The following is a 67,382-nucleotide window of genomic DNA, read 5'->3' on the forward strand; positions in this document are numbered from 1 at the left end:
ATCCAGTTTTCTTCTTTGGAGTAATAATGTTAACAATTTCTTGACTGAGAGTCAGAAGATTGCATTTTATTTTTGTTAACATTCCCAGCATCTCTGTTTTTGATAGGTTAATTTAATCCATTTATCTTTATTATAATTCCAGTTATAGACTATTAGACTTTTTTCACCCATCTTTATTTTTTCCCTTACCATATCCTACTTTCTATTGGCTAGACTACTTTTTAAAAATTGTTGCCTATTTGAAAGCAACACATTCTATTTCTATTATTCTGGTATTTGTTCCTTATTTTTTTAAGATTTTTTTTATTTTTAAGTAATCTCTATACCCACTGTGGGGCTCAAACTCACAACCCTGAGATCAAGAGCCACATGCTCCACTGACTGAGCCAGCCAAGTGCCCCTGTTCTTTAATTATTAAGACCCAGACTTATGTTTTTTTTTTTTCTGTCAGTCCTTAGCTTTTCAAAATTGATATTATCCCCATTAACAAGGTAAATTCCTTAGTCTTACCTCCTATAATTACCACCCTCGTGTTGATATCACCAATAATTTTCATTCTGGATTATTATGGTATTAGTCAAGGTTCTCTGGAGAAACAGAACCAATAGGATGTGTGTATATATATATATAGAAAGATTTATTATAAGGAAGTGGCTCACACAATTATGGAGGCTAGAGAGTTCAAAATCAGCAAGGTGGACACCTAGGAGAGCCAATGGAGCAGTTCCAGTCCAAAGGCAACATGATGGTGCTAATGAAGTCCTAAGGCAGTCTGCTGGACAATTTCTTCTTCTTTTTTTTTCTTATTAAAGATTTTATTTATTTATTTGACAGAGAGACACAGCGAAAGTGGGAACACAAGCAGGGGGAGTGGGAGAGGGAGAAGCAGGCTTCCTGCTGAGCAGGGAGCCCGATGCGGGGCTCGATCCCAGGATCCTGGGATCATGACCTGAGCCAAAGGCAGACGCTTAACAACTGAGCCACCCAGGTGCCCCTGGACAATTCCTTCTTGCTCAGGGAAGGTCAGTCTTTTTGTTCTCTTCAGGTCTTCAACTGATTGGATGAGGCCCACCCACATTACAGAGGGCAAACTGCTCTACCCAAAGTTCACTGATTTAAATGTTAATCTCATCCAAAGCACCCTCTAAGTTGACACATAAAATTAACCATCACAATTACATAATATAGTTTTTTGTTTTGGCCTTTGCTTTCTTTAGACAAAAGTGAATTTAATTATCTTCTGATTCTTTCCTCACTTGTGTCTGATCTATTCTTACTTCCAGTTACTGTATTTTTCAGTTTAAGAGTATCCAAGTGAGTATCTTTGACAGTTTCTAGGTCTCTGCTGGTCATCTGATTTCTTGGACATACTAATCACATTTATCTTAAAATCTGAGTTTGATAACTATTACCTAAATTCTCTCCAGGTATGTTTCCATTTGGTACTTTTTTCCTTTTTTTTTTTTTTTTTTTTAAGATTTTATTTATTTATTTGTCAGAGAGAGAGAGAGCACAAGCAGGGGGAGCGGCAGGCAGAGGGAGAAGCAGGCTCCCCACTGAGCAAGGAGCCTGATGCAGGGCTTGATCCCAGGACCTTGGGATCATGACCTGAGCTGAAGGCAGACGCTTAACCAACTGAGCCACCCGGGCACCCCCCCACACCTATTTTTTTTTAATTCCATATGTAAGTAATACCATATTGTATACATCTTTCTCTGTCTTGACTATTTCACTCAGCTTAATGCCCTCCCATTTCAAACATACTGTCACAAATGATAGGATTTCCTTCTTTTTTTATGGCTGAGCAATATTCCATTGTATATACCTACTATGGATGAAGAATTTCAGCTATTTTTTACAATCAGTCTGCCATAGGGGTCAGGGTCCCAAAGAAGCAAGTTCAACATTTGGTGGTGTTTGCATCACCACAGGATTTGCCAATTTGAAAGAAGCTGCTGAGAGAGAGGCTAAGCCCAGCTTTCAGAAGCCTCCTAGGACTGGGTGTGGTGGTGGTGGACAGAAATTAGACCTCAAAGCCCGCCAAGGAGAAGGCATCCTGAAAAACAGCCCAGGCATTAAGTTAGGACCCCCGAGGGACTGTACTCTAGAAATAAGGGTAAACATGAACTATATCACCCTTCAGAAAGACTATACTGTCCAATCAAATCTGCTCAAATCTTGGTTGGACTAAGGCAGTGGTTCTCAAAGTGCAATCTTTGGACCCCTGAGGACTTTTTTAGGGAGTCAGGGAGGACACGATTATCTTTATAATAATACTGAGATGTAATTTGCCTTTTTTTTTTTTCATATCTGCCCTGATGGTGTAAAGGCAATGAAAGACTAAGCTGCAGACCCCTTGGAGTGAATCAAGGCAGTGGCATTGAGCAATATTAGTAATCATGGTTTTCTTCACCACCACACACTCAAAGTTAGAAAAAGGCAGGTTCACTTGAGACTGTCCTTGATAAAGCAGGGGAAACCGGGGCGCCTGGGTGGCTCAGTCATTAAGCATCTGCCTTCAGCTCAGGTCATGATCCCAGGGTCCTGGACGTCTGCCTTCGGCTCAGGTCATGATGCCAGGGTTCTGGGATCGAGCCCCGCATCGGGCTCCCTGCTCCGTGGGAAGTCTGCTTCTCCCTCTCCCACTCTCCCTGCTTGTGTTCCCTCTCTCTCGGTGTCTCTTTCTGTCAAATAAATAAATAAAATCTTTACAAAAAAAAGGGGGGGGAAGGGGAAACCATTACTCTTATTCATTTCAACTCTTGAGTACACGTCTTTTGTAAGGTATTAAAGTACTTCTGGAAATACAGTGGTTGCCCCCAAGGAAACACATCTATGCAGTTGTTTGAGCTGCAAGCTGAATAAACCTCTTCTTTCATGGAACACCAGTTTTACTGGAAAGAACACCTGAGAAACAAGCTATGGTTATTGGGACTCCGGTATTTGGCAGACATTTTCTCCAAAATGTACACAGTGATCCCGTCACTTCAAGGAAAACAACTGACAGTATTTGTTGCTAAAAACAAAATTTGAGTTTGATGGCTTCCTACTCTTTTAACGCTTTTCCAATAAAACCAGTGGTGATATTACCAAATATCATTTTTGGGGGGTATTGTGTAATGAAATACATTAACATTGGGAAGATCTGCATAATTCAGTGAACCAACCATTTCCAAATGACCAACACATGATGTTAAAAAAAATCATGCATGCGGGGCACCTGGGTGGCTCAGTCGTTGAGCATCCAGCTCCTGATTTCGGCTCAGGTCATGATCTCAGGGTCATGAGATCAAGTCCCACATGGGGCTCTGTGCTGGGCGTGAAGCCTGCTTGGGATTCTCTTTTTCTCTCCCTCTGCCCCTCCCCCTCACTGCATGCGCACACACACTCTCTCTTTAAAAAAAAAATCATGCATGTGTAAAATATCCATTTTTAGTGCAAGATAGACCAATAGATTTTAACTTATTAGAATATGAAAACTTCATTGACTTAGTTTCAGATTACACATTGCAGCCAATCTTTAAGAAACTACCACTTGTCCAGCTTAGTGTAGTATCAAAAAAGAATATTCACAAATATCTGGAAAGCCTATAAAACTCCTCCTCCCTTTCCAACTATGTATCTGTGTGAGGCTCTATCTTCATATACTTCAACCAAAACAGCAGAGGCAGCAGCCTGAATGCAGAAGCAGATGTGAGAATAAGTGGTCTTTTAAAGCAGAAGTTAAAGTGATTTGCAAAAATGTAAAACAATCTCACTATTCTCATAAATTCTTTAAATATCATTATTTTTCATTAAAAATGTTATTTACATCAATAGCCTAGGTTTATTAGTATCGCTTTAAAATGTATTCATAAGTAAGTACTTTTTAAATCTCTCAGTTTGGGGGCGCCTGGGTGGCTCAGATGGTTAAGCATCTGCCTTCAGCTCAGGTCATGATCCCAGGGTCCTGGGATCGAGCCCCACATTGGGCTCCTGGCTCAGTGGGGAACCTGCTTCTCCCTCTGCCTCTCCCCCTGCTCGTGCTCTCTGTGTGTGTGTGTGTGTCTTGAATGAATAAATAAAATCTTTAAAAATAAATAAATCTCTCAGTTTTGATTATGTGAAAAATATCCATAGATATGGGCGCCTGCGTGGCTCAGTCGGTTAAGCCTCTGCTTTCAGCTCAGGTCATGATCCCGGGGTCCTGGGATGAGCCCCATGGAGCTCCTTACTCAGCAGGGAGCCTGCTTCTCCTTCTCCCTCTGCTTGCCGCTCCCCCTGCTATGCTCTCTTTCTCTCTGTCAAATAAATAAAATCTTGAAAAAATATATCCATAGATACAACACACATAACTCTCTAGAGTCCTCAATTTTTAAGACGGTAAAATGATCCTGAGAACACTGGATTAAGATGATCTTCCTCTACCCATCAGATGACATGATTTTATAGAGAAAACCCTGAAAACTCCACCAAAAAAACCTGTTAGAACTGTTAAAGGAATCCAGTAGCGTTGCAGGATACAAAATCAGGGACCCAAAAATCACTTGTGTTTTTATACACTAACGAGGGACTATCTCCAAAAGATTTTTTTTCCTGCAAAGAGCTATACTGTTTCCACTTGCTTTCCGGTTTGGTCGAAGTAAAGAAGCTGCCTCGGAGCTGCAGGGAGAGGCTCAGGCAGAAGCCCCGACAGCAGGGGGTGCAGAGGGACCCCTCAAAGGCCCGGGCGCCTGGGGGCTGCCCGTCCGCTGGAGGGAGAGCCCCTGGAAGCGAGGCTGCGCAGCCCAGCCCGCCGAGCTCAGGCAGGTGCGCCCCATCTTCCTGCTGAGCTTCACCTGCTCCTCTAGGACGCGGTTCTCCAGCAGGTCCCGGCGTCTGCGCGGGCACCGCCCGGGGCTTGCAGATCCAGAAGGGCCTGCTTCAGGTTCTTCTCCGGGCGGAGCGGCTTCCACGGAGTTCAGGGGTTTGCCCGGTCAGTCCTGGGAGGCTTCTGTTTGTTCTGGAGGAGGGCGCGGCCAGGGTCTCGGTTTTGCACCCCAGGATCCCAGTGCCTTGGCGCTGGTCCCCGGCCCACCCCCGGGGGGAAGTGCCCTCGCGGTCCAGAAACACAGCGTCGCAGTGGAATTAGAAGCCGGGAGAGAGGGAAGGTTGGAGGCCCGAAGGTGCAGGCTGGCCAGGCGGCTGGCCACGGCCTCCACGTGGGTGGAATCATTCTGGCAAATCTGGGAGCTCGTAGCTGGTGGGCAGTGGGGGCTAAGCTCGAAAGCTGGTGATGGCTGGTCCCCGAGGCAGGGGGTGGTTGCGAGGATGGTTCTGAAGATTTCAATTGGAGGTTGATCAGAGGTTGGAAGAAACTGAAGCCTAGAGAGAGGTAGAGTAGGCCCACAGATGAAGGTGTCAAAAAGTATGGACCCATAGATTACTAATTACAAAGAGATACACTTTACAGTATAGAAATCAGGTGGACACCATTTTAACTAAATGATCAAACTTACCACAAGCCTCCTGATGTGGTACATCATCATCCATACAGTGCATCTGCGAAAAACTGCTTAACATGGTCCTGATTGCAAACACAGCTGGACAGTTTTATATTGAGAGACATTCTGCAAAAAACTGACCTACACTTTTTTTTTTGTTAAGATTTTATTTATTTGACAGAGAGAGAGACAGCGAGAGAGGGAATACAAGCGGGGGGAGTGGGAGAGGGAGAAGCAGGCTTCTGGTGGACCAGGGAGCCCGATGCAGGGCTCGATCCCAGGACCCTGGGATCATGACCTGAGCCGAAGGCAGACGCTTAAGGACTGAGCCAGCCAGGTGCCTTGACCTACACTCTTTTTTAAATTAAAAAAAAAAAAATGTTTTTAGACTATTGAAAATTATTAAAGTCATAAAAGACTTTTTCCTTTTTCCTTTTTTTTTAATGGGAAACTGCTTTCTCCTTATTTAGGCTTTAGGAAGAAAGTTAACTTTGGTTACGTATTACGTTTAAAAAAATCAGTTTTTTTATTTTATTTTTTTTTAAGATTTTATTTATTTATTTGACAGAGAGAAAGCACAAGTAGACAGAGTTGTAGACAGAGGGAGAAGCAGAAGCAGGCTCTCTGTGGGGCTCGATCCCAGAACCCTGGGATCATGACCTGAGCCGAAGGCAGACGCTTAACGACTGAGCCACCCAGGCGCCCAAAAATCAGTTTTAAATAGATAGGACCAAGTGATCAGAGAAATAATTTCTTCTGTAAAATTTGGCCAAATTTTATCAAAAATATACAGTGTAATTCATATTATATAAAGATTGCTTGGGATCATAACATTCCAAATGTATGACAGTTGCAACTCCATTCTAACAGATGTCAAAGTATTTGCTTTCATGTTGCTTTGGTCCAAAGACCAGTAGTACCTAATCTTTTGTCAACATTAATTTAGATTGTTATTGACAGTAGAAATACCCATGATGAATAATACTATTACAAAGCATAATGACATGAACATGTTAATATCATGAACATATCACAGTATCAGATAAACTTTTTATAAGAGAAAAATATAAAGGAATAAAAAAAGATGAACACAGACAAAAACATGTCTCCCCCATAACTGTGTTTGAAAGGGTAAAAAGATGGGATTAGAAGTTTGATGGGGCTGGGGTGCTTGGTAGCTCAGTGGGTTAAGCCTCTGCCTTTGGCTCCAGACAGGCTCCCTGCTCGGTGGGGAGTCTGCTTCTTCCTCTGCCTTCCTCTGCCTCTGCCCCCCACCCCTGCTTGTGGCCTTGCACTCACTCTCTCTCTCTCTCAAATAAATAAAATCTTTAAAAAAAAAAAAAGTTTGATGGTGTTAATATGAAAAGAAATTGAGTATTGTATTTATTATTTTATACAACTCTTTGCAAAAATGGTTATAGTCATGCCCATAAAAGTGTAACCCATGGCATCTGAATGCAAACACTTTTTGTAATTATTTAAAAAACCCTATTTAAAAGACCCTTTTAAGGGGCGCCTGGGTGGCTCAGTTGTTAAGCATCTGCCTTCGGCTCAGGTTATGATCCCAGGGTCCTGGGATCAAGCCCCGCATCAGGCTCCCTGCTCAGTGGGAAGCCTGCTTCTCCCTCTCCCACTCCCCCTGCTTGTGTTCCCTCTCTCACTCTCTCTCTGTCAAATAAATAAATAAATAAAATATTTAAAATAAATAAATAAAAGACCCTTTTAAGTAATTATAGTGTAAAGATCTGTGCTCTATGAGCAGTCCTCCACTGTGTGTCATAACAATAAAGCTTACTTTTATTTATATTTATTTTTATTTTTATTCCAGTATCGTTAACATAGCGTTATATTAGTTTCAGGTGTACAATAGAGTGGTTCAACAAGTCCATACGTTACTCAGGGCTCATCACAGTAATTGCACTCTTGATCCATTTCACCTAGTTCACCCGTCCCCTCACCTGCCTCCCCTCTGGCAGCCATCAGTTTGATCTCTATAGGTAACAGTCTGTTTTTTGGTTTGTCTCTTTTTAATTTGTTCATTCATTTTGTTTCTTAAATTCCACACATGAGTGGAATCACAAGGTATTTGTCTTTCTCTGACTTATATCACTTAGCATTATACTCTCTAGATCCATCCAAGTTGTTGCAAATGGCAAGATTTCATTCTTTTTTATGGCTGAGCACTATTCCATTGTATATATACCACATCTTTATTTATTTATTTATTTATTTATTTAATATACCACATCTTCTTTATCCATTCAACTATTGATGGACACCTGGGCTGTTTCCATAATTTGCTTATTGTAAATAATGCTGCATAACCATAGAGGTGCACATATCTTTTTGAATTAGTGTTTTCACGTTCTTTGGGTAAGTACCCAATAGTGGAATTCTTGGATCATATGGTAATTCTATTTTTATTTAAAAAAATTTTTTAAAGATTTTATTTATTTATTTGACAGAGAGAGACATGGCGAGAGAGGGAACACAAGCAGCGGGAGTGGGAGAGGGAGAAGCAGGCTTCCCGCTGAGCAGGGAGCCCGATGTGAGGCTCGATCCCAGAACCCTGAGATCATGACCTGAGCCGAAGACAGACGCTTAACGACTGAGCCACCCAGTCGCCCCAGTAATTCTATTTTTAATTTTTTGAGGAACCTCCATACTGTTTTCCACAGTGGCTGCACCAGTTTGCATTCCCACCAACAGTGCACAAGGGTTCCTTTTTCTCCACATCCTCGCCAACACTTGTGTTTTATGTTTTTGATGTTAGCCATTCTGACAGGTGTGAAGTGATAACTCATTGTGGTTTTGATTTGCATTTCCTTGACGATGAGTGCTGTTGAGCATCTTTTCATGTGTCTGTTGGTCATCTGGATGTCTTCCACCCATTTTTTAAATTAAAAATTTTAAAGTTTATTTATTTTTAAGATTTTATTTATTTATTTTTGAGAGAGAGAGAGAGAGCACAAGCGGGAGAGAGGGGCGGAGGGAGAAGCAGACTCCCTGATGAGTAGGGAGCCTGACCCAGGGCTCGATCCCAGGATTCTGGGATCATGACCTGAGCCAAAGGCAGACGTTTAACTGACTGAGCCACTCAGGCGCCCCTCTTTATTTATTTTTGAGTAATCTCTATACCCAACATAGGGCTTGAACTCACAACCCCGAGATGAAGAGTCGCATGCTCTACTGACTGAGCCAGCCAGGTGCCCCTCTTCTGCCCATTTTCAAATTTGGTTATTTGTTTTTTGGTGTTGAGCTGTATAAGTTCTTTATATATTTTGGATGCTAATGCTTTATGGGATATGTCATTTGCAAATATCTTGTCCCATTCAGTAGGTTGTCTTTTAGTTTTGTTGAGGATCCTTCACTTCATCAGGGTGCTCAGTAGCTTGGAATTCTCTAGCAGATTCTATCTCTGTGAATCACTTTCTGAGTCATCTGGACTTTCAGGATCAAGTGAATCATCATCATCATCATCATCTCCAGCCACATCACCTTCTCCATATGATCTCCTACCTCACTGAAGCCAAGTCTACAATGTCCTCAATAGCTTCCTGATAATTTACTATCCATACTTCGCTGATACCGAGACTCCAATTCTTCATTAATTTCTTGTCTTCTCCTGAATCGGCTCCTCCCAATTGGCTAGACCCAAGATCCTCATCTGGGAGGCTGAATGCTTTACTCCTGTGCGGATGGGAATCCCTGACATCATTTATCATTTCAGGTACCCAGACAGAAATGAGGAAAAACGTTGATCACACTCACAGTTCTCATCAGAATCCAATCAAGTATTGTAGGTTAAGAGTAGTTATCATAATACTTTAGTGTTTTATAATCCTGTTTTAAAATCTTTCATGGGGCCTCCTGGAGTGACACTGCTTGGGCTTTTGGCAGATTGCAGGCTTCTCCTCCCTTCCCTGACCACCTTCCCAATTTAAAACATCTTTGCTGTCAACTTTGGAACACTTAAAATTCTTTCAGCAATTCTTCAGCAGTCTCTATGAAAGCAATTATCTAAATTTTCTTAATTCTTATCTAAATCTTCTACTGAGGGGTGCCTGGCCTATTCAGTTGGTGCAGCATGTGACTCTTGGTCTCTGGGTTGTGAGTTCAAGCCCCATGTTGGGTGTAGACATTATTTTAAAAATTACAATATTTAAAAAAAAATCTCCTACTGAGTCCTCACAACAAACCTATGAGATTTATAAGAAACTGGGGCTCATAGAGATTATTACCCAAGTGACATTGTTAAAATGTAGTGGGTCTGGGATTAGAATTTAAGGTTTATTTCTGGCCAGCTACTTTAAACACTCCGCCTATTATATCTTTTTTTTATTATTATTATGTTATGTTAATCACCATACATTACATCATTAGTTTTTGATGTAGTGTTCCATGATTCATTGTTTGTGTATAACACCCAGTGCTCCATGCAGAACGTGCCCTCCTTAATACCCATCACCAGGTTAGGTTACCCAACCCCCCACCCCCCTCCCCTCTAGAACCCTCAGTTTGTTTTATCTTAACCCGATTCACAACATTGTGATTTCAAGTTAAATGTTCATATTGTGCTTATGGGGACTGCCTTAATTTCTTTTTTTTGTTTTTTAAGATTTATTTATTTGACAGAGAGACACAGCGAGAGAGGGAACACAAGCAGGGGGAGTGGGAGAGGGAGAAGCAGGCTTCCTGCCGAGCAGGGAGCCCGATGCGGGGCTCGATCCCAGGACGCCGGGATCCTGACCTGAGCGGAAGGCAGCCGCTTTTAACGACTGAGCCACCCAGGCGCTCCGGGACTGCCTTAATTTCTTACAGAAAAGACTGTGCTCTCTACAAGAGCTTTCCCAGACTGTGAATAACGCGGGAACAGTGATTGGTAGTGGGAGGCACTCACTAAAAACGGATTTGTTGAACCCCACCAGTTAAGAAGGGAACATACGAATGCAGCCCCTAAGGGGCGCTCTCCTCGCCCAAGGCCCTGTACCACCCGCAGGGCTAGGACTAAGCGCCGAGGGGTGGACTTGGCTCTCAGCCAGCAATGCGCAGGCAGAGGCCCCGCCCCCAGCGCACGCGCATGCGCCAGGGGGCCCCGGCGCCCCGCTCTGTCCTACTCCGGCTCCCGCCGGCGTTCAGGTAGCCGGCTGAATGCGGGGGAGGGGCGCCGCCTGAAGGCGGGGTTGGAGGGGGAGTCTCGGGTGTTTGGGCTCCTTTGTTAGAGCCCCAACAAAGGTTGCCCTAACTTCCGATACAAACCAGAGCTGTTCCTGCAGCTGCCCCTTCCCGGGTGGGGGGCAGTTCCTGGGTCTGGGGGCCTCCGAGGTGCTGCCCGTGACCAGCACGGACCTGCTTCTTTTTGTCGCACCGGTTCGGTGTCTCCGCACCTCTCCAGCTCCCGCACCCGCGCCCGTGGGCTTCCAGCCCGAGTCGGGTGACCCCGGTAGCTTGAGGACACGGGGCTTGGCAGGTGCCGAGAGCCTGCGCCTGGCCCCATCGTGCCAGGCTGAGCCACTCGGAGCCCGAAGCGAGGAGCCTGCGGGAGACTCCGTGCGGCCGCCTGCTCCGCTCGCGCGTACGCCTTCTGCTCCAGTTGCTTTCCCAACTGAGCGGAAAAGCCGGGGGCGTGTTGCCGGGGCCCTGGGAAGAGGGCTGGCTCGACACTGCCGCCTGAAGTCCGCGGGGTGCACCTTCCCGCCCACGGGCCGTGCTGTCACCGACCCTGCAGCCCCCAGCCGGCTAGAGGGCACCCCATCCTGTCGTTACAGGGTAAAGGGACCAGAGACCGCTGAGTGGCCCCACCACGACCCCAGCCTTTAGGGGGGCTTTTAGCGCAACCCAGGGCCTGCAAAGGGGAAGTTTCTCCTGCTTACAGGTCTGCAACTATCCATAAACAGTTACACCCCAATGTGTGCTGAGCATTGGGAGTTACTTGAGTCAGTCCTAAGACTTGGGAGTCGGGTTGTTGGGGGTATGTGTCTAATTGAGTGTGTGTGTGGGAACTAACCCAGCACCTAGTGCCATGCTTGGCACCCAGTAAGCCCTCCCTAAACTTCGTGGCTGAATGAATGAGAAGGCAGGTGACTGAGGGAGCAGGGCTAGAGAGGGCATCTCTGCTTATCCCACCCCTGCCTCCCCTGGGCTCTGCAGACAAAAGTAATTAGGTTGAGCCTTTAATCACAGCTGGTTTCACAGGCGGGCAGACAAGGAAAAGCGGAGAAAAGCAGAAGTTCTGGGGACACAGCATGCTGGCTGGTGCTGGGTCACGGGCAGTGCCTCCCTCCGGGACCCCCTCCAGCCCCCACCGCTTCCCCCTCAGTAATCGGCTGTTTTCTTGTCTCCCTCAGGACACTGGGTTCCCTACAAGCCGCCCCAGGCTTAATGATTGTCCAGAAGGTGGCTATAAAGGGAGCCTGGGAGGCTGGGTGGAGGAGGGAGCAGAAAAAGCCTAACTCAGCAGATCGGGGCACTGAGAGAGCCACCGGCAGGAGCTGTGGCCGGAGGCTCCGTGTCCCCACCAGTGGGGCCTGCTCCCTTCCACCATGGCGGCCCAAGGCTACGGCTTCTACCGCGCTGTGATCTTCGCAGCCATGTTCGGAGGCTACAGCCTGTACTACTTCAACCGCAAGACCTTCTCCTTTGTCATGCCGTCGTTGGTGGAGGAGATCCCTCTGGACAAGGATGACTTGGGTGAGCCCTGGAAGGCGGGGGCGTGGGCCCTGGGACCCAGGACGAGTAGGACAAGTTGGGTGTCTGGCAGTGTGGAGGGTGTGTGCACAGCAGAGGACAGGGAGCGGCCTGCAGGTGCCGCCTGAAGGGACTGACCATGTACCTGTGGATGGGCGAAGAACTAGGCGTGCGCTCTGTGTGCCTGAGGAGCGCTGCTCATCTGATGTGTCTTTGTGGGCCTGTGACCCACGAGTGCCCCCAGAGGCATGGCTTATTCTGAGTGTGCTTAGGGGCACTCTGAGCACAGTTTCCACACTGCGTGGGGGCATGCTAAGACCGCGGGGTGCGTGACGGCCACTGACGTTGGGAGCCACGGGAACTGGGGAGTTGGCAAAATAACTTCATGTGGCCCACCAGGTGACATTTTAGGAGGAAGAAGGCCCTTGACTCCACTTCTAAGCTCTTCACCCCATGTTCAGAGGTGGGGCAACAGAACTTCCAGAAGCCCTGGGTTGGCATCCAGCGTGAGGGGGAAATGTCATCAGGCCTTTGTAAATCCCAGGGAGGGGGGCTGCCCTGTTCTCCCTTCTTGCCTCCTGACAGCTGCAGATGGACCTCTCCAGGAGGCTGAAAAGTCATGGGTCAGCCTGGGGCTAGCGCTGGTGGTGAGGAGGAGCGGGGCCCCGTGATTCCAGCACAGGCTCTTCCTAGCTGTCTGGGAGGGAACCTATCTCACCCTGCCGGGCACCCCTACACACATGACCCCATGCCTTCCTCCATGCCTCCTGTGCCTTTGCCCCGGCCCCTAACTCCCCAGGTGTCCTGCTTCCTGCTCTCTCTCCCCACCCCTGCAGGGCTCATCACCAGCAGCCAGTCGGCAGCCTATGCCATCAGCAAGTTTGTGAGCGGGGTGCTGTCCGACCAGATGAGTGCTCGCTGGCTCTTCTCTTTGGGGCTGTTCCTGGTTGGCGTGGTCAATATAGCGTTTTCCTGGAGCTCAATGGTACCCGTCTTTGCTGCTCTGTGGTTCCTCAATGGCCTGGCACAGGGGCTGGGCTGGCCTCCGTGTGGGAAGATCCTGCGGAAGGTGAGTGTCTGCTTCCGGGGAGCTGCTTTAGACTAGCACAGAGGATGCCTAAGGAGCATGTGGGAGTACCAGCACCCCCATCCCAGAGCAGCTTCCTTGGGAGCTCCAGTCCGGCTCCTATTGCTTGTCAAGATATTTTAGGAGCTAAACATGGTGGGATCAGGTGGCAGATGAGGGCATAGGCCCTGCCAAGTAGAAGCGCCCTCTTCCTCACCCCTGTAACGTGAGCTCCTAGGGCTGCCCCACCTGACCCTCACCTTCAGCGTGTTTAACGTGGGGACCTACTCTGTCCCCCTCTGCCCCACAGTGGTTCGAGCCATCTCAGTTTGGCACTTGGTGGGCCGTTCTGTCCACAAGCATGAACCTGGCCGGAGCGCTGGGCCCCATCCTGGCGACCACCCTGGCCCAGAGCTACCACTGGCGCGGCACGCTGGCCCTGTCCGGGGCCCTTGGTGTGCTTGTCTCCTTCCTCTGCCTCCTGCTCATCCACAACGAGCCTGCCGACGTCGGACTCCGAAACTTGGACCCCACCCCCGCCAAGGGCAAGAAGGGTGAGCCCCCACCCAAGCTGATCATGGGGCCTGATTCATTCATCGTTCATCGGGCAGACTCACTGAGGACTGGCTGGATGCCTGGCCCTGGGCTAGCCAATGGCTGTAGGGGGAGGGGCGGTGATGGCGAGTTGGCGGGGAGTAAATAAAACTCCCTTCCAAGAGACACATAAGTACCAGACAAGTGGCAGAGGCAACAAATGCTGTGACTCACGTTATATCCTGGTCCTTCCTCACGGCAGAGCCAGACTTCCCGCTCCTGGACAGCATCCTAAGCTTAAGTGGCTTGGCTGCTTAGTTTTTCTCTCACTTGCTGAGACTTGCGGTGGAGCGGACAGGGCAGAGCGGTGGCTGAAGGGGTACCTTCCTGCTGGTCCCTGGCTATGTGGATGGACTCTGGCCCTGTGGCTGGTTAATGAGTGGTGGGGGCTCAGTCGGGGCAGAACAGCAAGAGCAGAGCCTGAGGCCTGGCCTCCTCCTGCCCCCAGGCTCCTTGAAGGAGGAGAGTACCTTGCGGGAGCTGCTGCTGTCCCCCTACCTGTGGGTGCTCTCCACGGGCTACCTCGTGGTATTTGGAGTAAAGACCTGCTGTACCGACTGGGGCCAGTTCTTCCTCATCCAGGAGAAAGGACAGTCAGTCCTCGTGGGTAAGATGAGTGTTGGAGCAGGGGGGGGCCTAGGGAGCAGAATCAATGAAAGGGATGGGAAATTGAGGCCCAGCTTCTCTTTATCCCTTTCTTCCTTCCCTGAGGCCAGGCACCACCCAGACAGCTGTGGCCGGTCACCCTGGGGGCCCTGTACCTCTCTGGGTTACAGCCGGTCTGGGACAACCCTAGTGTGTTTAACACCCTTCCACCCCTCCTTTCCCTCTTCCCACCACAACTCCCTACGCCAGGTAGCTCCTACATGAGTGCGCTGGAGGTTGGGGGCCTTGTAGGCAGCATTGCAGCTGGCTACCTGTCAGACCGGGCCATGGCAAAGGTGAGCGCGCAGAAGGGACAGGAAGGAGGAGGGTCCCTTTAAACCTCCCCAGCATGACTGGGACAGGCACCAGAGAGGCGGGAGCCCTGGGGCAATGGGCAGGTTGGCATATGGGTGGGGGGAGGTTGGAATGATTCCAGGCTACTCTCACTTGCTGAGGGTGTGGAGGCAAGGTAAGGCTCCTGGGGAGAGGGTTTGAACGGATGTCAAGGAGAGCTAGAATTTCTCTCAGCCTGGCAGTGGGCTTCTCTACAGCCCCAGGGCAACTGGGGTTGAGGAGAGGCTAGGTGCAGCTTGCCAGCATATGTCCCCACGGTGGAGGAGGGGACGTGGTGGAGTTTGGCCTCAGAATATAATGAGCAGGTCCCAGGGCCTCCCAGAGCTGCCCCGGGCCAAGAACTGTGGTGGGATTGCCAAAGACCTGTCAGCAGAAGCCCTGCCGTGTCAGAGTCCAGAGGCGGAGGTTCTCTGCTGCTTTTAGGGCCTGACATTGCTGGGCCTGTATCCACAGGCAAGGCTGTCCATCTACGGGAACCCTCGCCACGGCCTGTTGCTGTTCATGATGGCTGGCATGACCGTGTCCATGTACCTCTTCCGGGTAACTGTGAGCAGTGACTCCCCCAAGGTAAATGAGGCGGGCCTGGCCCGCCGCCGGCACAAGGATGAGAGAGCAAGGGCCACTGACTGTCAGGCTCCCTGTCCCTGGCTCCACCCTGGCCCAGGCCTTTCTCTGCCTCTCAGATTTCCCTTTCTAGTTCTGGTTTACCTCGTGTCCTCTGTACTTTGGTGCTCCTCCTGGACCTGGGGCCCGGTTTTCTTCTCTTCCCTGTGCTCCTCTAGGATGTTGCTTTCTGGACTTCAGCTCTTCACCCACTCGCTGAGCTCACAGGCTTTACGGAGCATGAGGTGCCTTATCTGTGGTTTTCCTCCTGGTTTGTCTCCCCCTTGTCCTACCCTGTCTGCCTTGCCCTAGCATCAATTCTGAGAGAGCGCATCTAACTGGGAGAGATGGCTTCTGTCGCTCCTTCACCTACCCACCCAGGCCCTCAGGTTGGCTGGCTCAGTGTGGCCCCACTCCTCTAGCTTGGCCTTGTCAGTTTTATCAGGAAGCGGGATGAGGGTGGTCACTTACTATCTCCTTACTACAATCATCTGTTCCCAGGGCCAAGCATTTTCCTCCCCTCTGGCAGTGGTAGGTAGGTAGGCTTTCTCAGACTCTAAATGCTACCCTGCACGTCCTTGCAGCTCTGGATCCTGGTGTTGGGAGCTGTGTTTGGTTTCTCTTCTTACGGTCCCATTGCCTTGTTCGGAGTTATAGCCAATGAGTGCGCCCCTCCCAACTTGTGCGGCACCTCCCACGCCATTGTGGGACTCATGGCCAACGGTAAGTGGTGCCCTCTAGAGTGTCTACCTCTCCCCCACTGTGCCTTGCACATAGGCTAGCTAGAGGCTGGGGCCAGCCCCACTGACTCTAGCCTCCCAAGTGACCCGGGCTCTCCCCTCCTCCTTGGCAGTGGGCGGCTTTCTGGCTGGGCTGCCCTTCAGCACCATTGCCAAGCACTATACCTGGAGCACAGCCTTCTGGGTGGCTGAAGTGATCTGTGCGGTCAGCACCGCTGCCTTCTTTCTCCTACGAAACATCCGCACCAAGATGGGCCGAGTGCCCAAGAAGGCTGAGTGAAGAGTACAGGCTCCAGTGCATCCTCTCCCACCTGTGGCCTTCCCCTGCACGGGGCTGGGGGGAGAGGGGGGCAGAGAGAAAGAAAGGGGGTCTGCTCCGGCTAGCATTGAACCTTTGATTTCCTCTTGTGCGCCTTTCCCCTCGCCCAGGTGGTGCTGGAAGTTACCAGTGGCTAATGAGGTCCCAGCTCCCCATCCTGTGTTCTATTTAAAAGGCAACTTTTGTTCTTGGACTCCATTAGCTCCTATTTCCTGCCTTCAAACAGGAAACCCCTGCAGTCAGGCCCTCCCACGCCATCCCCAGTAGAGTGAGGCTCCTCTTGCAGCTGCAGGGTACCAGTGACCCATGACTGCTGCCCCAGGGCCTCTTAGCACTGGCAGCGGCTATTGCCAATACCTTCGATTCCAAGGGGAGAGGAGGCCATCACGCTCACCAGTACCCTGTGGGGACGGCGGGGGGCGTGGGGTGTGGGTGGGAGGAAGGAGGACTTGACACAGATTAAAACTAGATTTGATACTAAATACTATCAGTGAGTCATTCTTTCCAAAGGGGTACTACAAGCCAGAGACTGCTTTCTTTGGAAAATATTCTCTTGAGACCTGCTTTTTCCACCCCAAAAGGGGCAAACTTCATCTCCTTGGGGTGGGAAACCTGACATGGACTCCTTCAAGTTTATGGCTCCTTTGCCTTCATTTTCATTAATTCAATGATCATTTTACAGATGAAGCACTGGGTTTCAGGCAGATGAAACCATTCGATGGAGGAAGGCAGTGTAACAGTGGCTCCCGGATAGTGTAGTCAGAGAGCCTGGCTTCAAACTCAGGTGCTTAGTAACTAGCTTTGAGACTCTGAGGCAGAGAGTCTGTACTTTGGTAAATCTATTGTCCGTAACAGAATGCATCCCAAGGTTAGGGTGAGGGTTAAGTTAAATAAAGCAGTAAAGCCTGGCTGTAAACACCTGATAAATACCCCACCGTCATCACCACTGCCACCACCACCTTAGAAGTCAGCAATTCTGGAACTAGACCCAAGGCTCCTGACTCAAAGCCCCATGCTCATTCCTCAGTGAACAATTACTTGTTTTCTACTAGAACGTATCTCATCTTCCCAGAATTCCCTTATCATTCCTGTCTCCCCACCAGAGCCTTTTCCCCCCAAACCATTAATGAGGATAGCGAACACAGATCAAAGGAATGTTTATTAAGCATTTATGGGCCTACTCCCTCCATAAATAAACCTGTACAGAGTTGGGAAGTAGGCTCACGGTAGATACAGGAGGGCAGAGAGCATGGCATTAAGGCTCGGGGATCGGTACATGTCATCAGGCTCAGCACCCTCCCATTTTCAAGTACACTAACGAGGCTGCGGGGATCTCCACTGGAGTGGATACAGCAGGATCCCTGCTGTAGGATCTCTCAAATTTGGGGGATCCATTGTGGGCTCAGCCTATGACCCAGGTCCAAAAGTTCCAGCCTTCTCTGCCACCTCCAGGGCTAACTTCAGGTTCTGGTCAAACAGCTCACACCTAGGCCAGACCCAAGAGGCACAAATGAGGACAAAGTGTGAGGTCTCAGACTCTCCTCCCCATCCTTGGGTGCCGAGGTAGAGCCAGGGGAAACTTGCTTGAAGGACATGAATGACAAGAAAAGTCTTTGGTTTCTCAAAATACCAAGAAAAGACTAGCTCACTTTTGTTTTATTTAAAAGTAACTCTTCGGGCACTTGGGTGGCTCAGTTGGTTAAGTGACTGCCTTCGGCTCAGGTCATGATCCTGGAGTCCTGGGATCGAGTCCCACATCGGGCTCCCTGCTCAGCAGGGAGTCTGCTTCTCCCTCTGACCCTCCTCCCTCTCATGCTCTCTGTCTCTCATTCTCTCTCTCACAAATAAATAAAATCTTAAAAAAATTTAAAAAAAAAGTAACTCTTCTTACCCTTTTGAAAAATGAACTCGGGGAAGAGCACAAAGGGAGGGGTAAGGACGCTTTGACCAGTATCTGGGGAGGGGGACCGCCTACCTGATGGGCATTTCCAGGGAATAGAATGGATTCTTGAGGGCAAAGTCTGAGTAGATCTCATAAATCTTTCGTAGAAGAGAATCTATTCCAGCTTGCCTAGGATCTGCCAGCACCACAAACTTGATCCCTGGAGAAGGACCAAGAATGGTTACAAGAGGGTACAGAATGCAGCCAATAACACCATCCTGTGTGCATATGGCATTTTCATAAGCCCATTTTTATTTTTATCCTTATTGCTCCATAAAGCAGGAAAGGCAAGATTGTGAATCTCTAAGACCAGACCAGGGAAGTGACTTTATCACATCACCCAACTGATTGAGACCACGCTTTGACATCTAGCTCTGTCACTTAATTCCTAGTCTGTGGTCCCTCAGCAGCAAGTGCCAGGCAGCGGGCAGACTCAGGCAGTTTTCAATTATCCCCATTAAGGGAGTGAGGCAATCACACGATCCAAAGGTCATTTCCATTTGGCATTCAGGTTTCATTCTGAAACACACCTTCCGAAACGTGTGCAACATGAGAGACCATTACGCTGAGTTTTATCTGCACACAGGATACCCAGGGCTGAGCATTCTGGGTGGTGTGGACAAAATTGGCATCAGATTAAATACTGGCTTTGGATTCACAAAACCAATAGACGTATGTGTCTGTGCAATTGTCCCAGGAAAAGTTCACCACCACCCCCTTGCTTACCAAAGTTGTCTTTGGTCAGTCCCTTCCCCCAACCTGCCCCGCTGCAGCCCTTTGGCCTGTCTGGAGACGCCTACCTGTCAGTGTCTGGAAGCAGTGCAGTTTGAACGTGTCGGTCTCCAGCATCTCAATGCCTGAGCTGCCCTGTTCTGGAGACAGCTGGGAACCGATTGCGAACAGCCTATTTGCAAAGGAGGTAAGGTTGGGAATGCACCCCGCTGTTTTGAGGGAGGAGTGCTTCTCTAACTTTTCCACTGAAGCGACCCTCTCTGCTGAGTTCACATTACACCCTGAGAGGTCAGAACAGGCCGCGTCACTTGCCCAGCAGCAACAGCACCGAAATTTCTTTAAAATTCATTTGAGCTCTGCATGGATTTTACACTCATACTTTGCCGTAAAACATTTTACATTGAAAACTTTGGGTAAAATTACCACTGGGAATGCGTGCCATGGTTACCTACCCCACAGCTGTGATTACCCAGCACACCTTCTACTATCGTTGAGAATGAGAAAAGGTCTTAAGGATCATTTAATTCAGTTACCTTACTTTATTTAGAAACAAACAGGAAAGAGAAGTTGACTTGTGCAAGGCCACACCACTGCCGGTATTACCTAAAACCTAGTCATCTGGGTTAGTTCTTTTTCTTTCACAACTACAAGAACTGACGATTTAAAAGGAGGCGAAGAAAGATAAGCACGGCCGCTCAGGAGACTTCCCGCAGAACCACACTAATCTAGCCGGCCCAAGGGCCAAGTGCAGGCCCACAGGCCCTAGGAAGGGCTGGGGGACTTACGAGTGGAACATGGAGGCCAGCATGAGCTTCTCATTGGAGGTGAGGCGGGGTCGGCCGAATCGAATGGACACCGGGTAATTGGCAGGGTTGCCCAAGTACTCCAGCACCTCTTTCCCATCGGCCGTGTACTTGCCGTTCACGTCCACGCCATTGATGGCCAGCACTGCGTGTCCCACTGCAGAGGTGAGGCTAAGGGTCAACGAAGCCCCAGCGTGGGGATTCCGCCGAAGGGACTAGCGACCCGGCCTCACCCACCTCTCCCTTCTCCCTCCGCGCCCTCCCCAGCCCCGCAGAGACACCAGCCCACGCCGCAGCACCGGGCCCGCCCCTCGGACGCAAGCCTAGCCCACCCCGGATGCCGTCGCGCTGGCCGAAGGCGACCAGCACACGCTCGTCGTGCAGCTTCAGCAGCAGATCAAGGGGGTAACTGAAAGTTTTCTCAGCCTCGGCCCGGGGCGCGTAGCTGTCCAACTGGTAGATGAGGCCGCCAGCTTTGTTCACCACATACACACTAAAAATCGCCATTGCGGCCGCCGCGGCTCCGAAGACGCGGATTGGGCTTGTTCCTGACGGCCCCGCCCCGGAACCGCAGCCGCGGGACCCGCCCCCCGCCCCCTCCTCCCAGCCCCGAGCGCGCTGGTTGCGGCGCCTGCGCACTTGAAGCACCACGCGTAGCGGGGTCGCCGGGGTCGTTGCGGGGCCTGGCTGATTGTTTTCTGTCTCCCGTTTCCAGGCCCAGGGAATACAACGTGTGGCTGCCTCACAACTAGCCGCGAAGCCCAATAAGTCGCAGGCAGGGTCTGGGGTGCGCGGCTCGGGAACGACTGCCCCGTCGCTGCGCCCCCCTCCCCGCGGTACGAGGGGGCCGGGCCTCCGGCCTTCCTCCGCGGGCTCCGCCCCTTGCCCCGGAAGCGCTCGCTGCGGGTGGAGGTTTCTGGGCCGGTCGGGGAGCGGTGCTTCCTTTCTGTCCGACATCTTAGCGAGGCTGCAGGGCTGGACGCTGCTCTCCCAGCTTCGCTATGGTGAGCTCTCGGGGGTGGGAAGCCGGTGCGGTTCTGAGAGCCGGGCGGTGCTGGGGCGCAGTTGAGGCGGCACCAGACGGAGGGCCCCCGACCCGCCGGGCCGCTTCTTCAGGCGGGCGGGCGGGCGGGCGGGGGGATGCCTTCATCCATGTGCTGCGGTGGTGGGGTTGGGGCGGTGCGGGGCTGCCCTGTGACCTGGCTGCATTCCGCCTTTTTCTCTATAGCCGCCCAAGGATGACAAGAAGAAGAAAGATGCCGGAAAGTCGGCCAAGAAAGACAAAGACCCAGTGAACAAATCTGGGGGCAAGGCCAAAAAGAAGGTAGGAGTGAGCCGCCCCTCCAGGAGTGGGGAGTACTGGGGACGCGGGACCCATGTGGTTGTGGTAATAAGTGACCTGTAGAGCAAATGGCTTTTAAGGTTGTGCGGTCTAGAGTCCGATTGTTAGAGCTTGTGGTCTCATCACTGTTGCGTTTTTTTGGGAAGAATAGGGTGGTACGCACTACTTAGAAGTTGAACAAGAGTGTATATTCTGATGTTTAGCACATGATATTTTAATTGGTGTCGTGGGGTTCAGCCTATATCCGAAATTCGCATAGACTTTTTTCCCCCCGTCTAACGCATCTTTGACGCCGTTAATGGCAACTACGCGTCCTTCTATTTTGTGTGCTCGTTTCAAATTACTTGAATCTTAGTTTGTAGAGTTTCTGTAAATTCTGAATTCCATGGAACAGCCACCCTTGCAGTGTAGCACCACGGCTGTGGAAGAGAGTTCTCTGACACAGGGTGTTTGGGGAGGGAGGGAGTGATTTCTTCCAGGAGCACTGACTTTCCTTTTCCTTTTGGTGAGCAGAAGTGGTCCAAAGGCAAAGTTCGGGACAAGCTCAATAATCTGGTCTTGTTTGACAAAGCGACATATGACAAACTCTGTAAGGAAGTTCCCAACTATAAGCTTATAACTCCAGCTGTTGTCTCTGAGAGACTGAAGATTCGAGGTTCCCTGGCCAGGGCAGCCCTTCAGGAGCTCCTTAGTAAAGGTGAGAGGAGTGTGTTGTACTGGTGTGGTTTTTACACGTTAAATTGGCCTGCCCGTATTAGCCATCCTAAATGGTTTTTTGTCTTTTTTTTTTTTTTTTAAGATTATTTACTTATTTATTTGACAGAGACAGCGAGACAGGGAAGGAACATAAGCAGGGGGAGTGGGAGGGAGTAGCAGGCCTCCCTCCTAGCGGGGGGGGGGTGAGGGGGACCTAGATCCCAAGACCTGACTGAGCCACCCAGGCGCCCCCATCTTAAATATTTTTACTGGAATTTCCTAGAATAGCCACAGGCTGACCACTGGTTGTAATATTCTAACATCCTAGAGTAGACCCCAAAGCAGGGTTCTTGGCCATTTTTGTCCCATGGACCCCTATGTCATCAGTGAAGCCTCGGGATTCCTTGTTTTCAAATAATTTCATTTTAAAGAATTATGGAAGAAACCCAATGATGTTGAAATGTGGCTATGAAAATAGTAAAGCATTTTTTACTTAAGTATTTTTAAAATTTTGTGGTGGATCTAGTTACCATAATTTCATATTAGTATACATGAGTGTAAATATTTTAAGCTTCCTGTAGCGTCTAATGTGGAAATAGTGATTTTTAAGTTAAAGCGCTATGAGGGTAACCATCCCAACAGCAGGTAGTGGGCCCCTCATTTAGAAAGAATAAATAAAATTAGATTATCACCAAGAAATGTAGGGATGTGGGGCGCCTGGGTGGCTCAGTCGTTAAGCGTCTGCCTTCGGCTCGGGTCATGATCCCAGGGTCCTGGGATCGAGCCCCACCCGCATCAGGCTCCCTGCTCAGCGGGAAGCCTGCTTCTCCCTCTCCCACTCCCCCTGCTTGTGTTCCCTCTCTCGCTGTCTCTGTCAAATAAATAAATAAAATCTTAAAAAAGAAAAAGAAATGTAGGGATGTTTCCCTTTGTTATTAAACTCTCATGCTCAAATTCAGTATTTCTAGCGTCTATGAAGTATTTCATAGTACTGTGTGAAAACCTTATTTTTTCTCTCTAGGACTTATTAAACTGGTTTCAAAGCACAGAGCTCAGGTAATTTACACCAGAAACACCAAGGGTGGAGATGCCCCAGCTGCTGGTGAAGATGCATGAAAAAGGTAAACAAGAACCCAGGGGCCCACAGAGTAGAAAGTATACATCCCACTTACATAAGGCTCTGCAATTCTGATTCTTTTATTTTTATTTTTTGCAGATCCCACCAACTGTACATTTTGGAAAATAAAACTTTATTAAATCAAATAAGCGGGTATGTCTCTTTCCTAGGAAAAGTAGTTAACAGAAAATAATAGGTATGGGTTTGTTGACTTGGCGTTATGCCTTATGGTGGTTGGAAAAGTTATCAGGAAACAGTTGGCTTTTTTTCTTTATGTGACTGTTTGTTCCTTGCTGCAGCTTCCGTTTTGAATTGATGCCTGAAAGGAAATGAAGGGTTAGCAGGATGAAGGCTGACATCTCCAAAGGGGTAGTGGTTTGGAGTCCTGGCACTGTATGCATACCTGGATTGCCAGCGGCGTCCATTATTCCAGACCCGGCCAAAAGAGGGCAGCCAGCCTACACTGGTGCTGGAGCTGTGATCAAAGTTGGCCCCAACTCTGTCTGGGGGGAGTTTCTTCAGTTTCTGTTTTTCCTCTACAAAGAAGTAAACTGTTTTTAAACAGTTTTGAGTAGGAAAATTTTAGAGAATCCATTCTTGAATTTGTTTACTTACTTTCTTTAATAAATTCTTCATAGGATGGTCCTATTTGTTGGTTTACAGAGCTGTGTTCCTCATCCTGGACCATCCAGGGAGGTGTAGCACCTGGAAAAGACCCATTAAGCAGGAATGAAGGCACTCTTCCAAGTTTCAGGCTACTGTGAAACATGCCCTAGCTATAAACTCTTACCTAATTGACAACTGGAATGTTCAAAAGCAAAACCCAGGAATTCTGGACCATGGGAAGTTGAGGGCCCTGGGCTAATTTAAAGCAACATTATCTTACGTGTGATATGCTGTACTGGTATTTAACAGCTTTGTTGACGCATAACTGACCTGCAACTGCACATGTAAAGCGTATAACTTGAAAAGCTTTTGAGTGAAACCATCACAAGATAGTAAACATCACCACTATGTATCGTTCTGCCCCTTTAAAGTACTTCCTGCACCTCTCTGTACCTTTTCCCAGCCCCAGGCAACCATGGATATGCTTCTGTTAATCTAATTTGCATTTGCTGGTATGTACTTTTTTAGGTCTGGCTTCTAATAGTTGAGATTTATCTATGCTGCACTTAACAGTAGTTCCTTCTTTGTTGAGCACTGCTCTGTTCCTTCGCTGAGGCATATTTGGATTGTTTTCAGTTTCAGTTTGAGGGTACTGCAACTAAAGCTGTGACCATCTGGTGTGCAAGCCTTTGTGCAGACATGTTTGCTTTTCTCCTGCAGTGTCTGGATCATAATGGTGGGTGTGTGTTTAGCTTCCTAAATCCCTGAACTGTTTCTCCCAATTGGTTCTGCCATTTTACATTCCCACCAGCAGTTTATGAATGTTTCTTTACGTACACAGTCTTTAATTTTAGCCACTCTGATGAACATCTTTTTATATGCCTCTACTGAGTTTTGAGAGTTCTTTATATATTCAAGATACAGGTCCTTGATCAGATAGCACTTTATCATAATCAACTTTATTCTTTAAAAAAGTAATTGGGGCGCCTGAGGGGTATAGTCAGTTCAGTGTCCGTCTTTAAGAGATTTATTTCAGAGCGGGGGGAGGGGGGCAAAAGAAGAGGGAGAGAGAATCTTTTTTTTTTTTTAAAGATTTTATTTATTTATCTGACAGACCGAGAACAAGTAGGCAGAGAGGCACAGGGAGAGGGAGAAGCAGACTCCCCTCTGAGCAGGGAGCCCGATGCGGGGCTCGATCCCAGGACCCTGGGATCATGACCTGAGCCGAAGGCAGCCGCTTAACCGGCTGAGCCACCCAGGCGCCCCAGGGAGAGAGAATCTTAAGCAGACTCCGTGCTGAGCATGGAGCCTGTCGTGGGGCTCAATCTCACGACCCCCAGATCAGACCTGAGCTGAAACCAAGAGTTGAACGCTGAACTGACTGTGCCACCCAGGTGCCCCTAAAATCAATACTTAAAATAATTACCTCTTACCATCTGAGAAACACTGCCCTGGGCCTTACCTGAGTGGATGTTACCAATTCCTGGTGTATCCTGTAGTTGGAAATGGGGGAGGGGGGAGAAATCCCAGATAAGAAACTGATGACACTATGTTCCTAGCTAGAAAAAGGACAAGCCACAGGAGGGGGTGGAAGCACCACAGTGGTGTTCTGTGCCTTGGCTGGTGTTAAATTTTAAGAGCACAGATAAGTGAAAGAGTCCTGTCCCTCAAAAGACTCACGGTCTCAGTAATGAAGATGTTCAAAAACAGAGTGCCTACTAGGTGCCACGTAAGCAAAACCCTTTCCTCACAGGGCAGTATGTATCGTGGGGGAAGAGATTTAAGCATAAATTTACACAGATTACATTTAGAGCTTTTTACATGGTCCCATGTACATTTACAACAGGCGACCTGTTCACATAAGCCTTCCATGAAAAGGTGACCTTTGAGCTAGGCTGAAGAAAGGTAGGCCTATTATTTAAGGCAATGGCAATGACATGTGCAAAAAACACAAGACAGTATGGCTGGAGTATACAGGACATCAGGTGAGGCAGTCACTTTCTGTGTTCAGGACAGGATTGCAGGGGGATAGAAACTTCCAGAAAAGTGATGGAGGACATCTAGCCAGGAGGTAAAATAGGCCTACTCATCGACAGGATGTAGGAGATGAAAGAGGAGGAAGTAACTCCACAGTTGGGGAAATCTAGGGATGGTAGGGGTTAGCCTCAGGTGCCTGTGGGATATTTACAAATGTCCTAAATTGAGCAGGAACTGGGGGTTCTGCAGAGGATGAGCTGTAGGAGTTGGCACTCCTTAGTGGCAGTGGGGGCAACAGGGGCAGATGTGATCACTGGAGGGTGAGGAAGGAGGTCTGAGAAAACACTATGGAGCGGCGCAGCAAGACACAAGAGCCCAATGGCCAGAAGAGGTACAAAACCCAGGAGAGATGGGTGTCCTGGGAATTGAGGGGGCACTGGCCCTTCCTAAATGGCTTATCCATTGTACCTGATGGCCAATGAATGTGAAAGGTTGTCCTGTCTCCATCCAGTCAAGTGCTGGGGCGGGTGGCAGGTCCAAGTACGAAGGCTGCTGTGAGGTGGAAGCCACTAGACTGAAAAAGACAAGCAGGAGCCAGGCTGGCAGATGAGGTCCTTGAACCATGAGGATAGCAGAGATGAACTTTTCCCATTTTCCAGCCAAAAAGTTACAGAATGCTCTAACAGGCCAAACTCTCAAGAGATTCCTTAGCAATTTTACCTGTTAGTCCCTTTCCAGCTTCCAAGTGCTGAAGAGCCTTCTTCTGGGTCTGGCACTGCCTGAGGCTGAGTTTGATTCAGGAAAAATAAATGTGTCTTGGATGCTTAAGAGTCTGCCTAGGCCATGCTCCCACCCTCCAGTAGGAAACAAATTGGTATACTGGCCTATGGTACTGCCCATCTTGCAAACTTCCCTCCCTCCCAGCTCTGCCCACATCGCCACTGACAAGGCCTGCCCCCTGGCGGACAGGTAAGGGAATTCAAGCCGAGCAGATGAAGCATGGAGTCCATGAGTTCTTTTAGAAGAGCTGGTAGGTGAAATGCTGGACCTGGGAGAACCAGGGATCAAGTGGATTTGGATACTGCTCTGGCTCCTCCGAGGGACACCAACCTCTAAGACGGACCGAACCAGCTCCTGCCGGCTTTGCTCCACCTCACGGATCTGAGCTGCCATCTGTGGGGGAGAGGCTGCTTAGCTACGCACAAGGTCATGGGGCTGGGTCCTTCAGTGGCCTTTTAACTCACCTCTTTGATCACCTCATCTTCCTTTTCCTCATAAGTATCCAAACCTTTCACCATGGATTTCTTGAATCTAAAAAGAAGGGCAACTCAGCCAAGAACCCCAGTCCCTGCCAGTTATGAAAGCATCTTCAAAAGATCATTTTTTCTTCAAATTTTGGATAATTTCAAAATCAAAATAGAACAATAACACCCATGTACCTTTCACCCAGATTCACTGTTAACGTTCTGCCATACTGGTTCCACTTCTCTACTATGCACACATTTCCTTTTTGCCAAATCAAAAATGGGCTTTAGAACATCATGAGACTTAAACTTGTTTTATCCTACAATACACACAGAAAGGTATCAGAAAAATACTAATACTACCATCGACAATAAAACTACTAAGCAAAGCTCAGGATTCCTCCGCAGTACTTTAGTCCTTGGAAAATATCCTAAGGGTATACAGTCAGAATTTTGTGTTCAAGTTACTTGAATTCTTCTGTGATTGTTATCAATTTGATATATAGCTACGATAATTTGTCATTGTTTGCAATCAGTTTTAGGATTTTTTTCCTGGTAAAACACATGTAGGGGAATGGCTCTACCACAGTGCCCTGGCAGCCTTGCACCTATTTGGCCAAAGCCTAGAACCCCAGCATCAGAATCTTGGCTGAGCACCTGTGTGATGCTCCTGGAACACAAGAGGAAAGGAGCTGAAGGAAGCTGAAAGGAGCTGCTGTGGGGCCATCTCCCACTTGCCTCCTTATCTCCCCCCACACACCCCCAGGCTGTCATGAGAGTTTCTTATCACCTCCCAGGTTCCAATGTAGTATGCAGCTTTCTGCCCACCGCTCTCAGATTAGAGCTGCAGGCCACACGGGGCTCCCCAGCAGCAGGGTGTCACATTGCAGTTAGCTAGCCCTTTTTGTTTCAGAGGGGTCCTTTTTGGTGGGTGGGACAAGGACCTGGGAAGCTGGCACTTCAGATTTATTCTCTTTGCTATGTAATAACCTGTCTAAATCTAAAAGTGGCTTGTGGTATCTTTACCAAATCAGTCAGACTTGGCTTTGCCTTGTGCGTGTGAGCTTTAAATTTATAAGGTTCAAAAGTCAAAACTGGGGCACCTGGGTGGCTCAGTTGGTTAAGTGCCTTCGGCTCAGGTCATGATCCCAGCACATGCTAGGATCGAGCCTGGTGTCAGGCTCCCTGCTCAGCAGGGAGTCTGCTTCTCCCTCTCCCTCTGCCACTCCCCCTGCTCATGCTAGCTTTCTCTCTATATATATAAATAAAATCTTAAAAAAAAAAAACTAATAAAAAGCTCAAAGAGTCCATCCTCATAATTCTCAATTATGACTTTTTCTGCTAAACTATTCTTTATTCCCACCACACACCATTTGGAGCTGGGCCAGGGTGTAAGGAGTGAGTGCTTTTTGGCCTCAGTTCCCCATTTCCCACCCAGTCTGAACCACAGATTTGAAGACAAGGTAGTAGGATTTAGGCATTTCTCAGCATTCCCTCATTATTCTCCACACTGAGTAGGAAACAATAATAGATGTCATGAGTTTTTCTGTAATTTTGGTTCCGGGATCCCCTTGGGTTCCATTCCCCATAATCTCAATATTGTCCCAATAAAAGTAGTGTGAGGCTGTCTGTGTCCTTTTCCTGAAGCAGTCAGCACTCACGCCCACTCTGTGCTGACCAGCTTACTGCACTCCAGTTTCTCAGGGTCCTCTAGAGGCTAGTTAAAATAGAGTCTAAAACTATTCAAAGTGGGCACTGGGTGAGTACCAGTTGCTTGCACACACTATAAAAAGCCTCTTTTACTCCTAAAGGACCTTAATGTTCTCTGTACCACACATTTAAATAATCGATTATAGACAACTTTTATTCTATACAGTTCTCTATTTGCTAAATGCATTGTAAATCCCATCCCCCAACTAGATACAAACCTTTAAAGGACTCTGTCATAGTTCTTTTGTGTCCAGTATAGTGCCTAGAATAATGAGTGCTATGAAGACAAGATACTTAAGAAGGCCCTACTGAACTTTCCAATTAGTAGCGAAAGCTCCAGTACCTGACACAGACCCAGAGAAGCCCCATTCTGTTATTTCATCTCTCATAATCAGTGACTTACCGTGCATAGTCCTGGGGGGAGATCAGAAACTTCTCTTTCATTTGGAACTCAGCCTTGTTCTCCCACCAGAATCTGTTGGTTGCTTTCTTGTGCTCTGGGCTGAGAATGAACGGATAATCTCAATGATAGATTACAGAATATTCCTCAGAAATCTAGGCATTAGGTAAGTAATGCACACTGACATCTGGGTTTCTGCCTCTGGGCAAGGCTGAGCGAATACTGTTACTAGTCTTCCAGATGTCCAGTCTCCCTCTTCCAATAAAAACGGGATAATCTGAGAGCAGATGATGGGAGGTAACCGTGAGCCAGCTGCCCAGCTGGCTTTCCCACCACTACCACCCGGACCATGGCAGCCCTAAGCCCTCCACCCCTCAAGGATGCCATGCCTGTAAGCTGACTCGACCCACCCACCCAAACCACAAAAGCGTTCCTCCTCTCACTCACCCCAACCCCCCTCCCCCCCACGCACCAGTATGCGAAAGTGGGGATGAGGCTCCCAGGCCGGATCTCACCTGGCCAGATGCTCCAGCAGCCCCCCGTGCAGCACGGTCAGGTCTCCGTGGCTCAGGTGTTTCCGCACCTCACAGCCGCAGCACGGGCACCAGCAGCGCCGCTCGTGCTCGGGCACGTAGCGCTCCACCTGAGCGGCGCGGGTGGCCTTGCGGGCGGCCTCTACCTGCGGCGGAGAGGGTACCCGCTGGAAACCCCACGTCCCACCCTCGCGCCCTCCCTGCACTGCCGGCATCCCCCACCCCAGGCCGTCCGCGACCCCTTCCCGCCTCCGGCCGCACCTGGGGCAGAAGCCGCTCCAAAGCCGCCTTCAGCTGCCGCTGGTGCTTGCGACTGTAGACGTGTCCGCGACCACAGAAGAAGGTCTGGCGGCACAGGGGGCAACGCTGCGCCGGCGCCATGGGCCCAGGACTGGGTGTCCGCGACGCGCAGCGGCTCTTTCGCCATCCGGTGACCCCTGACCCCTCGGGGGCGGGGCGAACCCAGCGGTCCCCGCGGCCCCCAGCGGCGGGCAGGCGCCACTGCAGACCCATCTGCGGCTGCGCGAGTCCCTCCGGGCTCTCTGCAGACGTGCGCAGCCAGCCGTCACCGCTCTTCCCAGATGCTGTCTACCCAAAGTGGCAGCACCGCTGTGCGCATGCGCGGGAAAGAGCGCGCGCCACAGTTAGGTGCCGCTGCAGGACCGCAAGCCGCACGCATGTCGGGGCATTGACATGGACCCGCATCAGGCAGTGGAACAGATTGTAATAGTATTGTAGGGTGCTCACTGTGTGTCTAGAGAGAGCTTCACATTGACTGCCTCACTTAATCCTCACAATAGCCCTACGTGGCGTACTATTATTGCCGGTATTTTACAGATGGGGAAACTGAGGCACGGGAAGGCAGTAACCGTGTGGAAGTTTGCACAGGCGTGAAGCATCGCAGGCAGCACCTCTGGTGCTCTTCAGTTCCGGCTGGCGGTAAGGAACGCATGCTGCAGGCGGCCTTCATCTGAGACCGAATCACAGCCATACTCCCAGGGGATGTTCTGAGCAGTGGTTACTGCGAAGCTGTGAAGGGGAAGCTGTAAAAAGGGTGCAGAGTCATTGCTGAGGGTTAATAGACATTTTTATTCTGTAAACTTGCTCATCCAGTGGAATTTTCTTTTTTTTTTTTTTTTAAGATTTTATTTATCCATTTCAGAGAGAGAGAGAGCAAGAGCAGGAACACAAGCAGAGGGAGATGGAGAAGCGGGCTCCCCGCCGAGCAGGGAGCCCGATGTGGGGCTCGATCCCCACAATCATGACCTGAGCGGAAGGCAGACGCTTAAGGACTGAGCCACCCAGGTGCCCCATGGAATTTTCATTCTTTACAAGCTACTTTTGCTAGAATGAACAGCCTTCTGTCTATCCTGCTCCCCTAAGCCTTAGGGCCTAAGGTAAATTGCTCCCTTACACAGCTGAAATCACCAGGCTGTGATCTCTACCCTAGAGCACCCCAAAAAAGCCCGGGGCCCAGCCCAGACCTTATAGGATGTGCCTGACAGAACTCACACAGAGTCACAGATTTCGCTTAGATTTGTTACCAGTACTGGTGCATTAACCTGGATGGGCTACAATGTCTGTGGGTGTACATACAGTCAACTATACATAATTCAGGCCCAGAAAGTAGCCAGACTCCCTTCAGATCTTGACCTCCTCTTGGAGCTTCGCAGTAGACTCAGGCCTCTGTCAGATGTGACTCATTTTGAAGATCCCCCAACACTCAATTCCTTGACCTCCCATCATTTCCCTGGCAGGGTCAATCCTAGACCTTGTCTGCCCAAAATTGCTCCTTCTCTAAATTCAAACTCTGAAGTTGTATTCTGACCACCATCTTCCATCCTCCCATGTGGCCTTAGTTTCCATCTTGCCTTTAACTGCAGGAAGACCTCCAGTCTTGAAGATGAGTACTCTTACCCATTCACTCAGGAAACTATTCAGCATCTACCAGCTGCTTTGTTCTAGGTTCTCAAAGCGTGACCTCCAGGTCAGCAGCATCAGCGTCTGGAAGCTTGTTAGAAATGCAAATTCTTGGGCCCCACCACAGACCTACTGAATCAGAAACTCTAGAGTGGGGCCCAGCAATCTATGGTTTAATGAGCCCTTCAGGTGATTCTAATGCTCAATCAAGTTTGAAAATTAGTGGTCTAGGTCTTAGGTCCTCTTGGCTTCGCTGGATCCCAACATCGTTCCCACTACACTCTCATGGCAACCTACACTTCACTTGACCTTCCCAGACCTCTCATTTTATCAAACCCCAAATGCAGATCAACACAGCCATCTGTTTCCCTCATTTGTTCCCAAGCTGCTTAGAGTAGTCTACACTGCTTCCACTTCTACTAACTTCTTAGCCCTCTGCAATTTTGCTTTTGAAACTGTTTCCCTAAAGTTCTCTACCACGGAGCGTTCATTCAGTTGCAACTGAACTTGACTTGTGTGAAATGGAACTCAACATCTTCCACTTGAGAATATCCCCTATTTTCATCCTCCCAGGGAATACCACCAAGCTAAAGCATGGAGTTTTGGGGAGAGTTATCTTTGACACCTGCTTTTACTCAGTCCCCATATCCACCCTGTTCAAGTTGTCTTACTGGATTTCTGAGATGTTTAAGGTCTGTTCTATACTCTTTATACTCCTAGAGCAAACCTTGCCTCAATTCCCTTGGTCTTTTGCTTAGATTCACGTAAAATTTTTCTAACTGGTTTCCAAGTGTGTGGTCTATGTCAGCTCCATTTATCCTCCAGACTCCTCACTGAGCAGAGCCTAACTTGAGGCTTGACACGGGGGCTGGATCCCATGACCCTGAGATCATGACCTGAGCCGAAAACAAGACTGGGTCACTTAACAGACTGTGCCACCCAGGTGCCCCAGACTCTTGATCTTGGGGTCATGAGTTCAAGCACCATGTGTGTAGATTGTACTTAAAATAATAAAATCTTTAAAAAAAAAAACTAAAAGGTTTTCTATGCTTAGACATCACATTTATATATATGAACATAATTTCTGTCACATTTGTAGTCATATCCAACATATTATTTTGCTGGGGGTTTTTTTCTCCTCAGAATGTGTTGTGGGTATCTATGTTAGCACATAGAACAGAAATACTATCTATATCCCGATGACTCTCAGATGTATTTACATCTTCAGCTCAGACTTGTCTTCTGAACCCCAGACTTATAACAGTTATCTGTTATAACTGCCCTGATGTCTCACAGATTCTAAATATTTTATTTATTTATCAGAGAGAGAGAGCACAAGCAGGGGAAGTGGCAGGCAGAGGGAGAAGCAGGCTCCCCACTGAGCAAAGAGCCTGATGAGGGACTCAATCCCAGGACCCTGGGATCATGACCTGAGCCAAAGGCAGGTGCTGAACGCACTGAGCCACTCAGGCGTCTCACAGATTCTAATCAGAACTGCTCAAACATGCTCCTCCCGCAGGCTTCCCCACCTCACCATTCTCCCCAATTGCTCAAACAAACAAACAAAAAATCTCAGCCTCACTTCACCTGCATCCAATCAGTCCTGTTGACTTATTGGTGCTGCCTCCAATCTACATCTCAAATCAGCCTGCTTCTCTCTAGTTCTCTGGCTGCTGCCCTAGTCCACCTGGACTACTGCATCACCTCCTAACAAGTCCTGTTGCTCCCATGTGTGCCCTCCTAGCAGCCGCTGCCAATGAGTGGCTAAGCAGAATTTAAAAAATAAGGGCACCTGGCTAGCTCAGTCTGAAGAGCATGAGACAGCTTGATCTCGGGGTCGTAAGTTCGAGCCCCATGTTGGGTGTAGGGATTACTTAAATAAAACTTAAAAATAAATAAAATCAGGTTCTGTTACTTTCACTATACTTGAGAAAAAAATGTAAATCCCTTATCATAACCTAGAAAGGCCCACATGGCCTGGTCCCTACCTCCCTCCCCAATCTCACCTTGGGTCTTTCTCCCCTAGCTTACTATATTCTGTCCTCTGTGGCCTTATCCCCATTCCCTCAATAGGCCCAGGTGAGGAGGTCCCTCCCTCCCAGGCTTTGTCCACTTTGTTCCCTCTACAAAACACTTTTACTCCCCATTCTGCAGCCTGGATACTCATTATCCAGGTCTCAGCTAAAATCTCTTAGAAAGGACTTCTCTGGGACGCCTGGGTGGCTCAGTCGTTAAGTGTCTGCCTTCGGCTCGGGTCATGGTCCCGGGGTCCTGGGATCAAGCCCCAGGTCGGACTCCCTGCTTAGCAGGGAGCCTGCTTCTCCCTCTCCCACTCCCCCTGCTTGTGTTCCCTCTCTGTCTCTCTCTCTGTCAATTAAATAAATTAAAAAATCTAAAAACACAAAACAAATAATGGTTGCATAAGTGAAAAAAAAAGGAGCCGAGGGTAGGAGTAGAATATGCTATTAGAGGGCAAAAGAGGCAAAGGCAGGTTTCTCTCAGGGCTGCTTTTTCCACAAAGGCTGTATTGTTTTGTTCTTTACTTCTGACCTGTTACCTTTGGGATCCACTTGCAACTCAGACCAGACATGGACAGGAATGTAGGCAGGGATAAGGATGTGCAGAGGAGGTGGACAAATTGAGGCCAGACCAGATGGAACTAGAGCTGAGGACTTGGGACCCTGTCCTTCTTCCTGGGAGCTAGCTAGACCCAAGTGGTGGTGGAGGCGGGGGGAGGGGGGGGCTCTGGCTGCACAGTGCTGGGTGGGCCCAGAGGGAAGGACATGAACGACCTGGTCCCTCTACCCACTCCCCCATATCACATAGAGATTAGCATCCAGAGGGTCTGGGAGGAGAGAATCACAAAGCACCTGCAAGTGGATTAGGGAAAGGCCACTCTCGTCTTGCTCCAACTGGGCACCTGCACGTGTCTGTGCTGTCTTTTCCTTGGAACTGGTCCCTTTTTCTTCCCATCCCCTCGCTGCTCCCCAGCCTGCCCCTGCGCCTCCTCGGAGCATCAGCAGCACCCCACAGAGCCCGGCTGGCTTTGGGCGCTTCCGGACAAGTAGTGGCTGTTCTTTTCTAGACCTGGGAAAAAGACCCAGTGCTAACTCCTCCTGTGAGAAGCCTTCCCTAGCTCCTCCAGACAGAGCTGATTGTTCTCTTCTCTGTGCTTCCAGAGAATATGGAATGTGCCTCTTAGAGAAGTTACTAGTGACAAATCATAGCAAACAGTGCGTTCTTACTACCTAAAAAGCCCCACGCTAGGCTTTGTGGGGCTGGACATAAATGTGCATTGTCCTCACTGGTTGCTGATGTCACTGTGGGTGAGCCCCTCTGGGCAGGGGCTATATTTTATCTGTGCTTAGTTCAGTGGTTCTCTGCCCCGCCAGCCTTAATGCCCTAGGAATAGAGCAAACGATTTGTAAGACTGTCTTTACCATCTTGGGGCGCCTGGGTGACGCAGTCGGTTGAGTGTCTGACTCGGTTTCAGCTCAGGTCATAGTCTCGGGTTCGTGGGATTCAGCCCATGACAGGCCCTGTGCTCAACATGGAGTCTGCTTGAGATTCTCTCTCCCTCTCTCTCTCTACCTCTCCCCTCCACACACACACTCTCTCTCTCTCAAATAAATACATAAATCTTTAAAAAAAGACTGTCTTTACCATCTTGAATCTTACTGATAAAATAACTTACCAACACATGTAATTTTAAAAAGGTCGATATAACACTTTAACTGTAATATAACAGAAAAATAAAGGGAGAGAAATTTATGAAATACAGTGTATTTCAGTGGATAAACTAGACTTGAGAATATGAGATGGTTGGAAATTTGCACATACCTATGGTGAGAAGAGCTTAGATTTAAGAGAGGATATTCAAATGACTATTGAAAATACTTTTTCTTTATATTGGCTGTCCTGATATAACTATTTGTCCGTGTAGCATCCCCGAGAGAACAACAGATACAAACACAGACTCATACAGCCGTGTGGTGTCGCTGACTTAAAAATTAGAGCAGCTTTGCTGTCAGTGAAGTGATTTTCTGAAGTGGCAAACAACTCTTGGTAAACTTCCTAACCAAAAAAAAAAAAAAAAAGCACAATTATTCTTCATTTTACAGAACAGTTGCATTCCTGAGAAGTTCAGTATATCTTAAAATGATGCAACAAATACTTTCTGCTTAGGTGTAATACCAAGTTAGGTTCCTGGCTGAACTCCTTGTCTACGGCCCCAGGTATAAGGGTCAGTTCTTCAAGGTCAAAGGCTGCCTTCAGCATGGAGGATATCCGAAGCCCTGGGTTCTGAGGGTGGAGCTGTGTTTCCAGGCAGGACTGGGCTGGGGGGGTGGGCGAGGGGGAGAGCAGGAGAGGGAATGAGAGGCTAATGGGAAATTCAGTATTGTCTTCAAGCACTGTCTGAATGCCTGGGGCATCTGGATGCAGCTTTAAACCTTGTTCTTTCTCCCTCAGCCCACGGGGCTTCTCCATATTCCCCTCGGATTTGAGGCTGGCACCTGGCCCTGCCCTGGATACCAGCTCCTGCCACCAGGAAAGCCCCAGCAATCCGGCTGGGATCTGAAGCCTCTGAGAACTCTGAATCCGCTGCTGCTCTGGCTTCTCCCGAGGGCGTGGTGGAGACAAACAGCAAGGGGGATGTGTCCGCATCTTGGCTCTAAGTTCCCACCCTTTGCTCAAAATGGTTACATGGAGAGGAGAATGAGGCTCGAACCTGACTATCCCCTTTTCCAAAATAGCTCTTTCCTCTTGCCCTTCTCACTGCTCCTTCTTGGCCTGCTCGGAGGGTCTTTCTCTCCTTCAACTGCCCCACAATTGATGTCTTTCCTTAGGCTGCTTCCCACTGTTACCAGTTGATTACATCCCCTCCTGTGAGTGGCGGGCTGCTATGAGCTAGCATCTCCCAAGATTATCCTCATAATCCAGAAAAATGGGAGTGGCTCCAGGATCCTGAAGGGAGTGGAGTATTTTCTTCCTTTGAGGAAAGAAGAGCATGGGCTCCCTTTGCTGCACACCAGGCCAATGGTGTCCATTTCCAGCCTCAGAGCTGACCCCCGCCCCCCGCCCCATCCCCATCCTCAGAGACCACACACACACACACACATACACACACACACACACACACCAGGCTGCTGCAGGTAACTTTAATAAGGGATGGGCTGACTCCTGCTTCTTGGATTTAAAGGTCAAAGAGGAAGGGCATCACATCTGTAAGAAAAAAAGAGTCAACGGAATCTATCTGCCCTCTGCAGCTGCTGTTCCCTCAGCCCGGACCCATCTCACAGCAGATGATCTACTTCTTCTCCCTCAAGGCCCAAGTGCCACCAGGTCTCCAGAAAAAGGAAAAGCCTCCTTTGCACATGACCGCTCATACCATGCTTCTCTCGCAGCGTGGCCACCACTTCCCCAGGCTGCGGGCTGTGAGGCCAACTGCACCTCAGTGGTTTTTCCATCCACCCCCTGGACCTCAAGGCCATGCCTGTGTGGGTGGGGTCCCACCTCAGGCAGGCACCACGCCAGGGTCTCGGGCCACTGCCATGCTCCGCCCCCCCCCCCCCCCCACGGCGTGACCCAGCCTCCCTCCCTGCACACTCAGCCTCGAGTCAGGATGGCCGGGTCCCCTCCCCTGGGCCCCTCGCGTGACAGGGCCTCTCACCTGGCTGGCTCATGCACTGCTGGATACTTTGCAGACGCGTGGAGGCCAGCGCGCGGGCCTCCTCTGCAAAGCGGCGGTGTCCCTCCTCGGTCAACTTCCAGAGGCAGGAGCGGGGCCGCACGCTGGCCCCAACCTGCATGCTGACCGGCACTTTCTCAAAGCTGTCTCGGAAACAGAGATTGTGACGGACAGTATTCTTCCAGCCTTCCGGGGCCGTCCGGAAAAAGGGGAAATGTTGTCTGTGGACAGGGAGGAATGGTCAGGAAAGGCACAGTTTCTTTGGGGGAGGCCCTATCTTGACGCTCTTGTCCTCCCCCAGGGCCCAGGAGCCCCGGCCCCTCTCTCACGGTGGGGAATGGCAAGCTGGCCCAGAAGAACGGCTCTTTGCTCATGGAACCCGTGGCAAAACCCTGCCTGGTGCGTTGCTTGTGCAAACCCTCATCTTTTAAACCCAGTTTATTGTTCCCATTCCCAGGCTCATTTTCCTCCTTCCCTCTGAGGGCTCAGGACTGTGACTTGCGACGCGAACAGAGCAGAATCAGGCTAACCAACTCCTGCAAGAGGAATCCTGGTCAAGGAAGGACACCACTTGTGGATCAACATTCTGAGACTCTCCTGCTAGAGGGAAAAGGTCGGAGAAGCTCCTCACACCCATGTGCACATGACTCTCAGAGCTAAATGTAAATCCCTTCTCAACTGGGCACCCCTGGCCCCTGGGGGTGCCGGGAGCTGTGGCCGGCAGTCCAGCCCAAAGGGAAAGCATGTGAGAAACTGCTGGGGAAACCAGACTTTCTACTGGAAAATCCTGACAGGGACGATGGGAGAATTTCTGACCCAGGTGAATTTATGTTTTAAAGAACTAAGATACAGGGGCGCCTGGGTGGCTCAGTCATTAAGCGTCTGCCTTCGGCTCAGGTCACGATCCCAGGGTCCTGGGATGGAGCCTCGCATCAGGTCCCATGCTCGGCGGGAAGCCTGCTTCTCCCTCTCCCTCTGCTGCTCCCCCTGCTTGTGCTCTCTTTCTCTCTCAAATAAATAAATAAAATCTTAAAACGGTTGGATTCTTTTAGATGTGGAAGGGAGTGGACGCGGATATCTTCCGGCACACAGGATACGTGGACACACATTTGGGGACACCCCGGAAGCAGCGCCTGGGAAAGGAGGCCTGGAGCACACTTATCCTTTCAGACGCACATGGTAAACCAAGGCAGCAGCCCAGGGCCACGGGCAGACTGGCCCTGGCCCCCTCCCCTCCCCCTCCTCACAGGGCCCCCCGGTGGCACATACCGAGTGAAACTGTAGATCTGTTGCACGTTGAGGCCACAGGGGGAACTGTTTCTTAATGCCAGTGCAATTAGGTGGAAGTAATTGAGGGGGGGCCGGGACCAGAGCCTCCCCTCCTGGCTGTTGGCTGGCCGGAGCCTCCGACTCTGGAGGGGGGCCCTTTTGTGAGGGGACGGGAGAGCCACAGAGGAGCTGTCATCCTGGTCCTCAGCCTCCTCGTCTTCTGTGAGCTAGAGGAGCACAGAGTAGGAACTGGTCCTGACTCCACCGCCTCTACTCCATGGGGTGCGGTGGCAAGGACGGGGGGTGGTTTGGGCCACTGCCTGGGCTTCTCCCCAACCCAAGGGTGCACGGCTAATTGCTGAACCCATTCACCCTTGGTTAGCCCTAAGCAAACAGCCCTGCCTACAGCCCAAGTCCAGTCCACGGGCCCAGAAATTCCTACCTCCCAGGGGCTGGGGGAAGAGGCAAACGGCTTCCGCTTCCGAGGGGGAGACTGCTCGCTGGAGGAAGGCAGCGACCCTGACCCCGGCGCTGCGGCCTCCGAGGAGCAGCTGGCGAAGTCTTCCTCTTGTGGGGGCAGCTGAGGGGAGGGGAGCGTGCTTGGCAGATCCTCCCACTTACGAGGTTCTGGGACCTCCAGCTTTCCAGGGGGAAACACGATGTTGGGGTTTACCCACATCCACAGGTTGGGCTCAAGGGCTGGGCCTGTGTGGAGAGAAAGGAGGTTGTGCGCCAGAGCTCCCTGGCTCGGGGCGGGGGGGGGGGGGGGGGGGGCTGGGCCGCACGGCCATGCCGGAGAACCCACTCCCCCCTACTCACCATCACCATCATTATCAGGGCTGGCTGTTTTCTCCACGGGTACTTTTGGTGGCTCAACTATTCGGAGTCTATATCTGGCAACTGACAAAAAGAAAGGTAGAAGAGGGTCAAAACGTCCTAGGATTTCCACTGTGGCCCCAGGATCCTGGGCCTGGAAGTTTCTCTGAGAGATGGCTGTGGGCCCGCCCCAGGGCGTTAGGACACCATATTTGACCTCTCTGACCTTCTCATTCTCCTCACTCCACACACACTGTCCCCTGAGCGATCTCATGAATGCCTGTGACTGTGACTTCAGCCACCATCTATCAACTCAGGGCTTCCAAATCTTTCCCTCTAGCCCAGACTTCTCTGCTTGCCCGTAAATAGAACTGCCTATGGGAGGTCTCTACTATGTAGGCACTTCGAACTCAACATTTCTAAAACTAAACTCCATCTTCCTGCTCTACCTCCTGTATTCCTTGCTTCGGCAAGTGGCACCACCACCTAGCCAGTCCTTGAGGCCAGAAACATGCAAATGTTCTTGACTTCTTAACTCTTCTCTTTCCAGTCTAGCTACACCCAGTCAATCCCCAAGTCCAGCCATAACCCGTACGGCGTTTATCTGCTTTTCTCTAACTTAATCCTGTTGCAGTGGGAGCATCTTCCCAAAATATCAATCCAATCTTGTCACTCTTCTGCTTAAAAACTTTTTGATGGCTTTCCATGAGGGCCAAACTGAAGTTCCTTGAGATAGTCTACAAGGCCCTGGCTCCTCATCAGTGTTGTCATTCCTCCCAGGCTCTCTCTACATCTCCAACACACCACACTCTAGATCCCAGGCCTTCCCAACAAGCCGTTGTCTTTGCCAGAAACACTGTTCCCTTTTCCTGCTGCCCTAGTTAATTGCTAGGCACCCATCACATTTCTGGGTTTTTTTAAAGATTTATTTATTCGAGAGAGAGGGAGTGTGAGTGAGTGGGGGGAGGGGCAGAGGGAGAAGGAAAGAGAATCTCAAGCAGACTCCCCGCTGAGCACCGAGCCTGATGTGGGGCTCAATCCCTCGACCCATGAGATCATGATCTGAGCCAAAATCACAAGTTGGATGCTCAACCGACTGAGCCACCCAGGTGCCCCCATCATGTCTCTGTTCATTTTTTTTTTTTTAAGGTTTTATTTATAGGGGCGCCTGGGTGGCTCAGTCGTTAAGCGTCTGCCTTCGGCTCAGGTCATGATCCCAGGGTCCTGGGATTGAGCCCCATATCGGGCTCTCTGCTCCGCGGGAAGCCTGCTTCTCCCTCTCCCACTTCCCCTGCTTGTGCTCCCTCTCTCACTGTGTCCCCCTCTGTCAAATAAATAAATAAAATCTTTTTTTTTTTTTTAAGATGCCTGGCACATGGGAGGAGCTCAGTTTAACTGGATGAATGAGTTCATAGCGGGCTAAGAGTATTTCAAGTGTGTATTAGAGCTATCTGCTCGGCACTATGCTGGCTCCTTGGGATTAGGGGGAACTATTTCCACCCCCTCCATGGGCCCCATGAGTGTCATCATATGGCAGTTGAATCTAGGTTTTTATCTGGAAAATGATGATACACTTGGAAAACTCAGTAGTTAGAAAGGATGCCCATCACATTACTAATAATGTTCAACACAGTATTTGAAAAGAAGAAAAAGTACAGGTATTTCTTTTTTTTTTTTTTTAAGATTTTAGTTATTCATTTGCGAGAGAGAGAGAGAGAAAGAGTGAGCACAAGCAGGGGGAGCAGCAGGCAGAGGGAGGAGCAGGCCCCCCACTGAGCAGGGAGCCTGATGTGGGACTTGATCCCAGGACCGTGGGATCATGACATGAGCCAAAGGCAGACACTTAACCGACTGAGCCACCCAGGCACCCTGAAAAGTGGAAGAAGTAGAAAGAGATATAAAGTTGGAAAGAAAAAGACACAACTACCATTATTTATAGAAAAAAAGAATGTTAAGATAGAAACCATACAAAATCAATATACAAATTATTAGAACCAATAAGGGCCCAGCAAGTTTGCTAGATATAAGAACAACATACTAATAAACACTGTTCCTCCACAGTAGCATGAAGAAAATATACTAATAATTAATAATAATAATAATAAAAATTATGTTATTTGGTTACAGTAGCAATCAAAATTATAAATTATCTAGGAGTTAACCCATCAAAGAATGAACTAGACCTTCATGGGAAAAAGATGCAATCACCATTTAAGGACATAAAAGTTCTGAATAGGGCGCCTGGGTGGCTCAGTTGGTTAAGCAACTGCCTTCAGCTCAGGTCATGATCCTGGAGTCCCAGGATCGAGTCCCACATCGGGCTCCCGGCTCAGCGGGGAGCCTGCTTCTCCCTCTGACCCTCTCCCCTCTCATGCTGTTTCTCTCCTGCTCACTCTCTAATAAATAAATAAATTAATTAAATTTTTAAAAAAATTCTGAATAAATGAAGACATGATACATATTATAAAGACCCCAACTGCCCTCAAATTAATCCATACATTTTTATGCAGATATCATAATACCTAAAAATTAAAATGTTCTGCATAGTAAAACCACGAAAAACAAAAAACATCGCTAGACAATAAAATAAGCCAAAAAAGAAATTTTCAACTCATAAAGTTCTTAGCTCTCTTGTAGATAGACAACCTTTCAGTTATTGATGTTGTAGGAGCTAACAAACCTATAAATGGGCAAAAGATATGAATCAGTATTCACAAGGAAGGGATATCTGAATTACTAACAAGATGCTCTCAGCCTCACCAGTAATAAGAACACAATAAAATAATGAGATAACACTTTATATCAAACTGACAAGAATTATAAAAGCAGATAATACCAAGTGTTGGCAAAGATGCAGGGAAATAAGAATCCTTCCTCACATTGCAGATCTGAACAGCCACTGGTGCTTCCATACTGAAGGACTGATCACTACACCTGACAGTCTACTCCTGGGTATGTCTATTCAAGTCAATACAGGAACTTTTATGCTAATCTTCCTTGTTAGGATCAGTTAGGTGTAGAGATTGATTGATTCAACAAACAAAGAAACAAACTTAAAAACAATACTTCACCCATCGTTCCAACTAACTCCCTCCCAACTAGCCTTGGATACCATGATATCACCAATCCATTGATCCACAGCTTTGGAGTACGCTTTGGTAGAGCTGGATTTATTCAGAGTTGTGGTTTGGCCAAGCAAGTGCTCCAAAGCCAGCGAGTGTCAAAGGGATTGATAGTGTTTGCAAGAGAGAATACGTTTGACCATGGGATTCCAGGTTAAAGAGGGGAGACTATCCAGGGATGGAGAACAGTGAAAGTAACAGGGTCAACAGGTTGGTGATCTCAGGCGGGTCAAAGGATAGTGCTGCTGTCGGTCTCCCTCCCTCCCTCCCTCCCTGGCACTGATGCTCTCATGTCTTCTCAAGGACAATGTTGGTTCAACCAACCACTCCTCTATTTACCGTTATTTGTGTGTGTTTCTGTTGGATCATTCTCATCAGCATTCAAGTATAATGTTAATTCTCTCATCTTATTGAAAAGACCTTCTTTTGTCCCCATTTTCTGTGCCAGGCCACTGCACCATGTTTTTGCTTTCCTTTGAGGCAGAACTCCTAGAAAAAACCCCCTATTCTTTCTATCTCCGCTTCCCCTCCTTCCACCCTTGAACCCTTGCCAATCAGGCTTTCATCTCTACCACCCCACCCAAACCACCATCATCATGGTCGCCAATGATGTCTGCTGTACTAAATCCAATTGTCAGTTTACGTCACACCTGACCTCACAGGGGATAGTCCTCTCATCTGACCACTCCTTCCTTGACACATTTTCTTCACTTGCTTCTAGGAGACCACGATCTCTTGGTTTTGATTCTCAGTGGTCATTTCCTTAATTTTGGCTGGTTATCTCTCTTCTCTCCAGTATCTTTACAATGGAATGTCCCCAGGGCTCATGCTTGGTTCTTCTCTCTTTTCTTCTCACTCCTTAAATGCTACCCACATACCAAAGACTCTCAAAATACACCTCCCTCCAGTACTCCAGATTTATATATCCACCTGCTTACTCAACATTTTTACTTGGAGATCTAAAAAGTATGCCAAACTCAGCATGTCCCAAACAGAATTCCTGATCTTCCTCCCTAAATCTGTCCTACCAGAAGCTTCCCCTGTCTCAGCATGAGGCCACTCCATCCTTTTACTTAATCAGCCAAAACTTTGGAGGAATCATGTTCTAATCTCTCTTTCTTACACTATACATCCAAATCCATCAACGAACCCGGATGGTTCTGCCTTCTTGGCCACCACCCTGACCCTCTAGCCTACCACCATCTCTTGTCTGGATTACAGTAGTAGCTTAGTCTACCGGCTTCTTAGCTCCACATTTACAACGTACTTTCAACACAGCAGCCACAGTGATCTTTTCAGAATATAGATCATGCAGGATTAGTTACATAATTTGCAGGGCCCAGTGCAAAATGAAAATGAAGGGTTCCTTGTTCAAAAATTAAAAATCTCTGGGGCGCCTGGGTGGCTCAGTCATTAAGTGTCTGCCTTCGGCTCAAGTCATGGTCCCAGGGTCCTGGGATCGAGCCCCGCATCGGGCTCCCTGCTCGGCGGGAAGCCTGCTTCTCCCTCTCCCACTCCCCCTGCTTGTGTTCCCTCTCTCGCCGTCTCTCTGTCAAATAAATAAAATCTTTAAAAAAATGTTTAAAAAAAAATTAAAAATCTCAAGACAGTGATAGCAGAACATCGAACCAAGTACCAGCCCCCTATGCAACCACACGGCTCACACCCTTGGGAAGCCTGAATCACGTCGCTCCTCTGCTCAAAACCTTTCAACCATGCCACATCTTACTGAAAGTCAACCCCAAGGTCCTTAAAGTGGCACATGGGCTTTTCCGGATCTCTGCTCCACACCCTGTGAACTTCCCTCTGTATTTAACTCTGATCCAGCTTTGCTGGCCTCTTTCCCGTGCCTCAAACACCCCAGGCATATTCCCTCCTTAGGAATTTTACCCTATTTCTTCTGCCTGAGAAACTTTTCCTCTAAATATCCTCTTGGCTCACTGTCTCACCCCCTTCAACTCTTTGCTCCAATATTATGTTCCCAAGGAAGCCCAACCTGATAACCCTATTTAAAACTGTGGCTGCCACCACCTCAACCCACAACCACCACCATTCCTGAACCCTCTTACTGTGTCCTTTTTCCCCATCTTAGTTGTCACCTTATAACATACTATTTATTTTTTATGTGGACTGTCTGCCCCCAGTGGAATGTAAGTTCCATTTAGACTTGTCTGTTTCGTTCATTATGTATTACCAGGGTCTAGAACATCGCCTGGCAAATTGGAGGTGCTCAATAAATATTTCTTAATCAACAAAGATATTGGAATTCGTTAGCATTACTTATGGTGGCAGAGAGTTGGAGACAATGTAGGTCTCCATTAGTAAGGAGAACTAAAATGCAAAAGGTAGTATATGCAGATGATAGAATACCACCCAGCCATCAGAAATAATGAACCAGATCTTCATTCAGCAACCAGAGTAGCTCTCAAAAACAATGCGAGTAGGCAGGGGCGCCTGGGTGGCTTGGTTAAGGGACTGCCTTCAGCTCAGGTCATGATCCTGGAGTCCAGGGATCAAGTCCCACATCCCGCTCCCTGCTCAGCAGGGGAGTCTGCTTCTCCCTCTGACTCTCCTCCCCCTCATGCTCTCTCTCTCTCAAATAAATAAATAAAATCTTAAAAAAAACACACAAAAAAAACAATGCAAGTAGGCAAAAAAAAAGCAATGTTCATTTAGTAAATTAAGGTCACCTATAAACATAAAATAACGTTAATTGTTCTCAAAGATACACCTATCTAAAGAAATTAAAACAATTAGGGTAGATACAAGGGAGTGTGGGAGGTGAAGGAAGGTGGTGTGGGGGGGTGCATTGAAGGGGGACAATAGGTTAATCCAAGCACCTTGCGGGAACAGATGGCAATAATGTACCACGAACTAGGAGGTGATCACCTCCACTCTCCGCCCTTGAGGTCCCAAGAAAAAGTCCTCTTTTTAAAGATCACGACGGTCACCCATCCCTTCAGCAAATATTGAGCACCTCTAGGTGTCAGCCAGCGTACTAAGAGGGGGCTACAGCCTCGAACAAAACTGATAACTTTTTTAAAAAACTGAACGAGTGAAATGTGTGTTGTGCCAAATGGCGGTAAGCGCCATGGAAAAGGGCCACGGCGAGGCCTAGAAGGTTCTGGGACTCAGCTGGCAGTGGGGCGGAGGTGGCAGGCAGCAGGCGGACGGATGCTGGGGCCGGACCCGCTGCCCTCAGGGGGCTCTCGGTGGAGGCCTGCCTTGCCCCCGGCTGGGTGGGAGCAGGGTGGGAGCAGGGTGGGGGCGGGGAGGGGGCGGGGAGGGGGCGCCGGCCCGGCGGAGGGGTGCCGGCCCCGAAACCGCAGCCGGCTCCAGGCTCGCCGGCGGGACCCGAGGGTGGGGGCTGGGGCCCGGGGTGGGGGGCGAGCGCCCCAGCGCCCCGCGAGGACCCCACCCGCCGCCCGCCACGCCCCTCCCCCACAGCGCCGGCCACTCACGGTTCTGCTCGGCCAGGGGCAGGTGCGCCGTGGTGAAGGCCAGAAAGGACTCGTTGCCCATGTCCCAGTCCAGCAAGCCCGGGACCTGGCCATGGAGGCTGGCCCAGAGGTCGAGGTGTTGGAGTTTCAGGTCCACCTTCAGGGAGAGGAGAGGTCGCCCGGCAGGGGGTGGGAGACTCGGAGACACTGAGGCTGAGGCCTCGCACCACTTCCTCAAAGCCCCGGGCTCGGGCTCGGATCCGGTTAGTTGGCGCCAGCTCAGGTGTGAAGAATCCCCAATTTGACGCCTTTAATCGCCTCTGGCCTCCACCGGCTACTCTCTGCGACCTCTCTCCTCAACCCCTTACACTTTGATTTTGGGGCTTGGGGTCCCTGAGGGTACCGAAGGGAGGGATCCCAGGCCCTCTTCCCCCTCTGTATTTGCACAAAGCTCTGCCTGTGTTTAGTAAGTTTCTCTACCAACACCACTGATGAATGAATGATCCCATGATAAAATTAATAGCTACTTTCTAGAGGTTCTGATAGATTTCATGGCTTATCCAAGATCTTACCCATAGTACTTGGTGAAGACAGGATTGGGGGGCGGTTTTTTTTTAAGATTTTTTTTTAGGGGCGCCTGGGTGGCTCAGATGGTTAAGCGTCTGCCTTCGGCGGCGGGCATGATCCCGGGTCCTGGGATCACGGCTCCTTGGTCAGCCAGGAGTCTACTTCTTCCTCTGCTTCTCCCCCCAATTCGTGCTCGCGCCCTCTCTCTCTCAAATAAATAAATACGATCTTAAAAAATAAATAAAAAATAAAGATCGTATTTATTTATTTGTCAGAGAGAGAAAGAGAGAGCACAAGCAGGGGTAGCTGCAGGCGGAGGAAGAAGCAAGCTCCCCGCTGAGCAAGGAGCCGGATATGGGACTCGATCCTAAGATTCTTGGATCATGACCTGAGCCAAAGGCAGACGCTTAACCTACTGAGCCACCCAGGAGTCCCAGGAGAGTGTTTTGTTTTTTAATTTGGTTTTTAAAGATTTTATTCATTTGAGAGAGAGAAGGAGAGCGAGAGAGAGAGTGCACACAGGGTGTGGGGGGAGGGGCAGAGGGAGAAGCGGACTCCCTGCTGAGCAGGGAGCCCAACGCAGGACTCCATCCCAGGGCCCTGGGATCATGACTTAAGCGGAAGGCAGACGCTTAACCAGATGAGCCACCCAGGTGCCCTAAAATTTAGTTTTTAATCATTTCAAATTTACAGAAAAATCCCAAGAATAGTATAAAAATTCCTGTATACCTGAATCCTATAATTCACCAATGACACCAAGTATTAACATTTTATCACATTTTAATTTTTCTCTCTGTATATAAGACATTTATTGTATTTTTCTGAACTATCTAAGAGTAATTTGCAGACGTAATGCCCTTTACCCATAGATACTTCACTGGGTATTTCCTAAAAACAGGGATATTAGCATATATAACCAGAAAACCAGAAATGAGACCATTATCAAAACCAGAAAATTTAACATTGACTCAATACTATATTTAACATACAGATCCTATTAAAATTTCACTAATTGTCCCAATGACGTCCTTTATATAAATTTGCTCTCTGGTCTAGGATTCAGGTCAGGCTCACGCAGTGCATTTCATCTTCAAGTCTTTTGCTCTCCTTTCATCCCAAGCAGTTTCTCAGCCTTTTTAATCTTTCATACCATTGACATTTTGGGAAGAGTACAGGCCATTTATTTTGTAGAATGTCCCTTAGTTTAGCTTTGTCTCATGTTTCCTCATAATTAGGCTTGTGCATTCTGGGCAAGAATATCATATGAGTGATGTTGCTTCCTTCTCAGTAACTCACATCAAGAGGCACACGATGTCAGCGTGTCTCATTATTAGTGATGTTAATTTCAATCAGTTGGTTTAGTGGTATCCACCAGGTTTCTCAAGGGTAGTTACCTTTTTTCCTCTCTCTTTCTCTTTTGTAATTAGTAAGTAATTTGTGAGGAGATACTTTGATCTAGAATCCCGTTCCTCAGGGCACCTGGCTGGCTCAGTCAGTGGAGTATGTGACTCTTGATCTCAGGGTTGTGAGATCGAGCCCCACCTTGGATGTAGGGATTACTTAAATAAATAAAACTTTATTTAAAAAAATAAATAAGGGTACCTGGGTGACTCAGATGGTTGGGCGTCTGCCTTCGGCTCAGGTCATGGTCCCAGGGTCCTGGGACCCTGCTCAGCGAGGAGACTGCTTCTCCCTCTCCCGCTCCACCTGCTTGTGCTCTCTCACTCTCTCTGTCAAATAAATAAATAAAATTTTTAAAAAAGTAAAAATAAAATCCTGTTCCTGAAAAAAAATTTTAAATTAAAAAAAAAATCCTATTCCTCATCAAGTTTAGGCCCATTAATTCTAGTATCCATTTATGATTCTTGCCTGAATCAATCATTACTAGGATGGGTGTAAAATGATGATCTCTCTAAATCTATCATTCCTTTTCCATTTATTTAATTGACATTCTATTGTAAAGAAGAGCTTTTTCTGTATCTCATATATATTTTTTAAGATTTATTTATTTATTTTGAGAGAGAGAGAGAGCGATCACAAGTGGGAGGGGCAGAAGGAGAAGGAGAGAGGATCCTAAGCAGACTCCCTGCTGAGCGAGGAGCCTGATGTAGAGCCTGATTCTAGGACCATAAGATCATGACCTGAGCTGAAACCAAGAGTCGGAGGCTTAACTGCCTGCACCACTCAGGTGCCCCTATTTTTAAAAAAGATTTTATTTTATTCTATTATTTATTTATTTATTTTTAAGATTTTATTTATTTGAGAGAGAGGGAGAGCACGAGTTGGGGGGAGGGGTAGAGGGAGAAGGAGAAGCAGACTCCCTGCTGAGCAGGGAGCCAGCTGGCACGGGGCTCCATCCCAGGACCCCAAGATCATGACCTGAGCTGGAGGCAGACGCTTAACGGGCTGAGCCACCCAGGCCCCCCTATTTATTTTTTAACTCCAAGAGGTAGAGATTTTAAAGTAACTTTTATACCCAACGTGGGGCTCGAACTTACAACCTTGAGGTCAAGAGTTCAATGCTCCAGCGCCTGAGCCAGCCAGGCACCCCTTATCTCATATTTGTTTGTTTATGGTCAGTATGGACCCAAAGGATTCTTAGAGTGGATTATTTATAATTATTAATTATAACAACTTATAATTATTATAAAATTCTATAATTCTAAAATTGTCCCAGATTTGGCCAGTGGGTGAACTAGCCCCCTTTGGTTGCTCTGTGCATCCTGGGTTCCCTATCAAAGCCTACGCTGAGCTGCCTGTGGCTTGTCTAAGAGCCCAGAAACTTTGAGAATCCCCAGCAAATAGGAGGCCCTCAATAAATGTTTTAACTACCGTGAAAACAACAGCTTCCCTACCTTTAATACCAATAATAGTAATTTTAATGCTTATTTCTCTAATTATAAAAATAATTTATGGGGGTGCCTGGGTGGCTCAGTTGGTTAAGCGACTGCCTTTGGCTCAGGTCATGATCCTGGAGTCCCGGGATCGAGTCCCACATCGGGCTCCCTGCTCAGCGGGGAGTCTGCTTCTCCCTCTGACCCTCCCCCCTCTCATGCTCTCTGTATCTCATTCTCTCTCTCAAATAAATAAATAAAATCTTTAAAAATAATAATAATAATAATAATTTATGTTCAGGGTGCCTGGCTGGCTCAGTGGGTAGAGCATGAAACTCTTGATCTTGGGGTTGTGAGTTTGAGCCTCACCTTGGGTGTGGAGGTTACTTATTTATTTATTTATTTTAAAGATTTTATTTATTTGACAGAAAGAGCGAGAGAGGGAACACAAGCAGGGGGAGTGGGAGAGGGAGAAGCAGGCTTCCTGCTGAGCAGGGAGCCCAATGCGGGGCTTGATCCAAGGACCCTGGGATGGTGACCTGAGCCGAAGGCAGATGCTTAACGACTGAGCCACCCAGGTGCCCCTGGAGATTACTTAAAAAAATAAAATAAGGGGGCCACCTGGGTGGCTCAGTCAGTTAAGCGTCTGCCATCAGCTTAGGTCGTGACCTCAGGTCCTGGGATTGAGCCCCATGCTGGGCTCCCTCCTCAGCAGGGAGTCTGCTTGTCCCTCTCCCTCTGCCCCTCCCCCAGCTTGCGGGCAGACATGCACACATGCTCTGTGTCGCTCTCATAAATGAATAAAATCTTCTAAAAAATTTAAAAAAATTTTTTAATTGAAAAAATAATACATGTTCAGTGCAGAAAATGTGGAAATATAGAAAACACAAAAGGAAAAACAATCAAGCGAAACTCATTCTTTGTATCAACTCAGATAATAATTGATTACATTTTGATGTATATGCTTCCAAAATTTCTCCATATGGGTGTTTCATTTTTGTTTTGTTAAAAAAAAGTTATTGTAATGCATCTACTCTTTAATAGGCCTTTTCAAATTAGTCTACCATTTAAGAATGTTTCTATCATACAAGTAATATATCTGATAAGGGATTACTATTGAGAATATATAAAGAACTACGACTCACACACACACACGATTTAAAAATGGGCAAAGACATTGAATAGACATTTCTCCAAAGAAGATATACAAAGGTCCAATAGCCACACGAAAAGATTCTCAACATCACCAATCATTAGGGAAATGCAAATGAAAACCATAAAAATACTTCACATCCATTGGGATGGCTATTATAAAAACAAACAAAACACAGGAGATAACAAGTGTTGATGAGGATATGGAGAAGTTAGAACCCTTGTGCAGTGCCTGTGAGAATGTGAAATGGTGCAGTCCCCATGGAAAAAAGTACAGGGGCTCCTCAAAAAATTAAACATAAGGGCATCTTGGTGGCTCAGTGGGTTAGGCGTCTGCCTTCGCATGATCCCAGGGTCCTGGGATTGAACCTGGCTTCGGGCTCCCTGCTCAGAGGGGAACCTGCTTCTTCCTCTCCCTCTGCTGCTCCCCCTGCTTGTGTGCTTGTTCTCTCTCTCTCTGTCAAGTAAATAAATAAAATCTTAAAAAAAAAATTAAACATAGAATTACCATATGATCCAGGAGCACCTGGGTGGTTCAGTCGTTTAAACGTCTGCCTTCGGCTCAGGTCTTGATCCCAGGGCCCAGGGATCGAGCCCCATGGCAGGCTCCCTGCTCAGCGGGGAGTCTGCTTCTCCCCCTCCCTCTGCCCCTGCTTGTGCTCTCTTTCTCTCTCTTGCTCACTCGCTCTCTATGTCAAATAAATAAATAAAATCTTAAAAAAAAAAAAAAGAATTATCATATGATCCAGCCATTCCATGTCTAGGTATACACCCCAAAAAACTGAGAGCACAGACCTAAACGTATTTGTGCACCCACGGAGCAACACTATTCCCAATAACTAAAATGTGGAAACAACCCAAATGTCCATCAGCAGGTGAATGCATAAACAAAATGTGGTCTCTACATATAATGGCATATTATTTAGCCTTAAAAATGAATAAAACTCGGTGCGCCTGGGTGGCTCGGTCTTTAAGTGTCTGCCTTCGGCTCAGGTCATGATCCCGGGGTCCTGGGATCAAGCCCCGCATCGGGCTCCCTGCTCAGTGGGGAGTCTGCTTCTCCCTCTCCCACTCCCCCTGCTTGTGTTCCTTCTCTCGCTAACTCTCTCTCTCTGTCAAATAAATAAATAAAATCTTAAAAAAAAAAAAAAAAAGAACAAAGCTCGGACACAGGCTACAACACGGATGAACCTTGGAAATATTATGCTAAGTGAAATAAACCAGACACAAAAGGACAAATTGTGATTCCACTTTAATGAGATACCTAGAAGAGCCAAATTCATAGAGACAGAAAGTAGAATGGTGGTTGATGAGGGTTGTGGGGAGGAGGGAACGGGTACAGAATTTCTCTTTGGGGTACTGAAAAAGTTCTGGAGATGGATAGTGGTGGCGGTTGCCCGGCAAGGTCAATGTATTTAATGCTACTGAACTTAACAGAAATGGTTAAAATAGTAAATTTCAGGTTATGTATATTTCACCACAATTTAAAAAATGTTTGTATCCGTAAGTTCCAAACTTTGTTGAGCATTGGAACCTCCTGATCTTGAAAAAATACTAATGTCAGGCTGCCACCCCTGTCATTCTGATTCTAGTATAGGGTATGACCTAGGTGTTGGGGCTTTTTTAAAGCCCCTTAGATGAATCCAGTGTGCAGTGGAGTTTGGCTCCCAGTCCGGTGCTCTTCCCCCAGCGTAAGGTTGGGCCCCCAAACCTCCCTTGGCTGGTGCAGTTAGGGTGGGGGGCACAGGTCAGACCATTCTCTCTGCAGGGCACATCCTCCCTGCCCGTCTCTCCTGACTTCAGGCCTCAGCTCTGTTAGGCCGACCCAAACAAAGAAGGTCCCAGTGTTCACCTCCTCCCTCATTTTTCATAGCACTTACCACATTTTTACAAGATTTTATTTATTTGAGAGAGAGAGAGAAAGCACAAGTGGGGTGTGAGGAGGGGCAGAGGGAAGAGGAAGAAGCAGACTCCCCACTGATGTGGGGCTCGATCCCAGGACCTTGAGATCATGACCTGAGCTGAAGGCAGACGTTTAACTGACCGAGCCACCCAGGTGCCCCACACTGATCACATTTTTTATTTAATTTATTTACTTGTTCGCATTTTGGGGATCTGTCTCTTGCATTAAGTTCCACATAAACTCCATGAAGGAGGAAAAACGTCTTTCCACATTTTATTCCTAGCACTTCTAGTAGCACCTGGCATGTAATAAATGCTCAGTTAATGTTTGTGGAATGAATAAATACTGTTGTTCTTCTCTTCCATTGCCTCCCTCTCCCAGGCTCTTGGGTTGCTCTAGAAAGGGGTCGTTAAGACCATTGTTCCAGCATCTTCTATGTTTGTTGTTTTTTATGGTTTTCACAGTTTTTGGCGCCTTCCCAGTCCCCACCTTCTCTTCAGGGGCTTGTTCATTCATTCATTCATTCATTCGTTCATTTGTTCACTTATTCAACAAGCATTTACTGGGTACCTACTATGCCCCAGGCACTGTGGAGCCCAGGTACCGTAGGCCCTTGGGAACGAAATGACTGCTCTTAGGGAACATACGGTCTACTGGGGGAGACAACTGAATAATCATATACACATATAATTATAAACCATAGTAATACTATGAAAGACAGGATAGGGGAACCTAGTGAGGGGATGACGGTCAGAGGCTTCCCTGGAGAAGGTGGGTTACCTGTGCAAATAGGAGTGGGGTGGGGATGGGAGCAGTCAAAAGAGCAAGCCAGGCATATGGAATAGTCTGTGCAAAGGCCCCGAGGCAAGAGGGAACACAGGATATTGGAGGGAACACAGTGAGAACAGAGGGGCCGTTAGGAGAAAGACCAGGGCTAGTCTTGAAGGTCGCCTTAAAGATCCTGGTATTTCCCCTAAGATTAATGCAAAGGTCACTGATCCTTATAAGGGATGTGTACCGGAAAGCGGACCACTCCTGCTCTTTTCCCTCAGTTACCAGACTCTACCACTCTTGTCCTCCTCCACCCAGCATTCTTCCATTTCTGCTCCCTCCTCCTAGGCCCCCTTAGCCTATTCTCCACTTCTCCCACCCCCCAGCCTGCTGTCCAGGGTCTCACCCTGGTGGTCCTCTTTGTCCGCAGTCAGAGCTGTACTCCTTTCCCCAGCATTTCCCTTTGCTCCGCCAACACCCCAAGACCCTCCGGCCTCCAGCCCTGCCCACATAGCGCACCACGCCCTGGCTGGGTGGCCTGCTGCGGAGGGGTGCAAAACCCATAGGCCAGGTAGTCTGAGAACTCTTGACTCCCGACTTCTGATCTCATCCAGCCCCTTCCTGCCTCCTGAGAGAAGCAGCTCTGGGTTGTGGGGCAGGGAGGGGACTGGAGCGCCTGCTGCCTGACGTGGAGTCTGTTCCCGCCCAGGTGGAGCCCATAGAAGGGAAACAGGGCAGATGGGGCATCAGACTTTATTGAGGGGATTTCTGTCACTGAGGGAAGAGTGAATTGTTGGGGGTGGTGGTGATTAAAGAGGTGAAGTGGGAGGAGCGTCAATGCTGACAGGAGTGGGCTGAGGGGATTATAGGGAGTGTTGGGAGCTGAGGCACCAGGGACCTAGGGGAGGGCAGAGGGAAGAAAGGGCTCCGGTGAGAGGGGGCGGCGAGGAGAGGTGAAGGCCCCGAGGAAGCCATGCTTGAGGCCTGGGAGCAGGCAGTCTTTTCAGGAGAGGAGGCAGGCACACAGGCCAAAGCCGTGGCCTGGGGAAACGGACAGCATCCTGGACCTCCTGGAGGCCTGCTGCCTGGCACTAGCCTCCTCACTTCCGGGTGCCCAGGGCCAGTGCGATGATGAAGCCCAGAACCAGCAGGAACATGGCAACAGAGAGGAGCACTGTGATGACCACCATGCCCCCCGTCCGGGCCATTCCCAGCCCAATGGATTCCACCTTCCTTCCTGTCGGAAGAGAGAGGGGGGAGGCCTTGGTGGGCAGGAGGAGCCCCTGTCCTGACCCGAGCTCTCTGGCTCATCCAGCTGTCCTTCATCCATTTATTCATCCAACCAATCAACTGATCCACACATCCATCGCCTAAACATTTATGAAGCATCTCCTGTGTTGGTCACTGAGGACACAGAAATTAATTGAACACAATCCCTACCCACATGGAAGCTTTAGTTTATGAGATGAGTCAACAGGCAGTTAAAAGGCCAAGGGCTCAGGGCTAGGATACAGGTACGCAAAGAAGCTAAGGGAGCCCAGGGAGGGGTAGCTGGGAGGGATGGGGTGGAAAGGCCAGGGAAGATCTGGGAGCATTGATTTACTTACGAGGAAGTGTGGACATTGGGATCTCTCTACTGGACTCAGTGGATGTCCCCTTCGTCACTAGGTAGGAAATGCTTTTGTGGTGGGGTTTGGGAGAGAGAGGAGAGACTCCTCAGTGATTATCTGGGACTTGGGAAAAGAGGGAGGGAGCCCAGGCCTCCCCCTTCACAGCCGTGCCCTCCTCCAGGAGAGGCCCGTTCTTGACCCCTTCGGCTGTATCCTCACTTTCTTACCCCAAGCTGACCAGATCCCTCCCCACCAGCAAATGTCAGGACCCATCTTCTTTCCCTGCACCCCCTCCAACAGGTGGCCTGGATCTGGTACCTACTAGTATTTGGTTCCTGGCACGAGGTCTGTCACCTGGTACGCACTGAGCCGGGTGACCGTGAAGCCAGCCCCACTGTCCACCACATTCACCAGCTCCCTGCGCCCACGGCACGGAGGCACCACGAAGCTAGATTTCACCACTGGGCAGGAAATCGGGGGTGAAGTCAGGGGTGTGTTTCTGGAGGCCCCAAGGAGAAAGGGCAGCAGAATACGGGTGGCCCAGGAGAAGGGTCGATAGGAAGGCAGGAGCAGGGGAAGGGGTGCGGGTGGTGTCCTGGGTAGGGGTCTCTGGGGACCAGGGGGCCATCTTGGGAGGGAGTAGCAAACCTTGGCTGTCATTGGCTCTCCGGACCATCAGTGTGGCATTGCCCCCTGTGAGGTGACAGGGGGGCAAGGCAACAAGCAGGCTCTCTGTTAACGCCGGAGACAGCAGACCAGACACGCTCGAGATGTTGAAGTCTGCTGGGGGGCCAAGAGGGAGTTCCGGGTGGGGTAACCAATCCCCTTCCCCACCATCAGATCTGGCCCTGACCCCTGGGGGCCATTTCTAAGGATGAAGCCCCCTCCAGGTCTGCTCTACCTCGGGTTGGCAGGACACAGGCCGTTGCTGGTCTGACCACCAGGTGGCAGGCTTGGGCTGCAGAAGCTGGGCTGCCCACCAAGCGGCCAGACCCTGGGTGCAAGCAGGGGCCAGCGACCAACCTTACCCCAGTTCCTAGCCGGGGGCCCTTCCCCGCACCTCTCTGCCTCCTGGGTTTGGAAGAGGACCAGGAGTGTGCCCTGGGCTCAGTGACTGATGCGTGGTCACTGCCGTCACCAGCCCCCCAACCCCAACTGGCCAGACCAGCTCCTCTTTGAGGGCCTTGGAGGGCACAGTGCCTCCTCCGTGGGCCTCAGAGTCCCTAGCCCCACCCCAGCAGGGATGGCAGAGACCTGAAGCCCCCAGGGCCAGGACAGTCAGCAGAATCAGGATCAAGGGCAAGGTCCGGACGGGCAGCGGGGATGCCATAGCTGGGCTGGGAGCTAGAACGGGTGCTGGCAGGCTGTGGGCCTCCGGAGGCAAGTGAGGCCAGGCCCCTGGGGTGGCTGATTTTGTCTTGGGGTGGGAGTGGCTGGAGGGGAATCCTGTCCAACCTGCCCTTCGGGCCCTACAGCCTCAGGGCAGGCCCCCCAGACAGGTTTTTCAAGACGGGGAACTGGCTCTCAGGCCAGAAGTAGGGATGCCCTGGCTGGATCTTGATGGCTTAGTCAGCTGCAGAGGGGCAGGGTAACTAAGGTGGGGGTGGAAATCACCCCTTCCCCTGGCACTCCCACATGTTAGCGCCTGAGTATTCCTGCCTGCACGTGCATCTGGAGTGTGGCCTGTTGAGGACCGCTCCCCACAGATGGTGGGAATCTTCCAGAAGGGTAGCAAGTTCTGAGATTGTCCTGGTGTGCACGAAGAGGAGAGGAATGCCAAGGGGCTCCAGATAGGGCCTTGGCCGGGCAAGGATGGGAGGGAAACTGAGGCTGGTAGTAGGGAATGGGGCAGCAGAGCCAAGGGTTCCAGTTCACTTTGTCCAGTGAGGCCCAGACAGTGCTGCTCTGGGAGAGGCAGAGTGGTGTTGGCGCCAGGGAGCGTGTGGGAGTCCGATTCCTCTGGAGAGAGGGGCAAAGGGATGCTAGGGAAGACTTTCAGAGAGACAGGAGAGGTGGGCACCAGCCCAGTCCAGCAGGGATGGGCCGCCAGCCTTGGTCAGCAACCATTGTTGAACTGATTGAGAATGAAGGAGAGAGAGACCTGGTAGGAGAAAATAAAAAGAGACACAACCCCTCTGACTGCCTCCCCCACCCCTGTGCTCAATCAGACAGAAGTGAGGGACGAGTTTTTGTGGAAAGCGAGAAGCGATGAGGAGAAAGTACCCACTCTGGGCACAGGGCATGTGCCAACATACCTATCCTTACGGCCACCATGGGCTGCCCACAACACCGGCTCCCTTTTGTAGATGCGGGAGCAGACTCCGAGGGAGACTGCTCGGAGAGGCCGAGAGCTACACAGGGAGCCCTGAGGGGTGTCTCCGCGCCATGAACCCTTCTATCTTCCCCAGTTCCAGAGAAGGGCCAGGGTCCTGTAAGGAAGGGGGGGGCATGTTCTTACCCCCACGGTGAGAGGGGGAGTTCAAAGCTGGAGTGCAAGCATGGGGTGACGGTGAGGATAGAACTCATGGACCCAAACAGGGGCTGGTGGGTCTTAGACCAGCGCTTGTCCACATTTACTGTGCCTCTGAATCACTAAGGATCTTGCTGAGAGGCAGTTTCTGATTCAGTGGGTCTGAGGTGAAGCCTGAAAGTCTACATTTCTATCGAGCTTCCAGGTAACAAGGACTGATGCTAGTCTGAGAGGCCCAGACTTTGAATTGCCACATGCTCTGTGCTGCACCCCGCTCCCCCCCCCCACACACACACACTCTGGATTCTCTTTGGTGGAGATCAGGGGCAGGTGTTTTTCCCCCAGTTTCCCAGGACAGGCTGCCTTGAGGTGAAAAATTGAATTCTGTTTTTCCTATGCCCTGGTTTTTGTCCCCTTTCTGGTGGGATCCTACCATCATTCTACAAACTGAAAGAGGACTGTTTGCACATTGAGGAGAACTTTGGAGAGAGGGAACACACTAGGAGCTGGCATCCTGGGGGTGAGGAGATCTTCCTGGTGCTCGTCAAATCCCACCACTAACCTGGCAGGATGTGTACGCTTGGGCTTGGGAGGTATCTCTTCCCATTTCAGTCACAAACCAGGAAGCAGAAAGAAGAGGCTGGGTTTATTGCGGGCTGGGTTGTGTTGGGTCCACGCCTCAGCCCACATCCCATCTGAAATTATGAGTGGGACAGAGTAGGGTAGGGATAACAGGGCCCTGTGCCTTTAAGCCCTCCCTTTTCCCTCCAGCCCCCCTTCCCCACCCCGGCCCTCCCCAGGTTTCTGGAGGAACTGAGAGTTGCGTCTTCTCCCTGCCCTGCCGAGCTGCTCACTGGCTGCTCGGGAGGCTGTGCTTTGTGGTCTCCATGGAAACCATTAGTTGCTAAGCAACTGGAGCATCATCTGTGCTGAGCTCTCGCATCTAATTATCCCATCACAGCGGCGAGGAGGGTTTGGGGAGCTGCGAGGAGGGGGAGGCCAAGCGCAGAAGCAAGAGGATAACTCTTTTAGCAGAGCAGATTCATTGACACGCTGAAGTCATTTAAAGCCACAGCACCCTGTGCCTCTGGAGGATGTCCTCCCAGCTTGGAGTAAGGGAACCAGGGCCACACATGCCTGGAGTCGCTCTCTTGGACCCACACTTTCTAGGCTGTCTTCCCCTCGGAGTCTTGATTCTAAACTCACTCAAGTTTCCTCTTCTGCCCCCTTCCTTCCCCGTCCCATCCCCAAGTCAACAAACATTTATGAAGCACCCGATCTGTGCTAAGCATCAGGTCTACAGAGGCAAAGTAAGTTTCTGCCTCCAGGGAGTTCTTAATCTCTCTATTCTGCCTGGACTGAAAGATTAGCTCCTAAAACTGACCTACTCTTTCTGAACTACAGTACTTTGTATTTGTTCCTGAACTGTGGTAGGTTTGTAGCCAGAGGCTCTCAGATCAGAACCCAGGTCTGTCTGGTATACCAGGGGTTCTTGTTCTATAATGCGGCTCTTCTGCTTGCCAGTCAGTTAGAAACATGTCCACTGGGGCACCTGGGTGGCTCAGTCAGCTAAGCGTCTGCCTTCGGCTCAGGTCATGATCCCAGGATCCTGGGATCGAGCCCCTCGTTGGGCTCCCTGCTCAGTGGGGAATTTGCTTCTTCCTCTCCCTCTACCCCTCCCCCTCACTCATTTTCTCTCTCTCTCTCTCTAACTCAAAATAAATAAATACAATCTTTAAAAAAAAAAAGAACTATGTCCACTTGACCCCACGGGCACGTGAGCCTCTGATGGGGACTATTGTCCTCCTGTTGATAAGCGATATCATCTGACTTTAGGCAAGTCATTTTGAACCTCAGTTTTCTCACCTATAAAATGGGAAGACTCGTTCCTTTTCAGTCATCTAGCGAGATGTGACAGGTGTCAAAATGCTTTAAAGTAAAGGGGTGGAAGGAATGCTGGAGATCATTGTCATAACTAGCAGGAGCAGACTGGGGGAACGCTGGGGACTTGAACTAAGAAGTAAGATGCAGGGCTCACCAAATATTGGTCTGATGGGAAATGGCAGAGCCTCTATCCTTGAGATCTGAGGAAAAGGCTGAGAGAAAAAAATCTGTGTCATGTAGGGTTGGAAGAGACCTGGATGCTCCTGTATTTTTTTCTAATTCTCCCTATGATGCAACCACTTACCCCAAATCTTCTTCCAGCTTTGTGGCCTTGGCCATGTTACCTACCTGAGTATTCTGAGCTGCAGTTTCCTCTTCTGTAGAAAGGGTATAAAATCTGTCTCACTGAGATATTATGACCATCACTCAAGCTAATATATTTAAGAGTGCATAGCACGATATCTGGTTCAATAAATATTAATTTAAGTAATTCATCTTATCCTCTCCTTTAACCCTTACTGCAGATGAAAACTAGAGGCTCAGAGGAAATAAATGAGTTTCCTGAGGTTACAGAGCTAGTAGCTAATGAGGTGGGATAGAAATTAGAATTTGGGGGGACCTGACTGGCTTAGTTAGTAGAGCATGCAACTCTTGATCTCAGGGTCATGAGTTTAAGCCCCACATTGTGTGTGGAGCCTACTTAAAATAAATAAAGTTATTAATTTAAAAAGAACAGAAATCAGGGGCTCAGTCAGTTAGGTGTCTGCCTTGGGCTCAGGTCATGGTCTCAGGGTTGTAGGATTGAGCCCCGCATTGGGCTCCCTGCTGAGCAGGAAGTCTGCTTCTTCCTCTCCCTCTGTCCCACCCCTTGTGCTCTCTCTCTCTCTCTCTCTCATTCAAATAAATAAATAAAACCTTAAAAAACAAAAACCACAAATCAGAATTTGGTTTCTCAACTCTGTCATTGATAGAGGGCAATGGTTGGGCAGGAAAGGTAGTCTGAGGGGGAAGTGACAAGATGTGGGCCAGCTGTAACTTGTATGCCAAGCATGCCACCGGGGCCCCACGCACACAGAAATTGCCTGCCCACTCGTGTTTCCATTCAGTAGACATTTGTTGAACAACTCCTCTGCAGTGGGTGCAAGGGGGCAAGAAACCACTCCCGCTATCAAGTTGCTGAGTTTTGGAGAATGAACCGGTTGAAATAAGCAGAAGGGGATATTCCAGAAAGGGAACAGCATATGAAAAGGCTCAGAGAAGTGAATTATCCTGACACCTTCTGGGAACTGGGAACAAATACATCTTCTAGAAAGAGGCATGCAAAGATGAGCAGGACAAGACCTCCAGCCCCCAGCTGGGTCACCAGTGGCTTTGTATCCTATGCTAAGGAGCTTGATTTTTACCCTGAAGAAAACAGAGAGCCTTTGAAGAGTTTTAATTGTGGAAAGAACATTTTGGAAACAGTGTGGGAAGGGATTGGCAGAGGGTAACGGATTGGCACCTTGGGTCAGGGTTAGTCTGTGTGGCCACCAGAACCCAGCAGAAGCAATGGTCACTTCTGAGGCTAGATCAGAGAAGGACTTACACCTTCCTCCTTGCTCTCTCCTGGATAGCTCACTCTGGAGGACGTGGGAGCACCACTACGGGGAGTCCACGTGGCAAAGGATTGAGGCCTCCTGACCACCTCCAGCACGGAACTGAGGCTTCCAGACAATAGCCATGAGAATGAGCAAACCTGGAAGCAGATCCTCCAGCCCCAGTTGAGCCTTCAGATGACTGTGGCCCAGGCCGACATCTTTTACTGCAAGTTCACAAGATACTCAGAGCCAGAACTGCCCAGCTAAGTCTCTTCCAGATTCCTGATTCTCAGAATAATATTTGTTTTTACAAGCTGCTGATAGACAACTCATACAGATATCTTGGGAAATTCAGATGAAAATGACATTTTCATAGTTGGGTGTATGAGTCTGGGGCACAGAACAGAGGGGTGGGATAAAGAGAGGGAAGGTGGGCAATGGTTAAAATCGTGATGTGGGGAACAGTTCTTGGAGAGATGAGTAGGAGGGAAGGAGAAGACAGAAGAGGACAGGATATTAGGACACACAGCTTCTGAAGGACAGACAGAAGGGAGCTGATGAAGGAGGAATGGGAACGAGGAGGAAAACTACAAGGGAGCAGACGGGGAATTTCAAAAAGGAGGTGTCGAATGTATGAAGGTCAGAACTGAAGGCAAGGACTGAGAAATGTTCACTGGGCTTGGCATCTTGGGGGTCACACATCCTTAGGAGCAGCTTCCTGCAGGTGAGGAAGGCAGATGTGGGAGTCCAGAGATGACTGGCTGGGGAGAGAGTGGGGATGGAACTGTGCAGTCTGCTCCTTGAAGAAGCTTGGCTGGGAAGGGAAGGAGACAGGGAACTGGAGGGGAATTTGGGGGAACTGGGGAAAGGCTCACTTGCTGTGTTTTGTTTTGTTTTGGTTTGGTTTGGTTTGAGTTTTTTTTTTTTTAATATTTTATTTATTTCTTTGACAGAGGGAGACACAGCGAGAGAGGGAACACAAGCAGGGGAAGTGGGAGAGGGAGAAGCAGGCTCCCTGCTGAGCAGGGAGCCCAATGGGGGCTCGATCCCAGGACCCTGGGATCATGACCTGAGCTGAAGGCAGACGCTTAACGACTGAGCCACCCAGGCACCCCAGTGTGGTTCTTTTTTTTAATATTTATTTATTTATTTGAGAGAGAGAGAGCATGAGTGGGAGGGACAGAGGGAAAGGGAGAGAGAATCTCAAGCAGACTGCACTGAGCGCAGAGCTGGACACGGGGCTCGATCCCACAATCCTGAGATCCTGAGATCATGACCTGAGCAGAAACCAGAAACCAAGAGTCGGGATGGTTAACTGATGGGGTCACCCAGATGCCCCACCTGTTGTGTTTTTAAAGGTAAAGATGCAGGAGAGGGAGGGTTGTGACTGATGTAGAGGCTTCTGGAGGAGGGAAAAAATGGGGTTCAGATCAGAGGTGGAGGCATCAGCCTTTAGCCATAGGAATGACTCTCTCTCTCTCAGCAGAGAGAAAAGATTGGGCAACAATGCAGAGAAATTGTGGGGAGAGGGTGGGGGAGAAAGTCAGGGGGAGGGAAGAAGCAAATTAAGGGAGCTCCTTCCTGATGGCCTTCACTTTCTCTGGGAAGTAGGAAATTCAGTGGGGAGAAGGGTTTGGGGTTTGAGGAAGGGTGAGAGTTTGAGTAGCTATTTGTGGGGAGAGGAGGACATGCTACCAAGGGCCTTGAAGAAGGCTGTCTGGTGGTGGCGGCCCAGCTGAGCTTGGGGACCGCTCATCTTCAGGGGCGCTGGCTGCATTAGTCAGGGTTCTCTGGAGAAACAGAGCAGACAGGATGTGTATACAGAGAGAGGTTTATTTTAAGGCATTGGCTCATGTGATTGTGGAGGCTTAGCAAATCCGCAATCTGAAGGGGGAGGCAGGCAGGCTGGAGACCCAGGAAAGAGTTGCAGTTGGAGTCCAAAGGTGCTCTGTTGGCTGAATTCCTTCTTTCTGTGGGAGGCCAGAGGGGAGGTCAGTCTTTGTTCTATTAGGGCCTTCAACTGATTGGACGAGGCTCACCATACCATGGGGTAATCTGCCTTACCCAAAGTTCACTGATTTAAATGTTCACCTTATCCAAAAACCATCTTCACAGAGTCATCCAGAATGATGTTTGACAAAATATCCCAGCACCCTGGCCCAGTCAAGCTGACACATAAAATTAACCATCACACTGACCTTGACATTTTAGGAGCTTTTCAAATGACACAACAGCTTGAGTGCAGAAATGATAAAACTGTCAGGTTTGACTGACTCAGGGTTCAGGTCTCCAAGGCATGGGAAGTGCAGGGTGTCGGCAAGAGTGAAGGCCTGGAGACTAAGATGTGGGCTAGTTATGAGAAGGGGTGATGAATGTGACCAGAAGGAGCACTGAGGAGTGAGGTCAAGGTCGAATAAAGATGTGAGAAGAGAGGGGGAGCAGGGGAGTGTGGACAGGGACGGGGAGGGGACAGAGAGTGACGGCCATCCACGTGGCTGCTGGGGAAAGAAAGCCAAGGTCCTCACTGCAGCTGGACGGAGCACGAAGTTGCGAGGCCAAGGGGGGCTGCAGATCCCGGTGTCTCCGGGAGCCAGGCAGGTAACAAAAGCAGTAAAACAAGGTGAGTGAAACTGGGACCAACTGGAGACCGTATAGCAGCAGGAGCTCCGGCTCAAGGGGAAGCATTGCCCTGCCGAAAGGGGGGCCTAGGGCGGCCGTGCCTCCTCTTTTTTTTTTTTTTTTTTCAAGAGAGGCCAGGCATCTGAATTTGTAGGTAAGGTGCTCTTATTTTCAAATTCTAAACTAATATATATTATAAAATGCACTTTGTGAGCCAAACGATAAACATCTTTGAGGCCAGCTTCACCCCCGGGGGCCCCAGATTGTGTCATCAGGAACCGGGTGATAGAACAGGAGTGGGTGGGGGCGCCTGGGTGGCTCAGTTGGTTAAGCATCTGCCTTGGGCTCAGGTCATGATCCCAGGGGCCTGGGATCGAGACCCACATCGGGCTCCCTGCTCAGTGGGGAGTCTGCTTCTTCCTCTACTCCCTGATCACGCTCTCTCTCTCTCAAATAAATAAATACCTTAAAAAAAAAAAAAGAACAGGAGTAGGTGTTTTGCTGGTGAGCAAGGGGGAAGACTATTTGAGGTTGAGGGGATAGAGGCCGGAGGGTTTGTCGAAGCAGGCAGGGGTTCAGTGTCACCAATGGGCAGAGGCCTGGCAAGGAGGGCTTGCGAGGGAAGGGGAGAGACGGGAGGAGCAGACGCAAAGAAACAAAAGTCCTGCAAGGGCCCGGCCCACCATGTTTAGAGACAGTGAGGAGCCTCTGAGAGGGTCAAAGCAGGGAAGTGGCAAAATTCAGTTTGGTTGGAGAAAGATGATCGTAGGAGAAGGTGGAGGCTTGATTGTGGGGTAATTAAGCCTCTCCTTAGGCCTGAAGGAGAGCTAATCCTTCCAAGAAATAATGGTGGCCGAACTAACATGAATTAATTTATTCAATAAATGTTTATTAAATGCCTTTGCACCAGTCACTGCGCTAAGTACCGGGCATTCAGAGGTGAACAAGATCGCTCTCCCGGAAATTATGGTAGAATGGGAAATACTGGAGGCCACTCTACCACACTGCAGCAGGATTTTAGTAGAAAAAGTCATGCTAACAGTTATTATTTGTCGAGTGTTTACCACGTCAGGCGCTGCAGTAAGTCTTTCATTTATTTTCTTGCTTAATCCTCATAGCAACCTGGGGTGGGGGGTCCTGTTATTATCCTCATTGTATTAATGAGGAAACTAAGGTCAGAGACATTAAATGGCTTGCCAAAGAGGCTCCTCATGGAAGCGGCAACTTCCATGGGCTTGAGCAGTCCTGGAGGGTCTCCTGGAGGAAGTAGTAAATACGTGAAGCTCTGAAAGTTGGGCAGGAGTTCACAGGGTGAAGGTGGAGTGAGGGAAGGGGGAGGGGGGAGATTGTTCTAGGCTGAGAGAGCTGCAAAACCTCATTAAAGGACTGGAGGTTTAGAGTGGAATTTGGGGAAGTCATTGGAGAAGTAACCAGGACCAGATGAAGAGCTTTGTAAGCCCCTTTAAAGAATTTTGATTTTTTTAAAAAGAATTTTAATTTTTATCCTAAGGATAAAAAGAAGCAGTTGAAGGGTTTTAAACTGGAGAGTGTCATGATTAAATTTGTGTCTTAAAAAGATGATTTTTGCTGCAGTGTAGAGATTGTGTTGGATGAATAGCTGGGAGATATTTTAGATGTCTCTTGACACACTACTGAGATAAGATTCTGGGCAAAAAATGACCAATGAGGGAATTTTGGGGTGATGGTTTGATTGGGAGGGCTATGGGGCAGGGTAGGGAGCAGAGGGAAGGATGCCTCCCAGGCGCTGGCTTGGGCAGCTGGGCAAATGGTGGCACTGTCACCAGCTGGGGTGCTGGGGGGAGGAGTGGGGTTGGAAGGAGATTTGTGGGGAGGGGTAGGAGATCTGTTACTTTTGAACTCACTGAACTGAAGTGCCTGAAGGACACCCAGGTGGAGGTGTGTGGAAGGTAGTTGGCTGCATGGTCTGGAGCTCAGGAAGGCTGTGGGCACCAGGTGTGACAGCTTCGGCCTCGGGGAGGAGCGCCGGCCCGTGAGAAGACAAGAGCAAGGACAGAGCCTGGGGAATACCATCATGGTCAAAGGGAAAGAGGAGACCGTAAAAGAGACTGAGAAGCTTCCCTCAAAGGAAAAAGAGAAGAGCCAGGAGGGCGTGGTATCCCAGGTACCGGAAGAAGAATGCTTCCAGGGGCCATGCTCCACAGTAAACTGGTTCACAGGAGTGGGAGAGATTTGAAATGTGCTCCTTGGCTTTGGCAGCAGGGGTCATGGAGATTGCCTCCCTCTGGAAGTGAAGGTGTGGGAATGAGGGCGACTGGGCTGGGCACAAGGGTGTTGAAGGACTGATGGTCTGGGTGGAGCTGGGTCTGGGATTCCGTGAAGGGCTAAGAAGCCAACAGCCTAAGGAGGGCAGGTGTGAGGGAGAAGGGTAGGAAGAGTCTTCTTCCCCCACTCCCCCCACCCCCACAGTTCCTTACCCTCTTGTACCTCAGGCTGGGTGACTGCCCTTCCCGGTCGTCTGTAGGAACCTACCGTGGGCACAGGGAAGGAGGTCAGGAGGGGCTTCCTGGGGTATCGGTGGAGTGTGGAGAAGGGGTGAACTGAAGCAGAAGTGAGCTGGTCTGGGGCAGCCTTCCCTTCAGGCCTGAAGAGGAAGGAGCTCTATCCCCTCCTCCCCCTCTACAGGGGTGTGAGGCAGGGACCTGCGAGCTCAAGCCCAGCGAGCAGGGGACCCAACAGAATTGTGCCCTGCAGCCCCTCTTGGGGTCCAGCCATTGCTGACCTCCCTCCACTTCCGGGTTAGCCAGTCCCCAGAGAGAACAGGGAGGTGTTTCAAGGTGGCTGCTAGGAGGAAAAGCACGGCGTAGGGGAAGGGGCCCGAATCCTTCGGAATCCCACCGCACCCTCGGGCAGGGAGGGGTGGTCTTGGCACAGCTACCCCAGGTCGCAGCCCCCAACTCTGCCTTCTCCCGGCTCCTCAGGCCCTGTTTGATATGCACAGCAGATCCGGTGCCCTTTACAAAACTGTTATTTGTTCAGAAGCCCGAGGGAGGGGGAGGGAGCCCGCGGTCCCCCCACAGCCACTCCCACTTGCAGGGACCTGCCCCCAGTCACACTCGCTCAGCAGCTCAGAGGCCGCAAGCCTGAGTGCTCCCCACTCGGCCTTGCTGGAAGTTTCTCCTCGGCTCTGCCGGAAACGCCTGCCTCAGAGCTTCCCCTCACCCCCACCAGCCTCTCCCCCTCAGCCCTTCCTCCCCGCTCCCCTAGCCCCGAGCTCGGCGCTCCCCTGCGCCTCCCACTCCGCCGGGAGCCCCGCGGGCTGCTGAGGCTGCGGCGCGTTTGCCTCGTGGGTCCCCAGTTCTCTATCCCCAAGAACTGAACTGGTCCCCCCCCCAACACCCGCACCTCCCATCCTGCCCATCCTGTCCTAAGGGTGCGGGGACCGCTGGGCGTGGGAAGCGGGCGGTGGAAGGTAGCAGGCTGGGGGGGGGATTGCTGGGGGGGGTTGCGGGGGGGGCACGGAGGGCAGTAAATGGCGTTGAAGCAGATGAGCCAGGACTACGCAGCCCACCTCGGGCTGCTGCTTTCCGGCTTGGGACCCTGCTCCCAGTTTCCCGTCTGTCGATGGAGGCGGTACCCCTCCTCCGGGGGCTGCGGCGGGGCCTGAGTGCCCAGCACAGTGCCTGACACAGTAGGTTCTTACAACAAGGCCCCTCTCCTCTCTTCATGGGGGTGGGGGGGGGCGGGCTCTGAGGAAGAGGTCGGAGGACAGAAACTGGGTTGGGCGGAGGGGGAGAGCCGTCCGGGAGCCAGTGAGGCACGCTGGGGGTGGGGTACAGATCTGTTCTGTGTCAGCCCAGGGTGGAGAGGAGCGGAGAAAGTGCCAGAGCCCCAGCCCCTCCCAGGCTTCTGTTCTCTCTGCACTCCTTGGACTGGCCTTGGGGAGCCCTCTGGGAAAGGCCGTCCTCAGGCCAGGGGGAGGACTGGAGGGGGCGGGCCTGGTGTGGGGGGCACTGCCTCCGGGTCTTGAACGACCCCCTCCCCACTCCCCCAACTCATAATCCGATTTCTATTCCTACTCCCTCCTCTGGACCCGTCGCCATGGCAACAGTTTTCTCAGTTGCACTTCATCAGTTTCTCGGCAAATCTTTTTTTCTGCCCCCCTCCTTCAGTCTCTCTTTTTCTCCT

The 67,382-nt window shown here is 49.6% G+C and overlaps 6 protein-coding genes across 12 annotated transcripts; 2 read left to right on the forward strand and 4 right to left on the reverse strand.

The window, feature by feature from the left end:
* The first annotated feature begins 10,523 nt into the window (after positions 1-10,523).
* Positions 10,524-16,916, forward strand: SLC37A4 (solute carrier family 37 member 4). Of its 6 annotated transcripts, XM_078058884.1 has the most exons (11): positions 10,540-10,601; positions 11,231-11,337; positions 11,810-12,152; positions 12,986-13,218; positions 13,526-13,769; positions 14,258-14,416; positions 14,665-14,750; positions 15,262-15,375; positions 15,591-15,656; positions 15,996-16,134; positions 16,265-16,916. In XM_078058884.1, the coding sequence occupies exons 3-11, from the start codon at positions 12,005-12,007 to the stop codon at positions 16,429-16,431; spliced, it is 1,356 nt and encodes a 451-aa protein (XP_077915010.1). In that variant the 5' UTR covers positions 10,540-10,601; positions 11,231-11,337; positions 11,810-12,004; the 3' UTR covers positions 16,432-16,916. The 6 variants fall into 6 exon arrangements, with proteins under 6 accessions (XP_035946667.2, XP_035946671.2, XP_077915010.1 ...); XM_036090774.2 differs by lacking the exon at positions 11,231-11,337 and having other exon boundaries at positions 10,524-10,601; XM_036090777.2 differs by lacking the exon at positions 10,540-10,601 and having other exon boundaries at positions 10,640-11,231.
* A 694-nt stretch (positions 16,917-17,610) lies between these two features.
* On the reverse strand, positions 17,611-20,512 carry TRAPPC4 (trafficking protein particle complex subunit 4). Its single transcript, XM_036090782.2, has 5 exons — positions 20,280-20,512; positions 19,930-20,104; positions 19,213-19,316; positions 18,446-18,572; positions 17,611-17,956 (listed from the first exon to the last, which is right to left on the reverse strand). Exons 1-5 carry the CDS (start codon positions 20,452-20,454, stop codon positions 17,878-17,880), a joined length of 660 nt encoding a protein of 219 aa, XP_035946675.1. The 5' UTR covers positions 20,455-20,512; the 3' UTR covers positions 17,611-17,877.
* A 282-nt stretch (positions 20,513-20,794) lies between these two features.
* On the forward strand, positions 20,795-23,251 carry RPS25 (ribosomal protein S25). Its single transcript, XM_036090783.2, has 5 exons — positions 20,795-20,951; positions 21,176-21,271; positions 21,803-21,986; positions 23,007-23,106; positions 23,202-23,251. The coding sequence occupies exons 1-4, from the start codon at positions 20,949-20,951 to the stop codon at positions 23,099-23,101; spliced, it is 378 nt and encodes a 125-aa protein (XP_035946676.1). The 5' UTR covers positions 20,795-20,948; the 3' UTR covers positions 23,102-23,106; positions 23,202-23,251.
* Positions 23,159-30,042, reverse strand: CENATAC (centrosomal AT-AC splicing factor). 2 transcript variants are annotated; one of them, XM_036090780.2, is made up of 11 exons: positions 29,834-30,037; positions 29,555-29,718; positions 29,043-29,141; positions 26,930-26,996; positions 26,796-26,858; positions 26,406-26,470; positions 26,154-26,259; positions 25,171-25,201; positions 23,718-23,807; positions 23,506-23,638; positions 23,159-23,421 (listed from the first exon to the last, which is right to left on the reverse strand). In XM_036090780.2, exons 1-11 carry the CDS (start codon positions 29,951-29,953, stop codon positions 23,349-23,351), a joined length of 1,011 nt encoding a protein of 336 aa, XP_035946673.1. In that variant the 5' UTR covers positions 29,954-30,037; the 3' UTR covers positions 23,159-23,348. The 2 variants fall into 2 exon arrangements, with proteins under 2 accessions (XP_035946673.1, XP_035946672.1); XM_036090779.2 differs by having other exon boundaries at positions 23,159-23,638; positions 29,834-30,042.
* A 6,644-nt stretch (positions 30,043-36,686) lies between these two features.
* On the reverse strand, positions 36,687-45,910 carry FOXR1 (forkhead box R1). The gene is made up of 6 exons (XM_078059195.1): positions 45,850-45,910; positions 39,276-39,350; positions 38,893-39,155; positions 38,451-38,677; positions 37,164-37,402; positions 36,687-36,715 (listed from the first exon to the last, which is right to left on the reverse strand). The coding sequence occupies exons 1-6, from the start codon at positions 45,908-45,910 to the stop codon at positions 36,687-36,689; spliced, it is 894 nt and encodes a 297-aa protein (XP_077915321.1).
* Positions 45,911-54,155: 8,245 nt separating this feature from the next.
* Positions 54,156-55,995, reverse strand: UPK2 (uroplakin 2). Its single transcript, XM_036090755.2, has 5 exons — positions 55,920-55,995; positions 55,314-55,445; positions 54,988-55,126; positions 54,663-54,733; positions 54,156-54,292 (listed from the first exon to the last, which is right to left on the reverse strand). The coding sequence occupies exons 1-5, from the start codon at positions 55,993-55,995 to the stop codon at positions 54,156-54,158; spliced, it is 555 nt and encodes a 184-aa protein (XP_035946648.1).
* Positions 55,996-67,382: the final 11,387 nt, after the last annotated feature.

The sequence above is a fragment of the Halichoerus grypus genome, chromosome 11 (genome assembly GCF_964656455.1).
Source record: "Halichoerus grypus chromosome 11, mHalGry1.hap1.1, whole genome shotgun sequence".
NCBI lineage: Eukaryota > Metazoa > Chordata > Mammalia > Carnivora > Phocidae > Halichoerus > Halichoerus grypus.

Excerpts from the sequence above, each read along its gene's own strand:
- SLC37A4 (XM_078058882.1), top strand. The coding sequence starts at position 12,769 with ATGGGTCAGCCTGGGGCTAGCGCTGGTGGTGAGGAGGAGCGGGGCCCC. Across the intron at positions 13,770-14,257 it reads CCCCGCCAAGGGCAAGAAGG|GCTCCTTGAAGGAGGAGAGT; the intron begins GTGAGCCCCCAC and ends TCCTGCCCCCAG. Across the intron at positions 15,657-15,995 it reads CAGGCTTTACGGAGCATGAG|CTCTGGATCCTGGTGTTGGG; the intron begins GTGCCTTATCTG and ends ACGTCCTTGCAG.
- TRAPPC4 (XM_036090782.2), bottom strand. The coding sequence starts at position 20,454 with ATGGCGATTTTTAGTGTGTATGTGGTGAACAAAGCTGGCGGCCTCATC. Across the intron at positions 20,105-20,279 it reads CCAGCGCGACGGCATCCGGG|TGGGACACGCAGTGCTGGCC; the intron begins GTGGGCTAGGCT and ends TCACCTCTGCAG. Across the intron at positions 19,317-19,929 it reads CTGGCCTCCATGTTCCACTC|GCTGTTCGCAATCGGTTCCC; the intron begins GTAAGTCCCCCA and ends CTTTGCAAATAG.
- RPS25 (XM_036090783.2), top strand. Across the intron at positions 21,272-21,802 it reads GGGGCAAGGCCAAAAAGAAG|AAGTGGTCCAAAGGCAAAGT; the intron begins GTAGGAGTGAGC and ends TTTGGTGAGCAG. Across the intron at positions 21,987-23,006 it reads TCAGGAGCTCCTTAGTAAAG|GACTTATTAAACTGGTTTCA; the intron begins GTGAGAGGAGTG and ends TTTTCTCTCTAG.
- CENATAC (XM_036090779.2), bottom strand. The coding sequence starts at position 29,953 with ATGGCGCCGGCGCAGCGTTGCCCCCTGTGCCGCCAGACCTTCTTCTGT. Across the intron at positions 26,260-26,405 it reads AGCTGGAAAGGGACTAACAG|TCTAGTGGCTTCCACCTCAC; the intron begins GTAAAATTGCTA and ends TGTCTTTTTCAG. Across the intron at positions 23,639-23,717 it reads TGAAGAATTTATTAAAGAAA|AGGAAAAACAGAAACTGAAG; the intron begins GTAAGTAAACAA and ends ACTTCTTTGTAG.
- FOXR1 (XM_078059195.1), bottom strand. The coding sequence starts at position 45,910 with ATGGGCAACGAGTCCTTTCTGGCCTTCACCACGGCGCACCTGCCCCTG. Across the intron at positions 39,351-45,849 it reads GCCCCTGGCCGAGCAGAACC|TTGCCAGATATAGACTCCGA; the intron begins GTGAGTGGCCGG and ends TCTTTTTGTCAG. Across the intron at positions 38,678-38,892 it reads CTTCCCCCAGCCCCTGGGAG|CTCACAGAAGACGAGGAGGC; the intron begins GTAGGAATTTCT and ends GTGCTCCTCTAG.
- UPK2 (XM_036090755.2), bottom strand. The coding sequence starts at position 55,995 with ATGGCATCCCCGCTGCCCGTCCGGACCTTGCCCTTGATCCTGATTCTG. Across the intron at positions 55,446-55,919 it reads CCTGGCCCTGGGGGCTTCAG|ACTTCAACATCTCGAGCGTG; the intron begins GTCTCTGCCATC and ends GCCCCCCAGCAG. Across the intron at positions 54,734-54,987 it reads GTGCCAGGAACCAAATACTA|CATTTCCTACCTAGTGACGA; the intron begins GTAGGTACCAGA and ends CCACCACAAAAG.